The sequence below is a fragment of the Apium graveolens genome, chromosome 7 (assembly GCF_009905375.1).
Source record: "Apium graveolens cultivar Ventura chromosome 7, ASM990537v1, whole genome shotgun sequence".
NCBI lineage: Eukaryota > Viridiplantae > Streptophyta > Magnoliopsida > Apiales > Apiaceae > Apium > Apium graveolens.
The window spans coordinates 27,063,622-27,135,710 of NC_133653.1; the positions used below are offsets into that span (position 1 = coordinate 27,063,622).

The 72,089-nt window shown below is 34.5% G+C and overlaps 5 protein-coding genes across 6 annotated transcripts in view; 2 read left to right on the plus strand and 3 right to left on the minus strand.

The window, feature by feature from the left end:
- The first annotated feature begins 7,544 nt into the window (after window positions 1-7,544).
- LOC141674930 (28 kDa ribonucleoprotein, chloroplastic) lies at window positions 7,545-12,883 on the plus strand. The gene is made up of 4 exons (XM_074481630.1): window positions 7,545-7,946; window positions 8,049-8,147; window positions 11,677-11,967; window positions 12,414-12,883. Exons 1-4 carry the CDS (start codon window positions 7,593-7,595, stop codon window positions 12,513-12,515), a joined length of 846 nt encoding a protein of 281 aa, XP_074337731.1. The 5' UTR covers window positions 7,545-7,592; the 3' UTR covers window positions 12,516-12,883.
- Window positions 12,884-16,160: 3,277 nt separating this feature from the next.
- LOC141670414 (E3 ubiquitin-protein ligase Os04g0590900-like) lies at window positions 16,161-17,825 on the plus strand. Of its 2 annotated transcripts, XM_074476244.1 has the most exons (2): window positions 16,161-16,400; window positions 16,648-17,825. In XM_074476244.1, the coding sequence occupies exon 2, from the start codon at window positions 16,665-16,667 to the stop codon at window positions 17,694-17,696; it is 1,032 nt and encodes a 343-aa protein (XP_074332345.1). In that variant the 5' UTR covers window positions 16,161-16,400; window positions 16,648-16,664; the 3' UTR covers window positions 17,697-17,825. The 2 variants fall into 2 exon arrangements, with proteins under 2 accessions (XP_074332345.1, XP_074332344.1); XM_074476243.1 differs by having other exon boundaries at window positions 16,162-17,825.
- Window positions 17,826-20,696: 2,871 nt separating this feature from the next.
- On the minus strand, window positions 20,697-26,337 carry LOC141673437 (uncharacterized). Its single transcript, XM_074480182.1, has 2 exons — window positions 26,056-26,337; window positions 20,697-21,641 (listed from the first exon to the last, which is right to left on the minus strand). The coding sequence occupies exons 1-2, from the start codon at window positions 26,335-26,337 to the stop codon at window positions 20,697-20,699; spliced, it is 1,227 nt and encodes a 408-aa protein (XP_074336283.1).
- Window positions 26,338-61,510: 35,173 nt separating this feature from the next.
- LOC141675173 (transcription factor bHLH94-like) lies at window positions 61,511-64,571 on the minus strand. Its single transcript, XM_074481887.1, has 3 exons — window positions 64,113-64,571; window positions 62,800-63,198; window positions 61,511-61,901 (listed from the first exon to the last, which is right to left on the minus strand). The coding sequence occupies exons 1-3, from the start codon at window positions 64,515-64,517 to the stop codon at window positions 61,761-61,763; spliced, it is 945 nt and encodes a 314-aa protein (XP_074337988.1). The 5' UTR covers window positions 64,518-64,571; the 3' UTR covers window positions 61,511-61,760.
- Window positions 64,572-71,013: 6,442 nt separating this feature from the next.
- Window positions 71,014-72,089, minus strand: part of LOC141671114 (RING-H2 finger protein ATL30-like) — a 1,690-nt gene continuing 614 nt past the window's right edge. The window contains exon 1 of the mRNA XM_074477239.1: window positions 71,014-72,089. This exon is cut by the window's right edge and continues 614 nt beyond it. Coding sequence (XP_074333340.1) covers window positions 71,157-72,089 — 933 coding nt within the window. The 3' untranslated portion in view covers window positions 71,014-71,156.

The following is a 72,089-nucleotide window of genomic DNA, read 5'->3' on the forward strand; positions in this document are numbered from 1 at the left end:
CAAAATCCCATATAAGACCTCCAATGTCATTCTGCATAAGTCTCTTCCTTCTCTAATAGCAGATATCTTCTAATCAATATGGTCAGGAAGGGTAAGAAATTTTTTTAGGTTAACCTCATCAGCTTCATAATATTTATCATTAAGTTGCAAGTCATTAATCAATCTGGTAAATCTATCAAAACTTTAATTCTTTCTTTAGGTCTAGCCATGAAACCCTCATACTGAGACACCGGTATTCTCCTTTGATTTGATCTGACTTCCTGTGTACCTTCACACAGAATTTCAATTTTCTCGCAAATCTGTTTGGTTGCGTCACAGTTGTCAATGTTGTTGTACATTACATTGTCAAGTGATTCAATCAATATTAACTGCAAGCCACTATCCAGTGAAACCTTTTCCTTTTCAGTCTCTATGTATGTTGTAGGGTCTTTAGGGGAAAAATGAGCTGGTATGACCATATCTCCATCAGTAGACTCAGGAACTCTTTCTAGAAGAATGAAAGGTCCATTCTTGAGAATCTGAATGTACATGCGATTGGTCATTCTTATGAACAACATCATCTTCTTCTTCCACTGTGTGTAGTTTGTTTTGTCAAAGGCTGGTATCTTGATACCACTTATCTTTTGAGCACTCATTCTTCCAAGATCTTTATATGTTTATTTTCATATTTTGCTCTGATACCACTTGTCAGATATTGAATGCCCAGAAAAGTAACACAGGGGGAGGGTGAATGTGTTTCTTGGATTTTACTTGGTTTTTAAACTCTTTGGATTATGGTGAACAAAGCAGATATTATTTGTAAAGATATTTTGTTTCACAGGATCACACAGAACACACAATATCAAAAACTCACTTAATTGTATTAATTAAGTTTGTCTTGCTATAACTCTGTATTCTTGAATAATAAGAACTCAACTTCTATCTTGAGAGAATACAAGAAAATCTAGATCTTTTTGTTACTTGTAAACTAAGGACCCGTGCATGCTTTATAGACTAGCAACACGGGTTTACAAAACTTTCACTAAAATGTACTAAACCAATTTCTAAAGAAACCTTATCTATTTCCTTTTCTGGTGTTAGCAAATCTGTGCACAATCTTGCAGGTTTGTGACTACCCTTTGTCCAATGAATCTTTGCCCTTGATCTTGTATTCTTCAAGCTGCTTTTGTAGACTTTCCAACTCATTGAATACATTATTTATTGACTAATAATCTTGAATCTTGAACTTGTATGTATTCTGAATTTGAGATAGTATGTCGAGATCTCCAATTGTTCTATACAGAAGTGACATATCGAGAAGTATAATGACTTATCGATATCTTGAGTTCTCTATAGGTATATTTGAACTTGTCGAGGTCACCAGTTCTCCATATGTGAAATGACTTATCGATGTCTCTTGTTCTCAACATATGTAAATGACTTGTCGACATCTTCCAGCTCTCGATATAAGCTTTTGACTTGTCAACATCTCGAGTTATCTACATGAAGCATTTAACTTGTCGATATCTTTGAGATCTCTACATGCAAAATTGACTTGTCGATATCTCCAGTTCTCTACATCTTCATTTGACTTTTTGATATCTCTAAGACTTATCTATAAGCCATTTTGGACTTCCAGATAAGCTATTATGGACTTCTCGCATGACTTCTCGATATAACTAGATCTATGACTTGTCGATATCTTGACTTAGAGCATTTTTCATAGAACAACATTATTAAAATCCAAGCTTCTACATCTTTTCTCTGAGGCATGATCATGACTTGATCTTCTTCCAGAGTTTATTCCTTAACTTGAAACTATCACAAGAAATATCCCCCAGTCTAATCTACTAATTTTTTTTACATACTCAAGGAATACAACATAATACAAATATTGATTATCAATCAACTTAATCTCAGGGCTATCAATTTGACTTAGTTTTGTTATTATGTAGGCATGTCTTGCACAACATAATAATAATAATAATAATAATAATAATAATAATAATAATAATAATAATAATAATAATAATAATAATAATAATAATAATAATAATAATAATAATAAGGAACCAAAATAAGGATTGTTGTTAAATAATTAGGATCCTATTAATTAATATTATTTTTAAAAAAACAGATAAGTCTATATTTTTTTTTGAAAAATTGCACTTGCATTATCATTCATCAGAAATAAGTTTACAAATAAAAAATCTGTAGCAGTGTCTATCCACTCCATGAAATATGTCATAGAATAAGCGGCCTGTGATAATATATGAGCCACTTGATTCGCAGATCTATGTTCAAACACAACTAACACTTCTCGATAGTGTTTCAGAATTTCTTCACACTCTTCAATTATAGTGCGAAAATTTGAATTTCCTCTACCTCCCTACAAAGCATCCACCATCGACTTAGCATCCAACTCAGAAATACACCTATGCGTTCTCCATTCTTTAATCCATAAGAGAGCCGCCCTAAAGCTCCACGCTTCAGCCTCTCGGGATGGCATACCTCCCCTAGCCTTCACACTCATAGCACGCACAAACTCACCTCTATCATTCCTCAGAACACAACCCATTCCTATAAACTCTTATTGACCCCGACATGATGCATCTATGTTGATTTTGACCCATCCTTCCGGTGGGCGACACCAACATCTAATACTAACCCGTTTCCTTCTTTGTTCATCATCTACAACACAGTCTTGACTGCGCTTCCAGTCCCGCAACATTTGTAGAACCATAGAATGTATCCCAAACACAGACATGGACTGTTTACTCCATACCCAGGCATTTTGTCGAAACCAAATACTCCAGCAAAACAATGCTATAACAACACACCCATCTCTAGATCATCCTCGAAAAGTTTTAATTATCACCTACAATACTGTGATAATTTCCTCTACAGGAATAATGTCTTGCAACCCCACCTTACACCACATTTCCTTAGCAAATGAACAGGTAAACAATGTATGAACTGGAGTTTCCCGGTATAAGTGACACCAGGGACACAACAAGTTTATAGGTACATGCTTCTTAATCAACTCTGAAGCAGTAGGTAAGACATTCTTACAAGCTCTCCATAATAAACTTACGATTTTCCCAGGCAACTTCAGTTTCCACAAAAGCTTCCAAAAACCACCCTCAGTATATAAATTCTCCCCTCGAATGCTTCTATAACAACTTTTGACAGTGAATATCCCTTTATCATCTAAAAGCCAATACCATGAATCAGGTCTGCTATGAATAGGTATAGGGATTTGCTTGATCAAAGCTCTGTCACGTTCGTTAAACATGTCATTCAAAATATCCATATCCCACAACCTAAGATCCACCTCCATCAAATTTTGTACCACAATCTCGTATATCCGTATGAGGTGTAGTTGTAAGATACCCATTCTCACTACTTGGTCACCAGGGAATATGCCACACTCTAGTACTTCAACCATCTCCGATCTTTCTTCTACAGTGTTGTTTAACAATTTCCTGTGATGCCATAATACTCCTCTGCATGATGTTTGGATTCGCCTCCAAGTTAGCTTGCAGAAACTCACTATCTGCATATTACCGAGTTTTAAGCAGACTTATCACAAGCGGATTAACATCATTAATCAAACGCTAAGCTTGTTTTTCTAACAAGCAACATTAAACTGATGCAATTTTCGGAAATCTAACCCTCCCACCTCCTTGGCATCACACAACGTATCCCATTTTATCCACCTAATCCCTATATGCTCACTCGTTCCATCCCACCAATACCCATTCATTTTATTCTTAATATTAGTACAAATCTCCCTATGCAACAATAATAGGTTCATCCAAAATTTAGGAATGGATTGATCAGCGGTTTTGAGCAATGTGATCTTACCTGCCTTAGAGATTTCCTGTAACTTCCAAGCTTGCAATTTTTTTATCAATCTTGTCCACCAAGAATTTAAACCCAACCGTATTATTTGCACCAATCCTCATTAGCAATCCCAAATACTTACCTAGGTCCAGCTTCTGTTGCACCTCCAATTCATTACATACCTCAACTCGATCCTCCTCTTTTGTATTTGTCAAAAACGTAATTGCAGACTTATCATTATTAATAAGCTGCCCAAAAATTGTAGCATATCTATGTAATGTTCTCTTCATATTTTGAGCTTCTGTCTTGTTTGCATGAAAAAATAGGTAACAATCATCTGCAAATAATAAGTGCGAGATTGTTGGATCCTCCTAGCAATACGACATCTATGTATCAACCCAGCTTGTTTATTTCTTCGTAAAATAGAACTAAGGCCCTCTGCACACATGATATAAATATACAGAGAAATAGGATCTCCTTGTCGCAGTCTATGCTCTGGAATAACATTACCAAACACCTCACCATTATAAATGAAACTATACTTAACTAAAGTAATATAATGCATCAGTCTATCAACCTACACCTGATTAAAACCAAACCGCTACATTATATTTCAGATAAATGTCCACTCAACTCTATCATATGCTTTAGATATATCAATCTTAATCCCTACAACTCCATTATGTTCTTGAGTTTTTCTTTTCATATAGTGATTGATTTCAAAAGCTATAAGTGCATTGTCCGTCGGTAAGTTTCCTTCAATAAATGCACTTTGTTTGTCATAAATTATAGACCACAAACACTGCTTGATCCTATTTGATATCACTTTGGACAAAAATTTTGCTAGTTCGTTGCACAATAAAATAGGCCTTAAATCTCCCATTACTTGAGGTTTCCTGATCTTCGGAATTAAGCAAACCAGTGTATCGTTAACTCCCTCCGGTATTAGCCCAGTTTTCATAAACGTATTACAAAACTCAATCACATCCTTTTGAACAATATCCCAGAATGCTTGGAAAAATACAGGGTTAAATCCATCAGGGCCTGATGCCATATCTGGGTGCATCGAAAAGACTGCCACTTTTACTTCTTTGCTTGTAACTTCAGCCATTAGCTCTTCATTAACAGTACTCGAAATGTGGTTTATTGCCTCAAACTCGGACAACTTACCATCTGTATTTGATGACCTGAACAAATTTACAAAGTACTCCTCAATTACCAGTTGCACATCAGTTGGTGTTTCTTTCCATTCCCCATGCATATCCTTTATTCGATCCAACTTGTTATTTTTTCTTCAAATCGATGCAAAACGGTGAAATAAACGTGTGTTTTTATCACCCTCCCGTAACCAGTGTTGTTTTGCCTTCTGTTTCCAATAGACCTATTGCCTCTCCAATAAACTCAAATACTCCCACCTCACATCATTATACTGACGAACACCATAAACATCTCTTCTTGATCTAAGTCTCTGAAGAACACTTCCACATTCTTGAATCTGTTTCTTATATTCATTACTCATATCACCCCCCCCCCCATTCATATAGTTTACCTCCATATAATCTAATTTTATCAACAATTCCTAACCCTGAAGTACATTCTCATGAGGTATTGACTATAACTTTACAATCCTTTTCTCGCAACCAGACATTCTAAAAACAAAATCTCCTTCCTTTAGGTGTATAGGCTTGCTTATTTAAATTCAAAAACAGCGGTAAATGATCAGAGGTCGTAACTTCCATTACCTACATTTCTGCCAACGGGAATAAATCACACCATCCTTGATCTGCCACTCCACGATCTTACCTTTCCTGCACCCAATTTACTTGTCCTCGAGATTTTTCCAACGTATATTTCTCACCTACATACCCAAATTCAGCAGACCACACTCAAAAGAGTCTTACTAAATCCTGCAAGTAAACTCATAGGTTGACGTCTCCCTCCTCTTTTTTATGAGTATACAACATGTTGTTAAAATCTCCCAGCACACACCAAGACAACATAGATTTATCATTTAACATTCTTAACATATCCCATGACTCCCTTCTTTGATTCCGTTATCGATAACCATAAAAATTGGTGTAACACCATCTTCCTATTGTATCATGCTCTACCTCGAAATCAATAAAATTTCTCGTAACCACCATAATTTTACATCCTCCTTGATTTCTCATAGTAATGCCAGCCCTCCACTACGTCCATGAACATCACAAAATACATACTCAGCAAAATAAAGAGTATGACATAAATCCTCTAGTTTTTGTTTTTTACTCAATGTCTGACACAAGAAAAGAACAGGGTTTTTTGTTTCGGGTAATTTCTTTTAGAAGTCGAATTGTTCGCGACTTACCCAAACCACGACAATTCCAGGCCAGGACACTCATTGGGCTAGGCGGGCCTGAAATCCAGAACCTGCCTCAGATAAGTTCTTTGGTCCATTAATAATTGTATTATTAACAGCCAACACATTTTCCCCAATATTCTTCTTATTTTCTTCTGTTTCAATTCTTTTCCCTTAGGACCCACTATCATAACTGTATTTTCAAACTTATCTCCTCCCATATCAATTTGCACCTTATTTGTTGCGATCTGGACACCTAACATACCTTGTGCTTCCCCTTGATTTCTGTTTAAAATTTGAATTCCATCAATCGCTTCCGGAATCTCGCTAACAACACCTTTTGTTTTCATGAATTGCGCTGTAACCTCACCTCCTCGTCCATGATTGTGCCCCGACTGCCATGACTGTCCTCCACTAGGTCCATTTCTCAACCATTTCGATCTCATACTCTGCATCTTACTATTCTTACCGGGAGCTCGAAGCCACACTCCATAAGCTCGATCTACAATCTTCTCCGGATTTGCATAGACTATTTCACAGTCCCTGTTTGAGTGTCCTAGTCGACCACATACAAAACATAACATACTTAATTGTTTATATTTAAAGTTAATCTAGCTCCAACTTCCCCCCTCTCGCCGTAACTTCATTCGACGCTTCAATGGTTTATTGATATCCATTGTAACACGAATTTTGATATACTATTTTCACAAACCATTCAGAGTTGAGGGATTCCCAAACATACCCACCGAATTTCCTATTGTCTGCACTATTTTTTCCGTAAGCATACCGGATGGAATGTTATAGACTTGTATCCAAATATCCATTTTGTCTAGGTTTACCTCACTGGGATCTTCTGCATTTTTCAATTTGTGAAATACCAAAAGGCCTTGCTCAAATGTCCATGATGCACCATTAATAACTTCATGTAATTCTAAAATATGGTAAAATAAATAAATGAATAGCGTTCATCCCAAATCATGTATTTCCACTCCTTCTTTTGATCGCCAAAATGATGACAATACATGCTGCATCGCCAAAATATTTATATTTTTATCTATAAGAAATCGTGATAGATGATTTCTTACTCTCAACGACTTCCTCCTCCCGCCAGAATTTCTCCTTCCTCTTCGTCGTCTGGAGCCAACCTTGCATACATTTCCTCTATACTGGATTTACTCGTCGCCATAATATAGATTTTTATCTATATTTCTAGTTTCATAAAAAGTCTAAAATTATAAATTTATTTTTTAAGTCCCAACAAAATTTAAATCCAAATCATATTAAACTTAATTCAACTATTGAAGAATAAAAAAAAACAAAAAACAGGATAACGCACCAGGCAAAAACCAACTAAAAAGACCATTTTGCCCAGAATCATCTTCATTTCAATACAGGATTACAGCTATTCGTGGAGCCAGTCATTACAAAAATGGTGGCACTAGAATCATCTTTCACTCTTTTCTCCACCTACCCATCATCTTCTTCATCAAAATCTACGTACCCTTTTAGCCCCAAACCTTCATCTTCAGTAAAATTTCATCTTTCCCATTATACCCCTACCTTCTCTCTGAAAACCCCACTTGCATCCTCCTTGAACATTTCAAGAAAATCAAGATTTGAAGTGTTTACAACAGTACAGGAAGAGATTCAAGTGGAAGAAAAAGATGAGGGTGTTCAAATTGCTCAAAAAAGAAAGCTTTTTGTTCTCAATTTGCCCTGGTCTCTCACTGTTGCTGATATTAAGAAATTGTTTGGTGAATGTGGTATTGTTACAGATATTGAGGTAGTATAATTGATAAAAATATAATCTTTATTGCATTTGGCAGGAAAAAATGTTTTTTTTTGTTTAAGTATTTGTTGAAGTATTGTGTTTTGTTGTATGTAGATTATAAAGCAGAAGAGTGGGAAGAGCAGAGGGTTTGCATTTGTTACAATGGCTTCTGCAGAGGAGGCTCAAGCTGTCATCGATAAATTTAATTCTTATGTAAGTTTTGTGTTTTTTTTTTTAATTTTCATAGTAGCTAACCTCATTGGTTTTATTGCATTTTTGCATTATTTGTGCTACATCATAAAATAGGCGATCTTGAGCTTGAATTAGGATTGATTGAGTTCAAAATTTCGTTGGCGAGCTGCTCGTTATGTAAATTTCATGTTATCTAGGTCTTGCGAGTTGCTCGTCTATTTTGGTTACTATTCCAACAGCTGGTTTCTTTTATTCACGACGCAAGCAACTTGTTTATATATTTTAACGAGTTCTGTAGCAATTTTGTACATTGATGTTAGTGATCAGAAAACCAATAAACTAATTTGAATCTTAACCTGAGACCACATTTCTACTTGAGTTGATTAAATTGAATATTCTAATCGATTCTGCTTGCAAGTTTTTGAGCCATGTGTTGCTATTCTCAAATTCGACTCGTTTAAATGCCAAGCCTCAATATTGTGATCAAGCTTGATTAGTTTATTAATGGAACAAGGTCTGACATTTTATCTAGCAGAATGCCATGCTACTCATAAGCGTCTTGGCAAATTAATGGCCTAATTGTTTGGTACCTTCAGTCAAGCATTGTAACTGAAACTTTTTATCAAATTTTTAAATATATGTTGTTGAGCTAGGACACAACATATATATATAGTAGTAGATGTTAATTCATTATACTACTAACTTTTTAAAGATTCAGAATAATCTAATCTTAGCAAGATTAGAACCTAGATCAACCATATTTTGTAAGGGTTTCGTACCTGAGCTAGAACATAACATGCGAGTCAGTTGGCTAAAGTTATTACGACTAATATTTAAAAATTTTGAGGGGGCTAGCCGCACTTCCCCTAGTGCAGGCCCGCCTCTTCCCTCCTTTACATGGGTAAAGGTTGATCTTTGTTATCCTTGTCTTTTTCGAAGTTGTCTTCGGAAGAGGCTTGAATCTGCACGGGTTAATAATATAATAATTTTATGCGTGAAAAATCCATGAACTTATTTTCATTTAGAATGTAGTTACATCACGTTGAATCTGTATAATTGTGGTGTGTTCATAAATGAGGGATACAAGGGATACCAATAGAAAAATATAGTGAAGAGAAAAATGGAGAATATAGAGGTATCTTGAATACATCAAGTGTTGCACCAAAGAATCTAGTGTTAAGATGTAAAGACGAGGCTAGACGACACTCTACCGCCTAACCGCTCGCCTAGAGGATCATTAGGCGGATTATACAGTTACTATATAAGCTAGAAAATTTTTATATGTACATACATTTTTTATGTTATAATAAAATAAAGTAACAATTATTACATACACTACCAAAGAGTAAAAGAGTAAAAGAAAAGAAGAGAGAAGTATATATATATATAGGGAGATGATCAAATAGAAACCAACCTTATTCAAAAAACTAGAAACTAATGGCAACTATTCATTTTTTTATTTTAATTAAACCTCCACCACACGAATCTTATGAAACCCCCCCTCTCTCCTCAAATCCAGTATGCCACTCCCTCACATATATGTAAATATATGTATTATTTTATCAATTTTTAATTTAATTTTTCCCGATGAACTTTTTTTAAAATCCGACTTTACTATAATTTTCTCCATCTCTCAACAATCAATTTTCGTACCATATTAGCTATATTCCTGAGATAAATCACTATTTATACTTATCGGAATCACTAAACCGAAATCACTATTATTTTAAAACTTTCGACGTTTGTAGTGATTCTCGTAAGCATAAATACTGATTTATCGCCAAAATATAATACATATAGTATGCATACTGATCCTTGGAGGATATACAACCACCATCACCCCTACCACCGCCATCACCTCCACGACCCCACCACTACCATCACTCCCTCATTGCCACCATCATCGATGTCTGTTCCTCTCCATTCATCCTATATATTCTTCCATTCATCCCATATATTCTTCCATTCATGTTCTCTAAACTTTTCCTTTTTTATAATCTTTCTCTTTTTCCCACCTCTCTCTATACATGATAATAAATGTATTAATGATTAAAGTTAGTGATTTCTGTTTGATATTATGGTTGTTACACAGGCATGATGATGATGGTGAGATAAGCGGTAGTGTTATAATTATCGTGTTTAATATGTAATAACTCTATATCAATTTTAAGTGATTTTTATAATATAAATTAGTGATTTTTGTAGTACATATTAGTGATTTCTGTAAGATAAATTAGTGATTTTAGCGATTACCCGATATTTCAGTAATTTGTTTAACATAAATTGGTGATTTCAGTTTAATCTCAGAAGAGCCGGTGAACAATTTGTGTAAATCAACGATTTATGATAAACTTTTAGTGATCTTAAGTTTATTAAAGATGAATCGGTGATAGAATAATGGAGGAGTAACTGATTAGTTTTGTGTGTATATGTTGTATGTATTAATTCACGACTACTGATAAAGAGTACTGGCTACCAAAAAGGAGGACGCTCTGTGCTGAGCTTAATTTTAATGGGCCGAACCTTAGTTTCTAGTTTTTATTTTAAGATAGTTTCTATTTGAACAGCCCCCTATATATATACACACATATATATATATGTATGTGTATAAAAGAGATAAGAAGAAAGAAGAAGAATTCCTAATAGATCGCTGCTCTTTGTCTCGATGGTTGATTAGGGTTAAGTAGTGACGGTTGTAGCAAGTGAGTCGTCTTATAACTTAAATAAGAAACCGGGTTGGACTGGGCCTAAAAAAGAATGGGCTGGACTAGGTCAAAATAAGACCGCCTAGGTGGATTTGGACGGATTAGGTGGTCGCTTAGCCGCCTAGATGACCCTAGGCGTCGCCTACCCACTAAAAAGGAAGACGGGTCGGACATCAACCCGTTTTTCACCACCTAGTCGCCTAGACGTCGCCTTAACAACATCTACTGAAATGTTACAAAAGCAGGCGACATTTTAACAACATCTACTGAAATGTTCCAAAGCTGCTTTTGTTGTTCATGGGAAAATGTTTGATAAACGTAATGTTCTAAAGGATGTAAACCACACTATATTGTCAAAGCCTTCGACATCTAACTTCTATTTTACTGGAAAAAATTAGTACTGTCAGTACTTTAAATTGCTCTGTTATGTTCAGAAGATGAGAGGTTTAAGCTAAATTTAAATTGTTTGTATTTTTGTAAGGTGGATGCGTATATTTGTGTCATCATAATGATGCGTATATAAGCCCTTCATCCACCCTTATTTTTTTTGGTCAAACTTGGTTTTATTTATGATGTCAAAATAACAGCGAACTGCATAAGTAATTTTGGTGGATAGTAAAATCCCCATATGTTTCACTGTTTCTTCATATTTCTTTTGTGTGTATAATATATTACAAAGTGCCAGTGAAACTATATTGATTCACTTTGCTCAAATATTAAATAAAATTATTCCTCTCATTTTGAAATTCCCTATCACTTGCAGTAATACTAAGTCTATGTTTTCCATAAACACTGGCCTATTTTCCGGCCCCATTTCTCTTAGACTCGATATTTTTGTGATACAGGAAGTGTCTGGAAGGGTGATCACTGTAGAGTTTGCAAAGAGATTAAAAAGACCATCACCGCCGACTCCTGATAGTCCGCCACCTGGGGAATCACGTTATAAACTTTATGTGTCTAATCTTGCATGGAAAGTGAGAGCTAACAATCTCAGAGAATTTTTTGCTGCCAATTTCAAGCCAGTTTCAGCCAGAGTTGTTTTCAATAATCCTTCAGGAAATTCCTCTGGTTACGGATTTGTCTCATTTGCTACGAGGGAGGAAGCTGAGACTGCAATATCCGAACTAAATGGCAAGGTAAGTTGGTTTGCTTCTCATGTTGCATATAACTTCAATGCTTAGCGGCTTTAAATGTTTTACATGTTTCAAGAACTAGTTGCCATCCTGGTCTTTGTTTATAATGTTGAAAGGAGAGGTATGTTTGCTATTGATTTAGCTAATGAACTACTTGCTCAAATAAATTGTCATAGCATTTAGCCTAAAAAATCAATTTGTGCCCTGAGCTTTTGTGAGTTTAGCTGATAATGGACTCCACCATTGTTACATATTATATACTCATTATACACTGTGAAAGTGTGAATACATTTATCCGTCATGAGTCTCATGACCGGAGATCCTTATATTGGACCAATATGTTTTGAACATGCAATATTTATACATGGATGCACTTATATAATACCTAGGTAATACCAATGTGACCTTTAACAGGAGGATGTAATATCTATTTTCACCTTTTGATGCAGGAATTATTAGGAAGACCAATTTCTTTGAAATTTAGTGAGAAGAGCATAGATGGATCTGAAAGTACAGAACAGACTCCTGAGGGACAACCTGAAGAGTCATAGACTTTGCCTCTACTTTAAAATTTGTTGTGTACTTGATTGACATTTGATATATTAAGATTCATTAGTGCAAATCTTCACCTGCACATACAAATGAAGCTGATGAAGAGCATAATGGTTTTGATGATTTTACATCTACTCCACATGGACTCTTCGTGAGTACCTAAATTAACAATTTACTTATCTACTTGACATGTCAAAAACTACTCATGTTATGCATTACTTGTGTTATTTAAAATGTAAAGAGTTGTACAAAGTATATATTGTATATCCTTGTCAACTAGTACGTCCTTGCAGTGCCTACTCTAATTCTAATTGTTTTGGTTAGTTATTTGTATGAATGAAGAATCAAACAGTAGATTTTATTCCCATGATCTGACTAGTTTTGCATATCACTATTTCACTAGGTGTTTCTTTGATCTGGAACATATTAAAATTCGACGTCAGACTATATAGCAGACTCTCTGACTTTCCTAATTGTCTCTTAATGTGTGGTGTATTTTGCATTATTAATTTCTATAGAATTGTTTTCACACTAAAGCACCAGAAGAAGAATATTAAATAAGAATGTGTACAAAGTACTGGATTTCTAGTCTGATGCATCTCGATATATGATATTTTTAAAAGAGGAACCATGCACTGTAGAACTTACCGAAGGGAGTTACATTATAGAGTAATATCTTTTTAAACCATGAAGTTTGTCATCTCCTGTCATATCCACTAGGGATATATTTGCTTCAAGGACCATTACTATATTTATTGTCTCCCCCAAAAACTTTAATGTTTTATAATGTTTAATTCTTTCTTTTTATGTGGTGGCATGACCACTTCTGAGACCCTGTTGTTTCTGGTTAGTGGGTTCACGTATATGTTTCTGGGCTGTCTGTTCTTGGATCTGGTCAAGACTAGCTCTGATTCCTCAAAAGAAACAATTCAAATGATTTATGGCCTTTTTTCTGTTTAGTACTTGGAAAAACTAACTTTTGATTCATTCAATGATCACCAAAGGCCTGTGAAGGGGTTTCTTGACAATCATCACCTTTTGTATCATTATATGGTTTTATATCTTTTTCATCTATGCATCTAATACAAGCATGGTTATAGTAGTTATTTTTAGTAACGGTAAACTTCACATTTCATCTTCTTTATCTATGTCTAATAACCATTCTCATTGTTATCTTGTTAATGGTTTCGTTTGGTAATATAAATAAGTTCACTATTGTTGTTTCAGTGGAACTACCTTAATCTTTCTTTATTTGTAAAAATTTATCATATGCTGGTGGTTTGATGACTATAATTTCTCAAACACCATATTTAATTGGAGAAGTCAATTCCCAGCCACTATAGGTATGTCATAAAATGTGCAATATACATATTTACTATCTTAGCCATGATTCATATTCAGGGGAAAAGTATATTTGTAATCCTTAAGTAGTGTGTTAATTGTTGCTTTAGAGTTCGAGTGTTAGGGGAGGCGCACGAATATGTATGCTAGGATTTACAGTTTTCTAATCAGAGTTTACCTAAATAAATAAGATAACTTCAACAAATTTGTATATGTATATTTTAAAGGTCCGGAGGGGGGCTGTTGCACTGTTCCTACACCGGCCTGTCCTAGATAACAAAAAATAAATAATTGAAGCTAAATTTAATGCACTAGTAAATAGCCACCAGCAAGAAGAACCTTATACAGTTATACTGTGAGAAATGTGTGTACTGGCTTGTTATAAATTTTGCTGAAATGTGAAGTAGAAAAGTTGTTGTTTTAAATTCGAGAACACTATTACAGCTGATTATTCTTTTACTTTTGTACTTTCACTTTGTGAATTCTGAGAAATAGAGGGTGGCACTGGTTGGTCCTACTATGATGACCAATCACTCTTAGTTTGATTGCTTTTATGTAACAATAACAAGAAATTGTATGCTGCATGATAATCTTGACTCCCTAAAGCTCTAACCTGAGTCATCAATATCTGAATCATGTAGACCACACTGTATGTGATTAGATTTATACTTATAGTACTACATCAGTCAGTGGGATCAACAAAGTGCAGTCAATGTCAGATTGGTGTTATATCATCATTTAAGAATTTGTTGCTCCTCAACTACAAATTGCGAGTATTTATGATTTCTACCTTGTTTTCTGATGTCAAACTAATTGCAACAGCTCAAGACATTGGCGGATTTGAAATTGAGCCGGGACTGTAGCTTATGCTAGCCCCCCTCTAGTTCCGCAACTCGCTTCAGATGCAGTACCATTTTAGCTTCTATATGAATAAATATATACATGCATTATTAGGTATAGGCTTGACCTGATCTTTTAGTAAGCGCATCCTAGACACTCTTCAGTGCAAAGGTTGTAGATGTAGAGTAGACAGCCAAAAGCAAAGTAAGATACCACCTGATAGATTAAGGAGACCATTGACAAAGTAAATCCATAAAAGAAGAGGGGGAAGGCTACTAATTTTCGACTGAAGTCATTATCATCGTAATTTTTAACCCCATCTTTTACTCCTTCAAGAAAGTGATATCTTAGATTCTTCTTAAAAAATAGGAGTGGTTTATAATGTTTTAAGCTTTAGGCATGTCTCAATACCAGGAAGACTTCTACAGATGTGGAAGTATGCTGCAGAATCTCCGTTATTCTTAAATAAACTTTAGTTTTGTGAGCAAATCTTTGTTCAACACCTCTAAGCAATATTATTATCTGTAAGCACAGACAGGAATATATGTTAGTGATTGTTCCCCTTGAGCATCTTGTGTCAATTACTATAATCCAACTGATAAGACTATTTTGTTGCTCATCGAAAGAATATCAATGATGATTAATTTTATATTATGCCTGCCATTTCTTTTTTACTTTTCTGTTGGTGCTTCGCCCCGTCTTTTGGTTTAATATTCCGTATTAAACTCTTAATCCTAAGTTAAGCATAATCTTTTATGCACTGTGCCTTGTTTCTCTGTTCCCTTGGTTCTCCTTGTAGCTACTCTTTAACAAATCTGCCTTCTACTGCTGTTTATGATTTTGGTCTGCTCTGCCATAAAGGTCATATATTTTGGTTATATTATATGGATTCTACTATCATACTCTATAAAAGAGCTCTGTTTCATGACATGCATTGTATTATTCATTTTTTTTGTACTTGCATTATGTTTCTTATACGTAAAGAGTAAACCAATACACTCTGTTCTTAACAGGATAGGAACCCTCGTCTCCCACACAGGGAAGAAGACGATAAACTAAATACCGCCGACATAGTTCCATTATATTCGCTTTAAGTGTAACTCATTCAGCTTGATAACATCATATTCGCTTTAAGTATAACTAATTTCGGCTCGATAACATCATATTTGCTTCAAATGTAACTAATTTTGACTCTTGATAACATTATATTCATTTTAAGTGCAACTAACTTCAGCTCGGTAACATTATATTATTTTAAGTGGAACTAACTTTGACTCGATTGTATTATATTCGCTGTAAATGCAACTAGCAAAGAATATTAATTTTAAATTCATTTATTACTTTGATAAATTCGCAACCAACATGATAACCATAGTCAACAAACCATTATCTCCAACAAAAGTAAATTAAGAAAAAGAAAAAGAGAAGAACAAGAAAAAGTAGGAAAGGGAATACCTCAATACATTGTCTTCCTGTTTTCCTCTGCTTTTCTCAATCTTAAGAATCTTTTGCTATCTTTACCATCCTTGTTGAAGAATTATACAAGACATAAACTCTCTTTGTTTTACTTCCTCTTTAAAAGGCTTTCTCAAGCTCTTAGTTTCTTTGACAATTTTCTCTTGTATGCTGTTATTCTATATTAGAACCATAATCTCCCTCTTCTTCAGATCAAACACTGTCTAATATACTTAAAAGGTTATCAGGTATTTTCTTAAACCTCTTTTTATTTATTTTTATCTCATTTCTTCGCTTAATTATGACACTGTATTCTACTGAATTTCCTTATGAACTAGCAAATTTGCATCAGATGTTCTAAACACTATTTTACTGGATTTGTTCAGTTTTAATACTATATATGGTAGAAAATTTATACTAGACAGTAGGAGCAAGTACTAAAACTTGTTTTTTTTTATTTAAATTTTGTACTAATGGGGTCTTTAAATAGCCCAGAAACTTTTGTTCCTTATATGAACACCAGAGACTGCTCACAGGGTTTTTGTAGTTTAAACTGCCCTCAGTGGTGTTATGTTAATTTTCCGCCTCCACCACCCATTGAATTCCCTGATGAAAATTCAGTACCGAGCTTTTCACCTCTAGTTATCGCAATTATTGGAATTCTTGCTAGTGCTTTCCTTCTTGTTAGTTATTATGCCATAATTTCCAAGTTTTGTGGAAGTATGGACTCCACAAGAAGAGAAACACATGACTCTACTGTGGAATTAGAAGAAAATCATGACCCTTCAAACCATGAGCCCTGGCATGCTTCTAATGATGGTTTAGATGAGGTTCTGATCAAGGCTATTACAGTTTGCAAGTACAGAAAAGGTGATGGCTTGATTGAAGGAACAGATTGTTCTGTATGTTTAAGTGAGTTTGAAGAAAATGAAAACTTGAGGCTTTTACCGAAATGTAGCCATGCTTTTCATGTCAAGTGCATTGATACATGGCTTAGATCACACTCAAATTGCCCTCTTTGTCGTGCTAACATTGTTCATGCAAGTACTTTCACAGTTCAGCCACCTCCACCAGTGTCGGAAATTCCTATGGACCATGAAATTTATTTTCAAGGTCATAACGAAACTGATATAGTAGAGGAAGATGTTGGAGAAGAAGAGCTTACTCAAGGCGATGAAATTCCAAAAACTCCAACTAGAGCTGATAGGGATTTGGGAAATTTTGCGAGTAGAGATTTTATAGTTGATATTAGAGAAGGTGAATACCAACAAGTTAGAAGATCAGTATCGATGAATAATTTATGTCAAACCCGGGTTTCGATAGCAGATGTTATATGCATCGACCATGATGAAGAGGATTACGAGTTCACGAGTGAAGATGCTGGATCATCGAAAAATCCTGTAGCTGAAATGAGCAAAATTGGCCAGAAAAACAGAGTTTTGCACTCTGTTACAAGTCCTGCTGCAATTAAAAGATCATTTTCCAGTGGAAGATTCTTTTTTCCTAATTGTGGTAGAGAACAAAAAATAGTAATTCCATTATAATGTTAGCCATTTATTTGGAAATTAGTTTTGGTGGTATTGAGAGTTCAAAAAGTTCATGAAACATTCAAATATTTATGAATTATGAGTGTATTGCATGGATAAATCATATATGGTATAAATTTTCTTTTCTGCAACTTTTTTTTTTGTTGCCAAATATTACATGCTTATTCTTGTGTTTGGTTTGGCGGAAGAATGGTATCTTGTAGGAAGGAGCATCAAATTCTTATTCTCATGATATGGTGCAGTTTTGTAACATGAAGTGTATTTAAGTATTATAACACTTATTATATTAGTGCAAATTATTTGTTTCCTTCAACATTTGAAGTGTATTGATGCTCTGCTAGTGAATCTTCATCACTTTCAGGTAATTTCGTTTGCCAGGGTAGTTGCTTTACATACTTGAAAGATGAATGATCTCCTTGTCAAGTCATTATGGAGCTCCTTACACGCAAATCACGTCTTTATCCAGGTCATTGTTTCTCACCCTCTGATAAACAATGGAACTGATTCAATACTATATTGCATAGACTTGAGTTTGATGCAACAAGTTTGGTGGCATTTGATGATCAACTTGAGAATTATGCTTGTTCAGAATGTGTAATTGGAATTTTGTTAGTTTAAGTTAATCAAATCAACGGTAATCTTGGTGTAAACTACAAAGAGGAAGTAGCTTCCTCACTTATATTACAAGAAAATTTTGAAAGACAAAATTACAGAGATGTTGAAGAATGATATTACTGGAAACATTACAATTATAAACTTTTTATGTCCTTGGCTTAAAAAAAACTAATAATATACAAGAATTCAGACCTTTTTCTATGCTTATTTTTGTAAACTTCAGATGAGCAAACAAAAAAACAAAATGCAAAGAATTTGATATTTTTGTTTGCTTATCCGAAGTTAACAAAAAAAGTAGGGGGAACAAATGCAAAGAATTTGATATTTGAATAAACAACCAGCACATCCTGTACAGACTCTTGCACTAAAATTCTATATATTTTTGCGTTCTCACACCTCCACTTGTTTCCTGATACTTTCTTGCTCATTTTTAATCGCTTGAAATTATCGCGACTATATAGAGGAGCCAATATACATGGACCTGAACCAGAAGAATTCTTAACCATTGATTCGATCTTAGATCCTTTATTCAGTTCTTTGTGTTCACTCCAACCCATTGTCTCCAAGCATACTACTTCAATGGCTTTTGGTGGAACTGTTAGTTTATATTTTGTAAGTGCGCACAATATTAATGGTAAACTAGCAATATACATGATAGGGAGCCACGCAAATATAACTTTTATATTTTTGAGAAAGTATTGATATGTCTGGTACATTATGTGATATCATTTTCTCACTAACAACCTGATTCTATATATATCAGATAGACCCACTACTCTAAATTCTAACTAACTTCTTACAGCTGTCATCTTTCTGTCATTTGCTGTGTCAGCAGCTGAGTCATGATTCTTTACATCCCCCTCAAGTGAGGAGGCTTAAACAAATTACAGATGCCTAACTTGGACAATAAGAACTGAAGCTGATATGATGGTAACGCTTTTGTAAATAGATCACCAGGCTGTTGAAGACTAGGTAGGTGATGAGGAACAATAACCCCTTTCGGAATCTTTTCACAAACGAGATGGCAATTCATCTCAATATGTTTAGTACGTTCGTGAAAGACACGATTTGTAGCAATATAGATCGCAGATTGGTTGTCACAAAACAAATCAGCAGGCTTTGAGAGAGGCATACGAAGTTCAGACAAGAAAGACATGAGCCAAGTCACTTCACAACAACAATCAGCCATAGAACGATACTCGGCTTTCGCAGAAGACCGAGAAATGGTATGCTGTTTCTTACTTTTCTAGTTGACCAAAACATTGTCAAGTTTAATACCATAGCCAGTAATAGATTGACGAGTCACACGACAAGCACCCCAATCTGCATCACAGAAAGCTTGAAGAGTATGCTTTAGTTTTGCAGGAAAGAACAGGCCCTGACCACAGGTTCCTTTCAAGTACTTAACAAGTTTCATGGCTGCCTGCATATGATTAGCCTGTGGTGCTTGCAGAAATTGCGACAAGAAGTGCACATAATAAGATATGTCTGGACGGGTAATAGTCAAGTAAATCAGCCGACCCACAAGACGCCTGTATACAGTAGGATCTGCCATAAACAACGAGTCATCCAAAGCCAAAGTTAAATTATGTTCCATAGGAATAACAGAGGGCTTGGCAGATTCACAGTGCACATCTTTTAGAATGTCTAAAGTATATTTTCGTTGGTTAATATAAATGACAAAATCAGACCTAGCAACTTCAATCCCAAGAAAGTACTTGAGGGATCCCAAATCCTTAATTTTGAAATTGTTGGCCGGAAAATCTTTAACAGTCTGCATAAACTTCACATCATTGCCTGCAAGAAACATGTCGTCAACATAGACAAGAAGAGTCATCATGGACTGTCCTTGCACAAACACAAATAGACTATGATCACATCTAGCCTGATGAACGCCAAATTTTGACAAGGCAACAGAAAGCTTGACAAACCAGCACCCGGGTGCCTGTTTTAACCCATATAAGCTTTTGATCAATTTGCAAGCCAATTTTTGGTTAGGATATTTAGCAAGTACTGTAGCAGGAGGTATATAACCGGGGGGTAACTCCATATAAACATCTTCCTCCAAGTCCCGTGAAGAAACGCATTAGTCACGTCAAGTTGAGTAATGGACCACTGCAGTTGAGCTGAAAGAGCAAGAATAACACGAAAAGTAGTCATCTTGGCTACCGGGGCAAACGTATCAAAATAATCCAGCCCCTCCGTTTGAGTAAAACCTTTAACTACTAACCGAGTTTTATATCGATCAACCTCTCCATTAGGAAGATACTTCACCTTATATAGCCATTTGCAATCCACCACGCGTTTATCAGGAGTATAAGGTACCACTTCCCATGTATGATTTGCTTCAAGAGCCGCTAATTCCACACTCATAGCTGTACACTACTCAGTTTGGGTAACAGCTTGTTTATAAAATTTGGGCTCAGGTATTTTAATAATGTTGACAATCAAAGTCTGATAAGAAGGTTTGAGATACTCATATTGAACATAATGATCTAATGGATATAAATCAGCATTAACAATATTTGTAAGATGAGTGGGAAGACCTGTGTAGTCAGCAAATTTGTGTGGAAGGTGCTTAACTCTAACATAACGAGTAACAGGAAGATGAGGAGGAGGAGGAGGAGGAGGAGGACTTGGAGTCACAGCTGGAATCTCAACATGAACAGGTGAAGAGCGAGCACTTTCAAAAGAGTCTGCAGGCGGAGAGGGATCCTCAGTAGCAGGAGCTAAAGGATCATAGAGAGAAGATGATGATTCAGTAAACAATGGTGGCAATGTGGTAGAATGAATATCAAGAAATGGAAGAATATGCTCCACAAATTTCACATGGCGAGAGACAAACACCCTGCGAGTGTGAAGATCAAATACACGGTAGCCCTTTTTAGCATATAGATACCCAAGAAAAACACAATTACTGGCACATGTTTCAAACTTGTCACGAGTTGCAGGCAAAGTAGATGCATAATACAAGGATCCAAACACACGTTGATAATCAAAATCCGGAGGTTTGTTAAAGAGAACCTCATATGGGGTTTTGCCCTTTAAAACTGGTGTGGGAGTCCTGTTAATAAGGTAGACTGCAGTGAGAATACAATCCCCCCAAAAATGAATATGCAATCCCGCATGATATTGAAGCGCTCTAGCTGTATTAAGTATGTGACGATGTTGCCGTTCCACAAGACTGTTCTGCTGTGGTGTATATACACAACTAGTCTGATGAATAATACCCAAGGCATTATATATACTTGCTAACAATTTATTCAAAAACTCTGTCCCGTTGTCTGTGCGCATAACTTTAATAGAGCTAGCAAATTGGTTTTTAACCTGATGAATAAAATTGGAGAACAATGTAGGAACAAGAGATTAATCATTTAATAAATAAACCCATGTGATACGTGACATATCATCCACAAGTGTAAGAAAATATTGGCAATTGTCATTAATTTTGACATGATACGGACCCCATAGAAATGTATAGGAAGAAGGTGATGGAGATATGATGAAGTACAATCTAGAGGTGACTAATAGATCGAGAATTTATGAGAGTAACGAAGACAAATCACACAATCACACAATAAAAACTCGGTAGATTGTGTGAGATCTAAGAATCCAGATGCGAGAGAGATGTATGATTTAGGTGCGAGATCAACTTCACGATGAATTGAGTGAAAATACAAGTTATTGATTGTATCAAACAGATAGAGTGCATCAAAACAACCAATACATAGAGTAATGAATAGAAACAAGCACAAATCAAGCACAAATCAACAGGAAAATGTAGAACTGTATAGATAGTGACAGAGTAATCGAGAAAATACCGCAATAGCAATACGAAAGATGAAGAAGTATCCAGGTTTAGCTCTGATATCATGTAAGTGAGCACAATATTAATGGTAAACTAGCAATATACATGATAGAGAGCCATGAAAACATTTTTTCTTTAACAACCTGATTCTCTATATATATCAGATATACCCACTACTCTAACTTCTAACTAACTTTCTACAGTTGTCATCTTTCTGTCATTTGTTATGTCAGCAGTAGCTGAGTCATCATTCTTTACATACTTCATCAGCTTTGCATATTCATTCAGTGTATGATACATATAATCATACACATTTTTCATCTTTAATCCTTCATGGATAAAGTTGCTCCTCCCTGTTCTTCCAATTTTTAGAGGACAAGGTAATGGATCACAGCAATGAAAATGAGTACTTACAACATGATATGGTTGAGCATTCTTATTAGTAACATTGCATTTCATCAGATCTTTTCTGTTATTATTTACACGTGAATTGTCTTTCCAATATGCTTAAGGTATTATTGTTTTCTTGTTGCTATTTATTTTCATATATATATATTTTTGAATTTAATTCCATTTATTTTCCAGCTCTTACTTTAAAACACCTTTTTGTTTCTGCGAAATAATAATCTTGACAACCTCTTACATTTTGTACCAATGATCATTATAAGATAAGGAAGTGTCCAGATTAGGATTTTGGGCTCACCAACATAGAGAAGAAACCAGATCTATTATACTTTTACAATGTAAAAGCAAGCCCAAGGGCCTAGGGCATTTTGACTTAAAACCTCCACTATATCTCATAATTGAACCTTTGATTCAACCCAATAAGAAACAAAATGTCATTGGCAGAACGCCAGAACAGTAAAACTCTGAACATATATAAAGTGAAAGATACTCTGTATAAATAATATATAGCAAAATAAGAAAAGTACTGTATGTTAAGCTGATTAAGAACTTGAGCAATACATGGACATCTAGTAAAACAAAAGGTGAATAAAGATGTATTGACCTGATTACAGACAACTACACAACATAGTAAAATCCAAAAAAATAAAAATAATGCATGTAAGAAGAGGTTAAAAAGAACAAAAAGCTGGTGTAATAATGATAATTGTTATATATGTGAATCACATGCAATAGTCAGCCACAAGTTAATAAAAAAGAGAATATAAATTGCAACCTTATATGCGTATCACAAACTTATACATCTCGAAATGCTACCTTTTATCTCAATCTTACCCTCAACGATCCCACATTCCAATAATTGTTTATAAACAAGCTCACCCCCCCGACACCCACCCTTCGTTGATATGTATAACGTTTGTATGTGTCTGTGTGGTGTGGTGTGGTGTGTTGTTATTATTACACTTCTCATAATATAGCAGGAAGATGTATTACACTAACGGTTATGAGTTATGACATGTTATATGCACACAATAACAAACGGAATAACTGCATTTTGGTGGAAGAAATAAGTTGACAGTGACATTTGTAAAATCTGTAAGTAATTAAAGTTACAGTATAGAAGGTGCTACTTTGGTTTTTTTTAGTTGGAACTTGGCTCCGTACATGCGACAAACTTAAATTATTTAGACACAGAAAGAAAATAAATACGAAGAATCGGTTTGTATATCTTGTTTTGATGGGAAAACCAAATTATAGATTTAGAAATAAGTATATTTTATTATTTTAGAGAAATTACATTTTTATATTTTTTTGCCATTTTATGTATTCTGAAACTATTTACAAAAATATAGTTTACGATCAAAATTAACTAAATATATAACTTTTTTTATGTTTTCTAAAACATATTGCATCGAATTTGAATCTAGTTGTATCGAGTTGTAAAATCAAAATTTTGTAGAAATAATAAATTAAAGAATCTTAATTTTTACAAATAGAAATTTCGAAAATATATTTTTGCAAAAAAAGTGAAAAAACGAATTTTTAAAAACCTTTTGTTTTTTCTTGAAAATGTTCTTGAAAATATTAAGAGAGACAATAAAATGAGTCATTTCTTATTATTTTTTTCTATATTCTATACTTAAGGGATCGATATTACCTATGAGAATAAAAGGATAAATTTAGAATATATTTCTCCGGATTATTAGAAATACATGTAACATATATAGATTGGGATATTTAATACCAAATATTCACCTATCTTCTTATATATTATTTTTAAAATTTAGGAAAGCATGTAATATTAGGTGCTTCCACTCTTAATAATTAAGAGTTACAAATTTGTTAAATTTCTTAAAATAATTTCACTAAAGTCTCTTAAAATTCAAGACTAATCATGCAGACTTACGTTGAGATGGTACTTAGCTGAACAGTGTAGGCTTATTTTGAACGGTTTTTTCATGGGGTGCTCATGGACACATTCTAAGTACAAAATTTTATAAATTTAACTTATTTTAATTGATTAATATTTTTTATAATGGTATACCTTACATTCATAATAATTATATCAATTAAATTATATCAAAATTATAAATTTTAACATTTGACATGTGCCAATGAACACATATTCGACAAATCCTATTTTGAATATAAGAAATACATGGAGTAGTTCCGTAAAAGATAATTTGATTCGAGCCTTTGCGAATGAATGAGATTTTATTAACCGATTGAAGGTGTTTATCATTGACCAGTAGACTAGCAACACCCGTAGGGTTGGCTCTCGCTATAGTTGAAGAAGACTTGTATCTAGGCCCTCGAGACTAAACTCGGTAATTTTGGACACGACACGAAACTACACGAAAATTTAGTGTTTGGATTTGAATTTTTAGTACACGACACGAAAGTACACGAACACGAAAGTACACGCTCGAAATTTAGTGTCGGTTTTGTGTTTAACCTTCGGGTACACGACACGACACGAAATATACACTACTAGAAATAGTAGATACGACATCGGGGTTTAGACATCGGCATGTAATGCACCCGATGTTAAAATCATGTTTAACATCGGTTTAGTAAAAAGCGATGTTGAATACGAATACTGACATCGATTTCACATTGTAGGCGTTGTCTATGTTCAAAAATTAAAAAGGCCAAATATATGGATTTAACTTTGACATCGGTTAATTTTGTTAACCGTTGTCTATGCTCTTTTTCTAAAAAAATAAAAATTTACTTGTGTTTTCCCCCCTTTCCAGTACACTTTTCCCCCGTTTAATTTTAGCAAAATAATTGTTCCCCCTTTACAGATTTCATTTCCCTCTTTCCAAAACCATCTCCCCTCTTTCCCTCTTTGCTCGCTGGCCCGACTCTCTCTCTCTCAAACATCAATGGCAACTCTATCTCTCGAACCTGAACTTCATCTCAAACACCACGACTCTTCCTCATCTCTCTTTTCTTTCTTTCTTTTCTTGCCACTCCCTTTCGTAACCCTAATTAGAAACTAGTACATAATCGACACTGAAATTGGACCTGATTAGGAACCAAATCGAACTTCAAATTGGTAAGGTTAGACCTAAATAGTGGCTTTAGAGCTTGGAAAGGGCCATGGGTTTCATTCCAAAAATATCATTGAGTTCTTATGTACAGCTCTCTCTCCCTCGCTCTCTCTCTCCCTCCCCCCTCTCTCTCTCCCCCGTCTCTCTCCCGATCTCTTTCAGTGTTAGGGTTTCAGTTTATTCATTTATGTTAAAGTACATTTTTAGCTAGTATAGTTCTATTATATATATTTATGGCTTACCTACTGCTTATATTTTCTACTCTAATTTGGTGATTGTGAGGTGCTAATTTTATCGAAATTAAAAATCTCTGTGTCTTCTCATAGACAACTGGTAATGATTAGTAAGTTATTGAGTACTAAATGAGGTGTTATGTTTTTTATTTTTGTATATTTATATTTGTTTGGGCTTAATTGTTGTTTATTTAGGCTAATAGGGATAGGGGTGTGATATGGTTATTAAAAATAATTACATGAAGTTGAAGGTATATTGCTTTGTTTTGCTGATATTTAGGTTTTGATATTGGGTAAAGAGGAACCTGAAGCGGCGGTGTCGCCTGCAATGATGCAGTACTAAGAATTGTTAAACGTGTTAATGGACTACCTGAGAGTGATGAAGATGCGAAATTACCCGGAGCTACTTCAGTTGCATATTGTTCAATTAAGTTATTGGTGCCTTCATCACATGCTACTAATCTAATTGGAAAGCAGGGATCTACGATTAAGTCGATACAAGAGAGTTCTGGTGCCTCCATTCGGGTTCTTTTAAATGGTATGTTTCAATTTTGGATAACTAGGTGTAGATTGTAGATTAAATACTGGATTACGCACCACTAGTGATGCGAGGGACTATTCTTTGCAATCACACACACATTTATGTTACTTCTTAAAGAAGATGAAGTCACCCTTAACTATCTTTGACAATGGAGGAGATTTTTAAAGGGACTAAGTAGTTTAAACAAAATGTTTTTGATAAGGTTCAACTTGAATTCGATCAGTTTGATCTTCATATTTATAATGCCGATGTGAAGCAGCTTGTTGATTTTCCAGCTTGTTTATAATCCGTGATAGCTTGAAGAAAGAGATTATCCCATTCCTGAACTTGTGTATTCAAGTATGCGTTTTACTTTAATTTTTTTGGTCATGTATAAACTCTTGACAAGTCCTTAGTTTAAAGAGTCTGGATAACTAAGTTATTTTATTGTTATTGGTTGGGATGTTTATTTTAGACTTGCAATGAATGTCGGAATTGATTGTTGGAATATTGTATGTTAAGAAATTTGGTATCAATGTAGCTTTATGTTTCTGTTGGATATTTTTGGTTGGATGTTGCATTGTTTGGTATTATTTAGGTTGTGTAAATGCAATCGGTTCATGTGGTTGTAAAACAGGACCAGGATGACATGTAATTTACACCAAATTTACATCACAATGATAAATGTAAACCGATATAAAAAATGTACAAAAGACATCATGTAAAATAATATTAAATGAAAAAGAACTAAAAAAACCGATGTGAAATAGACATTTGACATCGGTTCTGAAAAGAAACTCAATGTATTTTAAGTCAAATAACATCGGTTAGAGAAATTGGCTGATGTTAAACAAAAAGATTTAACATTGGTTTCGTGGAGAACACCCATGTCTTATCCATCATTTCACATCGGGGGCTAATTTAACCGATGTCTGATCAAACATTTCACATCGGGCAACTAATCTAACCGATGTCTGATCTAGCATTTCACATCGGTTTGTTCAAAAAAAATTTAATAAATGGCTTTTAGAGCTTGTAGATTTCATATTTTAATGGATAAATACCTCTTAAAATACTCATATTCACCTAAAAATACTGTAATATAAGCTGAAATTTATCGCAAAGACATCACATTTAATCTTAAAACTGATGTATAGCACTGTAATAGACATCGGCTGTTAACCGATGTCAAAGGCTGATGACATTTAACATCACACGCGAAGACATCGGTTCAGATTTTTTTTAACATCGGTTCTAAACCGATGTCTGATCCCATATTTCTAGTAGTGATACGACATAAATAAATATTATAATTAAAATTTAATATTTTTTATAAATATATATAGAATTATAATAAATGTATGCATATTTATTTTCAAAATATTATTTGAGTTCATTATATTATATAGAATTGAGATGTAAATATATATTTTTCATATATATTATAACTTTTTTACCTGAAAATCTTATATATTAATATATATTAATATTAAGTTTAATATATATTAATATTCAATTGACACGGCATACACGACACAAAACGAAAGTATACGAACATGAATGTACATGAGCGCTAAACATGTCAGTTTTTTGTTTGACATTCAAGTACACGAAACACGAAAATTCCCGACACGAAAGTATACGACACGAACGAATTGTCAGGTCTACTCGAGACTCAAGTACCCAAAAAATTTCTAACTTTTTCAAATAAATATATACTAGTATATAACCCGTGTGATGTACGGTTGTTTTTATCATATATATTGTAAATTCTAATTTTGATTATACCTCTTAAGAAAAACTAATTTTTTTAAAATTTTAATATGTTGCCGGAAGGATTCGAACCTTATATCTCTTAAATAATACTAATTTTTAGGAATAAATCTAATGGTCAACAACGACCGACAACCAAACTTTCAATATTTTGTCTTTAATATAATAATATAGATAGGAATATAATATTAGTATCTTATTTTAAATATAATAGAAATGATAGGCGATTAATTTTAGGTGTACTGTTTTAAATATAATATTAAGTGTCATAATATAAGTGTCATATTTTAAATATAATAGAATTGATAGGCGATTAATTTTAGGTGTCTTGTTTTAAATATAATATTAAGTGTCATATTTTAAATATAATAGAACGATCAACAACCAACAACTAAACTTTTAATATTTCGTCTTTAATATAATATAAATATATATAAATTTCCATGATATATGTATATTAGAGCCCCATTAACTAATTTCGAGTAGGGCTCTCGAATTTCAGGACCGGCCCACGTACTAGTATATTATAGAAAAAATGACAAAAATAGCTTATTTTTGAAAAAAATTAACCAAAATGGCTATTCTGAAAAAAGTGGTCAATTTTAGCCGATTGAATACTCCACTGTCAGTTGGGTATGTCCATTTTTATAAGATACTCCCTGACAGTTGTGTATCTCATATATAGAATATTCCATTGACAGTTGGGTATCCTATCGGTTAAAGTTATCCATTTTTTTAGAAATTGGTCATTTTTATTAATTTTATGTAAAAATAGACTAAATTTATCATTCACCATTCACCATATATTATAGATGTATTTTCTTACAAATTTCGTTTATCTCTCTCAAAGGTGCACCATATATTATTGAATAGATACAAATTTTCTAGTATGTGCCCAATGTCACATGTTAAGAATCCGTGCATGATAAGTTGTCAAAATTTTATTGGTGGGGAGCTTATTAATAATAATGGACCCCGTGTATGCACAAAAATTTCTACCAATAAAATTTTGACAACTCATCAGACACTAATTTTTAGCATGTGTCCTTGACACACACTACAAAAACCGTTATAGATATATCTTCTTACAAGTTTCGATCATCTCTCTCAAAGATGCAAGGATTCCACAAAAAGACGTACAAACACAAATTAACATGGAAGATACAAAGATTACTTGTACATATACCAACAAATCTCGTAAAAGGGCTGACCGGAGAGAGGAAACCACACAGTAAAGTATTGCATATATCAAACCTGCAAATCTACCTTTAACCTCTCCCCGCAGCAGCAGCAGCAGCAATAATCAGCTTTTTTTTTCCTTCACACTTACCAATATTTTCGACACATAAATTATTACAGTGGGATATATTATGTATTATCCAAAACGAAACATATAAACATATCTTGAATTCTTGACATGACACGAAATATTCTAATATGTGTTTCTGGTAATTCCCTCAATCCAACGACACTAAATTGTCGGCAGTAACAAATAAAGACAAAAGCAATTAGTATAAAAAAAAATGCAAAGACAAAAAACTCTACCCTACATTTCTCGGCTCCTTTCAGTGTTCCATGTCAAATTGTCAATAAACTTTTCAAGACTTGTAAGAGATAACAGACTCTGAGTATGAAGAGATATATATAATTTTATCTAATATAAATGGATTTATTTCTTATTTCGTGTGTAGCTTTGCAACAACAAATAATGCCATGTGCCTCCCCCATACTGAAACACCAGCCAGTAAACTTGTGAGTTTGTGAACAATAATAATAATAATAATAATAATCACTTATATCATAACTGAAGATATGTTTCAAGTTCTACCCATCTAATTCATTTTATTTCATTTTTGCATTTTCATGGATTGAGCAATCCTATTATTTTTCATGGCTGCCGAACTAAGCTTTCAGAAAAACTGAGATTATATTTAAATAATTATTTTAAATTTTTAAAGATCAGATAGAACTTAAAGATTATATTTATCATTAATTAAAAAAGAGAGCCGTTAAAAATTTATCTACTAGTAAAACTTTATGCTCCGTCTAACAAAACTGCAGCATACTCCCCTCTCCGAGCACTGTCGTCAAGATCATAAATTACGAGTAAATTAGATAGTGGTGACAATTTTTAGCACCAGTTTTTATAATAAGGATCAAAATTTCAGATTCTCATAATGGGGTAATCTTTCTTACCGTCTTTTAAAAGAATGACTAACGTCAAACTCCCATTATATTTTTATTGTTAATTAATAAGCGAACCTTTTTAAGTGTTACTTGATTTTACTTATTTTTTGGTATCACCATATTTTGGTTTCACTTTTAACTCTGAGTATATTATTTTTATCATTTTTGAATTCTATATGACTTATAATTCTATATATATTATTTTTACCCGTTTTTCTTTATTAATAAACTTTTTAAGTAATATTTTGTTTTCACTTATTTTTTGGTTCAATCACCTTTTTGTTTTCACTTTTTATGATTAATGTTATAACTCTAAGTGTATTATTTTTATCATTTTTTTTATCGTAGGTAACCCGCAGCCGCTACCCTTCAGGTGCGCACCGGGTAAACCCTACGGGCTCACGCAATAGCCTGCAAACCACGTGAACCAAGGTAAACCGTATTTAAGCGACAGACTCTGGCTCATGAGGCATAATCATAAATTCTCCTCCCGTGAGATTCGAACCTGTGATCAAGAGGATAGTTTTCCTCTCTTTAACCAACTGAGCCAACCCTTTCGGGCTATTTTTATCATTTTTGATTCATATATGACTTGTAATTCTATATGTATTATTTTTTCCCGTTTTTCTTTATAAATAAACGAAACCTATTTTCAAGTGTTACTTTGGTTTCAGTTATTTTTTAGTTCCCGCACCTTTTGGTTTCACCTTTTATGGTTTATGTTATAACTCCAAATGTATTATTTTTATCCATTTTTAATTGACTTATAGTTCTATATGTATTATTTTTACTCATTTTTAAAATTTTTATAAGCCATAATTTTTTATTTTTTAATAGGTTTAAATTCTATTTTTAATTATATTCTAATATAAATAAGTTCATAAATTGGCTCAACTAAATAGGTCCCGATAAATATAAACCACGACCAAGTAAATAAGCCATGTGTTTAAATTGAAATTTTTTAATTTAGAATTTTTTAATTTGTTGGTAGAATATTTTAATAAAATGGTATGAATATTATAAACAATGTAATATGATCCCTTTAATCAAATATTATAGGTTAGACTAGAGGCATGTAATGTGTCATCCTCATCATAGTTTAATCCAAGTTTTCTTGATCAATGAGTAGACTATCATATCAAATCAACATTTGAGCGTGACCACGCATTTTATAGTCTAGCTCACACAAGAGGCTAATAATATCACTCCTAAAATAGGAGGGTTAAATCACATCTAGATCATTCATATTTCTCATATGATTCATAATATACCCAATGTCCACTTTTATCATTACCCGGTCAAGTATTAATTTTAATAAAATCAAAGTATATTAATTCTCGTTTAGAAATATAATGACTTCTGGTCTAATGACCATTACATCATTATCAATGTGAGAATAACTTATGACAAACATGTAGTATCTCACAACAGGTCAATCCAGCACCATGTATCTAATACATGTGCTTGTGTTTTGTTAGGAAATGAATAACACACAGATGGGGGGATGAATGTGTTTTAATGTTTTGAGCTTTTCTTGAAAGTTTATGCCTAAACAAAGTAAATTAAATCTTGTAGTAAAATGTGTTCATGTAGAGATTAAGCTTGCAGAAAATAAAGAACACAAATCTTCAAAACTCACTTAATTTTATATTAAAATTGAGACTGTTTTGCTACAAAATTTCTAGGCTCTTTGTTGATAAAGAGCTTAGCTTCTCCTTGAGAGTGTTAAAAGAAATTTTTATCTAAATTGTTGCATCTGACTTAAAGACTAGTGTTTACTTTATAACTTAGTTAACTGCTGGTTTACACAGTGTGCAATAAGACATGCTATTAGCTTTTTTAAACTGTCACTTGTCATTTCTATTTATTGAAAAGTAGATCTTCCATTTCTGGCTTAGCATATCTTTAGCATCCTATGATAATTATAATCTTCCTCTGTCAGTTAATCTTCACCATTGATCTTGCACATTCTTCAAGCTGCTTTTTGTAGACTTGTCAATCCAGCTGGTTGGATTGTTTGTTGATTGTTTATCTTGAATATTGAACTGGTCTGTGATTTTGTACTTTGAGATTTTACCTCGAGATCTCCAGTTTAGGTCTATAGAACACTTGACATCTCGATAAGTATATTGGCTTATCGAGATCTCTAGTACTCTATATTTATTTTGGCTTGTAAAGGTCTTCAGTTCTCTATAAGAGAATTTTGGCTTGTCGAGATCTCTAGTCTTCACATCTTCACTTTGACTTATCGATACCTCTTAGTTCTCTTGTAGCTTCTTGACTTGTCGATATCTTAGAGTTCTCTAATGAAACTTGATTTATCGATAACTCTGAGTTCTCTAGTGAATAAATGACTTGTCGATATCTCCAATCTTCACATTCTCAATTTGCCTTTCAATATCTCTGAGTTCCCTGTAAGATTTCTGAGTTCTCTATAAGTCATTCTAGAGTTCTCGAATGACTTCTCTATAACACTAAATCTGTGACTTGTAGAGATCTTGACTTAGAGTATTTTTCCTAAAACATCTTTATTTAACTCCAAACTTCTTCATAATTCTTCTTAGGCATGATATTCTTCCAGATAAAATTTTTAGGCTTGATACTGTTTATAGAAAAAGGCTCCAGTCTGCTCCTTTGACATTTTTACAGACTTTAAATATTACAAGTACAAAATACAAATTAAGATAACAATACAACTTACTTACGGTTGACAAAATGACTTAGTCTTGTTTAGATACAGGTATGTCTTGCATAGAAATCTCTCCCAATTGGTGAGAAGATTGCTTAACACACATTTATGCCTGTTAACAAGACTAACCCCAAGCTTAACAGATTATGAAAAGTAACAGTTCTTTATTCTCCCTAGATCAGATGTCCATTTGGCTATGCTTCACACTTTGACCTGGGCCACTAATGATATTGTTATCTTCAGTAATCTTTGACATCATCACTTATATATTACAATCTCCCCCAACTTGTTCATTATGAAATTATGCACAAGTTCAGATTGATGATGTCAAAACTTTAGCTAAATGCAGAAGTCAATCTCCCCAGTGCATTTAGATTTACTCTTCTGTCCCCCTATCAAGAAGAGAGTATTATTGCCTGGCAACATCCAACAGCTGATTTTACATTTATATATATTCTCCCCCTTTTTGACATTATCTCGAGGTGGAAAGAATCAACTAGATGCACGTTGTTCAAGCTTTTGTCATTGTCCATTAAGAACAATATCTGCAGCTTCAAGCGCCAATGATTTGAACAGGTAGAATAAGAGACTTTACTTAGACCTGCGGAGAAAAATTTTCAGTAACAAAAGTCCTAAACTCTCTGTTCTTTTAATAAGTAGTCTCACTGTTTCTCACTGTACTAGTATCATGACTGTTAAGAGTCAGAGTTTCCTCACAAGGATTACTAAATCCAGACACTCATCTACCTCTCCTTTTTCCAAGAAGGATCCTGCCTCTCTTATTTTCAGTTTTTTTCTTAATCTTTTCTCTCATCCTCACATGAAAGGATCAAATGTTGTTTGACCTACAGAAATAAGAGGTGGCTGAGAAGAGGTGTATGTGATCATATGATTAGGGGTGATCCATATAGGTCTAATCATACTCATATCATCAGAAGAGTAGGTATGCATTTCAAACCTTGTGAGATTCTGAGGAAGTAGCTGATTAATTTAACATTAGTATGCAGCTGCATCTTTCATCAGTTTCAACTGTTCTCACAGTGTTCTCAGTGATTCTGCCTTCATCACCATTTTGAGGTAATGGTTCTTGTGTGGCTGGAGATTTAAGAGTTGCTGTTTGACTTTGACATCCAGGTTCTTGTGTACTCTACTCCACTGTCTGAATTCTGAGCTTCTGTTAACACTGTTTGCTGTGCAGTTGTGTCATATTTTTCAAGAGATTCTTCCTTGTCTTCTATGCTATGTGAAGTACAGGTTCTTGTGGAACATGGATCAGGAAATGATGTTGCTGTTATGCCCCATTAAGACATAGGTTCTTGTGTGCATGATCCAGGAAGTGGAAATCCTTTGATAGTCTCATCTACATGTCCAAGAGTAATCTCCTTTACTCTCTTTTGACTTTGCTGTTGTAGGAACTTCTGACAAATTTCCATAGCAATGCTTCCTTAAGTCTGACATAACAGGGTTGATGAGCTTCTTAGAAGACCAGTATTATATGAAGTTCTAGTACTTTCGTTGGAGATGAATCAAAATATCTTGAGACAATTCTGATTTAGTAAGCACAAGTATCCCCTTCATGAATTCTGAAATTTTTATATAAGTATAAGGATCTTGGCTTATTGCATCCTTCTTTTCTCAAATAACAAAACAAATGAGGAACATTTTGTGAGGTTTATGTCCTTTTATAAAACAGGTTCCTTTTGAGAGTCACCTGATTGGATTGTGTTTGAGTTTGTGTTGATGTGCATGGGTGAACTGTAGTTTGGTTGTGAAAGATGTATTAATTACAGTTTAGCATAAATGCCTATTGAGTGATCCATAGATCTCAGAAATCTTGTAAATAACAAGTTTCTTGCAATTGTAGGCAAATTCAGAGAATTTTGTAAAAAATTGATTTTCAAAGATGTTTACATTCAAAAGTTAGGAGATTTAAAACATAAATCAAGAGTGATTTTGTGTAATATTATAATTTACTTATCCGTTGATATATCTGACACATCAGTTGAAACCAAATGTGTTATCTCTGCTTCAAGTGATCTCTCTGAGTTTCCTGTTGTTGTCTTGAAGAGATTGTGTTTACCCTGTACTGTATTGAACATACGTAACTTTATGATGTTTAGTTAGACATATTCGGTAGTATGCAGTTTTACAGAAAATATGATACTCAGATAGATTGTAAACACATAGCAAACAAGACACAAATAGCTTTGAAATAGAGAAGGTGAAATATTTCCATTAATATAGAAACATAGTACAAGAAGATTTAGATTTCAAAAATTTAAACCCTAATCCTAACTACTCTAGTTTCTGCTTCTTCTCTGCTTCAATCCTCCTTGCCCTGCGTTGGTACGCTCTGGACATGGAGTGTGCAAGAGAAATAATTCTCTCTTGCAGCTCCAGAGAAGCAAGGCGTTCCTGCTCAGCCATCAAAGCACGTCTCTCCTGCTCCAGCGAGACTTCGCCTTCGAAAAATAGAAAATTTATTTGGTCGTCCCAAGAGAGTTCGTCAAAAAATTCAAGGGGAACATCAAAAGGACTAAAACTATCCCTTTGATGTGGACACGAAGCCCAAAAGGGTCATAGTAGACCTTGTTATCAGCCAAGTGAAGGGCTGGAAGATAAACGCCATTGTTGAGCTTGTAGAAAATAGGAGCAACCATTGGAGAGATTTGAACAAGATGAGGGTTTGGATTTTGGATGTTTGTTGAAAGAAAAATAGTGATGAATAATGAAGAGAGAAGGATTTGAATTTATAGAGGGAGAAAAGAAACTGAAGAGACACTTGAGTTGCCCGGTGAATAAGTGTTTTAACCACACACACTACGCGTATCTAGGCAGTTAAAAAAGTGACTTAACTTTCTAGTTTAACTATTCCCCATGCAAGTACTCAAGAACACTTACACAAAAGGTTTAACTATTCCCCATGCAAGTACTCAAGAACACTTACACAAAAGGTAACCCTTCCTAACAGTAAAAGATATTCCACTAGATCACTAATCAAATTAAATACTCCGTATAGGGAAAGATTTATTTTGAATAAATTCAAAAACGCATAATTATCACACAGCCAAATAAATTCAACTATTATCAGTATTCTCAAAACATCACATATAATATACTAGTCTACTTACATTAGACTAACATATTCCACATTTGATCAAGAATATGCACATAAGCACGTAAATGTGTCAATAAGTCTGAGTAATTATATACAAAGTATTTCAAAAGTATTTTGCTGAACATAATTTATGAATTAAATTATTCCAGTTTTCCATACTTTTTGCTTCTTTTGATCTGTTATTTATTAACTTCATTAAGATATGAATTAATAAATATACAGTTCACTTAGAATTTTGAAAAATTCCAAGTTAAAATATGTATCGAGAAGTCTAGGTATTTATAAGAAAAGTAAGTGACTTATCGAGAACTCAAAGATGGACGTTTGGAGTTTGTCTATCGAGAAGTCATTTTAAGAAATGAAGTACATCTCGATAAGTCATTTTATGTCAAATAAATACCCAGTTTGTCCAAAAAGTGGACTGAATTAATTCCAACTTTTATTCGAATAAATTCAAAATAAAAATTAGAATAAACTTTCCAAGAGTATTTTTACCAAAATAATTTATTAATTTAAATTATCTTAGTTTCGAGTTATTGATAAGTCAACAATTGTACTTGTGGAACACTCTGGGAACTATCAGTACTATTCAGGAACTTATCGATAGGTCATTGTTGAGCCTATCGAGAAGTCACTCGAGAAGTCAGTAAATTGACTTATCGAGGACTCACTCGAGAAGTTCTAAAATGACTTGTTGAGAAGTCAATTTTGACTTATCGAGAACTCAGTTCTCTATATACTTTTGATTTTTATAATTCTGTCTTGTGTTAATTTTACATATTAAGAATGTAAATTAACAACTGAGTAGTTTACTTAGAATTTGAAAAAATTCCAAGTTGAATTTGAATAAAAAAAATATGCTGAGATTTCTGAAATATTTATAATTCATATTTCAGTTAAATTCCAATTAAATCAAATTAATTTTGATTTACTGGAGATTAATTTGCTGCAAAACATTAGTTGAGTTCTTGCCTTAGGATGAAGGATTAAGCATTCCAATTTAACCTACAAGTCTAGTGAAAGTTGCTTCATCTAAAGGTTTGGTAAAAATATCAGCTAATTATTTTTCTGTTGGAAAAAAAATGAGCTTAATGGTACCATTTGTAGCATGTTCTCTAATAAAGTGGTACCTTACATCAATGTGCTTTGTCCTAGAATGATTAACTGGATTAGCTACTATAGATATGACACTAGTATTGTCACACATAATAGGAATTTTGTGTAACACTATGCCATAGTCCATTAACTGATTTCTAATCCAAAGCACTTGAGCACAACAACTTCCTGCAACTATGTATTCAGCTTCAGCTGTAGAAGTTGATACAGATTATTGTTTCTTTCTATACCAGGATACAAGTCTTTGTCCAAGAAATTAAATGCTTCCACTGGTACTCTTTCTGTCAACCCTGCATCCAGCAAAATCTGCATCCGTGTAAGCAACAGCTTCAAAACCAGTTCCCTTAGGATACCATAATCCCAAGTTTGGAGTTTCTTTCAAGTATCTGAAAATTCTCTTTACAGCCATCAAATGTGATTCTTTTGGATTAGCTTGAAATATTGCACATAGACATGTTACAAAAATGATGTCTGGTCTACTTGCTGTTTAATAAAGCAATGATCCAATCATCCCTCTATAGCTTGAGATATCTACACTCTTTCCCTTTTTAACATCATCCAACTTTGTTGCAGTAGACATAGGTGTAGATGCAGGTGAACAATCAACCATTCCAAACTTTTTCAATAAATCTTTGACATATTTAGTTTGGCTGATGAAGATACCATCACTTCTTTGACTGACTTGAAGTCCAAGGAAGTAACTCAGTTCCCCCATCATACTCATTTCATATTCACTTTGCATAACATTGGAGAATCTTTGACAAAACTTCTCATTAGTGGAACCAAAGATGATATAATCCACATAAACCTGAACTAGGATCATATCTTCATGATGTTTCTTGTAGAAGAGAGTCTTATCTATGGCACCTCTAGTAAAACCATGCTTCAGTAGGAAATCTGATAGTGTATCATACCAAGCTCTAGGTGCCTTTTTTAGTCCATATAGATCCTTGAGTAACTTGTACACAAAGTTTGGAAATTCCGGATCTTCAAAGCCAGGTGGTTGTTGCACATAAACTTCTTCTTCTAGCTCACCATTCAGAAAGGCACTCTTGACGTCCATGTGATACACTTTAAAATTTGAATGTGCAGCAAATGCTAGAAAGATTCTTATTGCTTCAAGTCTAACTACTGGAGCAAAAGTTTCATCATAATCAATTTCTTCTTCTTGTGAGTAGCCTTTTGCAACCAACCTTGCTTTGTTTCTGGTAACTATACCATTTTCATCCATTTTATTCCTGAACACCCATTTTGTTCCAATAATGCTTTTATTCTTTGGTGCAGGAACTAACTTCCAGACTTTGCTTCTTTCAAACTGATTCAGCTCTTCCTGTGTTAGATATATTTGATAATGTCATGGTTAATATGATTTATGTTTAGTTTTCAGATCTTACTTAAAAAGGATAAATCAGTACTTACTGGAAGTCAGGACTTAAGGATATCAGTACTTATATTATCAGGAGATAATCATCAGAAGATGGATATCAGAACTTAAGTGCTGAAGGATGTTCAGATAAGGACAGTAGCTGATTAAAGGAAAGAAGATCGAGATAAACATAAGAAGAGATATGCATGAAGAAGAAATTCTATGAAGAATAGAATACTTGGAAGAAAAGATATCTGATTGATATATTTTAGGAAGCAGAATTATATTCTATATTAATTAGTGATTATCTTGTAACTGTGTAGTATATAAACACAGACATAGGGTTTACACTATAAGTGTTATTATATTCGAGAAGATTATTCATTGTAACCCTAGCAGCTCTCGTGATATTTGTTCATCACTGAGAGGTAACAGTTCCATACTGTAACAGAGTTTATTGTTTCAATAAAGTTTGTTTTCTGTTACTTGAGATATTAAAGTTCAATTTGATTGTACTTTATACTGTATTCACCCCCTCTACAGTGTGTGTGACCTAACAAGTGGTATCAGAGCCTATCTGTTAACACACATACAGTTTAAGATCCAAACACAATCATGTCTGACACAGAAACTCCAACTAAGCCTACCAAAACTGAAGAACCACCGAAGACATAAATTCAAAGTCGGTATGAGACCATCAGAGTTCCCATACTGAGACCATCTGAATATCCCATATGGAAGGTAAGGATGACCATGTTCCTGGAAGCAACAGATCCAGAATATCTTGATAGAATCAAGGAAGGGCCTCACAAACCAACCAAGCTCGCTGTTGCAGTTGCAGGTGAAGCAGCAAAGACCGTACCAAAGGAGAAGAGTGATTATACTGCTGAAGATATCGCATCAATTGCTAAGGATGCTAAGGTACGACACTTAATGCATAGTGCCATTGATAATGTAATGTCAGACAGGGTATTTAACTGTAAGACTGCTAAGGAGATATGGGATGCCCTGGACACAAGGTGTCAGGGAACTGATACAATTAAGAAGAACATGAAGACAATACTCACTCAAGAGTATGAACACTTTGACTCAAAGGCAAATGAGTCATTGACTGATTTATATGATAGATTTATCAAACTCTTAAATTATTTGTCATTGGTTGATAAGGAGTATGATCTTGAAGATTCAAACCTTAAATTCCTGTTAGCTCTTCCTGAATGCTGGGATTTGAAGGCAACAACAATAAGAGACAACTACAATCTTGATGAAACAACTCTTGATGAAATTTATGGAATGCTCAAGACTAATGAACTTGAGATGGAACAAATAAGCAAGAGGAAAGGAGGAAAGTCAAGGACAGTTGCTCTTAAGGCTGAAGAAGAATCCCCCAAGGCAGCTACCTCAAGGAAAGACAAGGGTAAAGCTCTTTTCACAAAGTCTGATACTGAGTCATCAAGTTCTGAAAGTGATGATGACTCAGATTCTGAAAGCTTGCCTGAGACTGATGTTGATGAGGAGATGATGAAGTTGTGTGCTCTTATGGTGAAAGGGATCACAAAGATTGCATACAGGAAGTTCAGGAAGGGAAAGAAGTTTTTCAGGAAAGGCACAAGTTCTGATAAGAAGAATTTCAGAAGATCTGAGGGCAGAGGAGGAAAGTCTGATAGAGGAGATTATACCAATGTCAAATGCTATAACTATGGTGAGAAAGGCCACATATCTCCTGATTGCAAGAAAGTGAAGGGTGACAAAGGCAAGGCTCTTGTCACAAAGAAGAGAAGCTGGACAGACACCTCAGACTCTGAAAGTGAGGAAAACTATACTTTAATGGCAAATGCTGATAAAGAAAGTGCTGAAAGAAGTTCTGAAACTGCTGAAACAAAGGTACCTCAGACTACTTATGCTTTTCATACTGATGATATTAATGAGTTGAGAAGATATCTTAAAACCATGTTTGTTAGTTATAGAGATCAAACTTTAACATGTGAAAGATTAACTTCTGAAAATCTTGCTTTTAAGAAAAGAAATGATTTCTTAGAAAAAGAGTTAGTTATGTTTCATCAAACTCAGAAGGATAGAGATGATGTTTTTTATGTTAGGGATGAAGTGCTAAAAATGAATGAATCTCTAAAAACTGAGTTAGAAAATGAAAGAGAGATTATCAGGACTTGGACTAACTCTGGCAGAACAACTCAAAATTTACTAAGTAGTGAAAATTGGAAAGAGGGCTTAGGTTATGGAGAGGATAAGAATGATAAAGGAACTGTAGAAATTAAGCCTGTTGTTAAGCAAAAGCCAAAGTTAAAACCTGTTAAGTTTGTAACTATAAAGTCTGATAATGAGAAATCAAAAGTTAAAGAGGAATTAACTTCTGACAAACTAAAACTAGAAAAAAACAGCTGAAGTAAACATAGGCTTAATGACTAAGAAGCAGCTTAAGCATAAGATGAAAGATGTGAAGAATGCAAACAAGGTAAAATCACCTAGGAAAAATAGGAATGGAAAGGAAGGTGTGAATAAAAGCAATAATTATAAGCCTGTTCCTGAAGCTCCTAGGAAAACGTGTCATAACTGTGGAAGTTCTAACCATCTGGCTTCCTTTTGCAGGAAGAATAAGAACATAAACTCCTTACCTTCAAAATCAGGAGTTAAGAGTCAGTCTGTTAGATATAAACCACAAAATCCTTGTTTACATTGTGGTAGTTTATGGCATTCCATTTATACTTGTACGAAATATCATAGTTTGTACTATGATTATTATCAAATAAAACCTTCTTTGAAGAAAGTTTCCATTGTTCCTTCTAGTGTAAATTCTGATTCAAAGTCTGATAGTGTAAGTTCTGATAAGAAAAATGTTAACATAAACTCTGATGCTAAATCCGCTGCAAATGTTAACAAACTTGATAAGGCCAAAAGATCCAAGCAAGTATGGGTCCTTAAAACTAATCATTAGTGGTCTTTATGATTGCAGGGCAACAGGAAAAATATTCTAGTTCTGGACAGTGGATGTTCAGGACATATGACTGGAAATAAGGCCCTGCTATCAGACTTTGTGGAGAAAGCTGGCTCAAGTATTTCTTATGGAGATGGCAACATTGGAAAAACATTGGGATATGGCAATATCAATCTTGGGAATTTCATCATTAAAGAAGTAGCTCTGGTCTCAGGACTTAAACACAATCTGCTGAGTATAAGTCAAATCTGTGACAGAGGTTATCATGTTGATTTCTTTGAAGAACACTGTGAAGTTGTGAGTAAATCTAAAGGCAAAGTTGTTCTGAAAGGATACAGGCGTGGTAACATTTATGAAGCTAAGCCTTCAACAAGTACTGATGGTTCTGCAATCTGTCTGATGAGTAGAGCATCAATTGAAGAAAGCTGGAATTGGCACAAGAAACTCTCTCATTTAAATTTCAACAATATAAATGAACTAGTCAAGAAAGATCTTGTGAGAGGACTTCCAAAGTCAGTATTTGCTCCTGATGGCCTTTGTGATCCTTGTCAGAAGGCCAAACAAAGAAAATCTTCATTCAAGAGCAAGACTGAATCATCAATTCTTGAGCCTTATCATCTACTACATGTTGATCTATTTGGTCCAGTGAATGTCATGTCTATTGCAAAGAAGAAATATGCGTTGGTCATAGTGGATGAGTTCACCAGATACACATGGGTGTATTTCTTGCACACAAAAAGTGAAACTGCATCTATCTTGATTGATCATGTCAAACATCTGGATAAATTGGTCAAAGATTCTGTGAAAACCATAAGGAGTGATAATGGCACTGAGTTCAAGAATTTGATAATGGAAGAGTTCTGCAAAAACCATGGAATTAAGCAGGAATTTTCTGCTCCTGGAACTCCACAGCAAAATGGAGTTGTTGAAAGGAAGAATAGAACTCTCATTGAAGCTGCACGTATAATGCTTGAAGAAGCAAAGCTTCCAACCTATTTCTGGGCTGAAGCTGTGCAGATTGCTTATTTTACTCAAAATGCAACACTCATTAACAAGCAAGGAAAAACACCATATGCGATGGTGAAGAAAAAGAAGCCAAATCTGAAGTACTTTCATGTATTTGGATGCAAGTGTTTTGTTCTTAAGACTCATCCTGAACAGCTATCCAAATTTGATCTAAAAACTGATGAAGGAATTTTTGTTGGATATCCAATTTCCACAAAAGCCTTCAGAGTCTATAATTTGAGAATAAGAGTGGTCATGGAATCTATCAATGTCTCCTTTGATGACAAGAAGATTACTGGACTTGAAGATTTTATTGATCATGATCAGCTGAGATTTGAAAATGAAGACTCAAATTCTGATAGTGAAAATCCTGACAATCTAAGTCATGATAATGCCAACTCTGATGGATTAAACTCTGATGTTATTGAAACTGTGGTGACTACGTCAAAGAAAGATGCACCTATGCAGGGGGAGCATACTCAAGATCTTACCACATCTCAAGAAGCATCAGAACATATATCTGGCTCTTCAAGTTCTGATTCGTCAAGTTCTGATAAGCCAAGTTCTAATAGTTCTGAAAATCTAAATTCTGAAGAATCCAACTCAGAGAGCATAGTTTCAGGGGGAGCATCAGAAAATGAAGTTGAAGACAACATGGATCATGGGGGAGCATCCAGTTCTAGAGAAAACCTTCCATCAGCAAGGAAGTGGACTAAATCACATACACCTGATTTGATAATTGGAAATCCTGATGCAGGTGTCAGAACTAGAACAGGTACTTCAAACAAATGTCTTTACAATTCTTTTCTCTCTCAGACTGAGCCAAAGAAAGTGGAAGAAGCTCTTAAAGATGCTGATTGGGTGCAAGCAATGCAGGAAGAGTTAAATGAATTTGAAAGAAACAAAGTGTGGACCCTAATGCCAAGACCAAAGAATAGATTTGTTGTTGGTACAAAGTGGGTATTCAGAAACAAAACTGACAGTGATGTCATAATTACAAGGAATAAGGCAAGGCTGGTTGCAAAAGGATATTCTCAACAGGAGGGAATTGATTATGATGAAACATTTGCATCAGTTGCTAGGTTAGAAGCCATAAGGATATTTTTGGCTTATGCTGCTCACAAAAAGTTTACTATCTTTCAAATGGATGTGAAAAGTGCTTTTCTCAATGGAGAATTGGAGGAGGAAGTATATGTTGAACAACCTCCAGGCTTTGTAAATTCCAAACATCCAGATTATGTCTATAGGATTGATAAAGCACTTTATGGACTTAAGCAAGCTCCCAGAGCATGGTATGAGACTTTAGCTCAGTTTCTTCTGGAAAGTGGATTTAACAGAGGAACTATAGACAAAACACTGTTCTACCTCAACCATGGAAAGAACTTACTTCTGGTCCAGATTTATGTTGATGATATCATTTTTGGGTCTACAAATGATAGACTTTGCAAGAAGTTTGCCAAACTGATGCAGTCAAGGTATCAGATGAGTATGATGGGGGAACTTAGCTATTTTCTAGGCCTTCAAGTCAAGCAGAATGAAGAAGGCACTTTTATTTGTCAAACTAAGTACACCAGAAACTTGCTGAAAAAATTTGGAATGCAAGATTGTTCAAGTGCATCCACTCCCATGGCCACTACAACAAAACTGGATAAGGATACTGGTAAATCAGTAGAAATTACTGATTACAAAGGTATGATTGGCTCTCTACTCTATCTAACTGCTAGTAGACCTGATATCATGTATGCTACCTATCTTTGTGCAAGATTTCAAGCAGATCCAAGAGAACCTCACTTAACAGCTGTAAAAAGAATTTTCAAGTATCTTAAGGGAACAGCTGATCTGGGATTGTGGTATCCCGGAGAATCAGATTTTAAACTAATAAGTTACTCAGATGCAGATTTTGCAGGTTGTAAAATTGACAGGAAAAGCACAAGTGAAAGCTGCCAATTTCTTGGAGGCAGATTGGTTTCTTGGTTTAGCAAGAAACAAAAGTCAATTTCCATATCAACTGCAGAAGCAGAATATATTGCTGCAGGAAGCTGTTGTGTACAGATTCTTTGGATGAAGAATCAGTTACCGGATTATGGGTTAACATATTTCAAAATCCCTATTTACTGTGATAATCAAAGTGCTATTGCTATGACAGGTAATCCAGTTCAACACTCTATGACAAAGCACATCAGCATCAGGTACCACTTCATCAGGGAACATGTGGATGAAGGTACAGTGGAATTGCACTTTGTTCCAACAGATCAACAACTAGCAGATATCTTCACAAAACCATTGTGTGAAGCTACTTTTACAAGATTGGTAAATGAACTTGGAATGGTTTCAGGTTCTTTCTCTAAATCTGCTTAGTTTTGTTCTGATGCATCAGAATTTATGATCAGTATTTACAGAATTTAATCTCTTTGTATATTCTGTGCTTAATTGAAAAATGTGTTTAAGTACTGACTGTTGTCTGATAAATGTTTCTAAACTCTAATAGTGATATGTCTGTTTAGGTAACTATTCAATCATATGAGGATAACTGTGCTAGATGCTGACCTAGTAATCTTCAATAAATAAGGGATCCCATATAAGAAGTAATTATTACTGTGGAAATCTATTGACACAAGTAAATTCTGATAATTGAGCTTAGTTGAGTTTACTTGGTCTATCTTATTACTAAGTCACAAACTAGAATATTGCTTCTCATATGTTAAGTTCTGATGCTAGTAAATCTGTTAAATGTACTAAGTGCTGGTAAACCTCTCTTATCAAAAGAAAAAGAAAATAATCATGGATTAAAATCAGGTACTCCTTTGAGATCTAGAGTAAAAATGTGGAAGGGACGACCCAAGTGCATTGCTGGTATTAAGTAAATATGCATTAGAAAAGCAAAATATTTTCTTGGTGACTTTTCACACTCTATGATTACTGGAGAAATACTCTGATAATAGCATAAATTCTGATAAGCAGTCGTGACTCACTTACACTGAGAAGCCACTGTAAAATGGAATTTAAAAAGATGCACAAAATTAGCACAAAATAGTTGAGGTGGACTCAAGCATAAACTCATTCAACAGTAGGTTTCAGAATAATGACAGCTCTTTAGCAAAGTTTTAATTATGCCTTATTTCTAAGATGTACTGAAGTGAATCAGACTTTACTTCTTGTCTGATATTTAGCTTAATGCACACACTAACCACTCCATATGAATGATGAAAATCACTGTGGTGATCTATGTTGTTTTAGATGAACAGTCATTGTGTCACATTGCACAAATTCTGAGGACAAGTTCTGATTGCATGTTCTGATGATTAAGTTCTGAAGAATATAAATCAGAATTTGTGTGAGGACTTACTAAAATAGACATTCCTTTTTCGAGTTAATAAATTATGTTCTGATGACTGTTAAGTTCTGATATTACAGTCTGATTCTTTACTTGACTTATTTGTGGATAAAATTTGACAACAGTCTCAGTTTAAACCAGAATATGTTGAAGTGGAAGATTAATAGTCACTATAGTTAGGGATAGTGGTACTCGTACATGAACAGTCAACTTTTACTTGCTTCTTGTGCGCATTAAACCATGTTTTCTCTTTCCAATGAATGTTTTTCTTTTTCCAAGTCTTGGGAGACGAGGTAGAATTAATTCTACCTGTCAGCATTAAATTTCTTTGCGTTTCCTGGCATTCTCTTGCCTATATAAGCAACCACTTCACATCAGTCTTCCCATCAAATCTTTTATCACAAACTCACCTTCATAATCTTTATATCAAAAACACCATGGTCAATTACAATATTTTTTTGAACTACGAAACATTCAACATGGAGCTGAGCTGTGCCGATTGGCAGCAGGAATGGCACGTCACTGCCATTCCTGATGAGATATGGGACTCAGTTCCCCAGGAGGTACTCACCCACCTCCTGTTCTTCTACATGGACTACCATCGCCATCTGGAGCGATTGGAGGAGGAAAGGCTGGAAGCTCTCCGCCAGCAAGAGCGAATCATTCGACTCGTTATTCTGTTTGTTGAGAGTAGGAAGAAGAAATTATTTATTTTCTTCTTCCTGTTTTTCTTCATCATCAGCCTTGCCCTGCTTCTTGAGCTAGGACAAAGGCTGTTGACGTTAGGTTTAGCAGCTTAGGGCAATCTTGTAAAGAGTTATGATGTAATTTAAATTTCATGAATGTATTCTCTTGATATATTAATGAAATTTATTTTTATTTCAAGATCTTGTCTCTGAGATATTTTATAATGCATTGATAACTCCTGATACATATTCATATTCTGATGACCATATAAATTCTGTTTTAACTTAAGTTCTGATTTTACTTTATCAGTACTTGCTCATCTGATTTATTATGGTCATTTTCACTCAATTTTTTTTTCAAAATACTGATGTTGCAGTGAAAAATAATTAAATAAGTGGGAACAATTTCAATTTTAAATTAAAACTGATTCACCTTGATTAATGGAATAACTGGGTAAGTGGGACGGTTTTTTCCTTGAAAAACTGCAAGTGGATAAGTAATGATTACTGTTTTCTCGTGCCCATTAACTATTCGTTTTTACTGCATGTCTGACAGGTGTCCAACAGTTACATTCTTTTCCAAAAGTATAAGTAAGACAGAGAGAGGATTTTTTAATCTTTTATTTCCTTTCATACTTTTTCTCTCTATTTGCTTTTACTCTCTTTCTTCTTCTAACGTTGTTTTTTCATATAGACATTCTATCAAACACCTAACAGGCACTTATAAATCTCGATTAATTTCATGGCACCTAAGGATTTAATCATTGATGGAGCTAAATTTGTTCCAAATAACTATGCTGCAATTCTTGATAATGCTGAAGCTCCGTCTGAATTGCATTTTATGCAAGATCTTCTTGCACACAGTGAAATCGGGTATGCATTGACCCAACCTTCAGTCTTCTCAAGCCAACAAGTTCTGACACTTTGGAGGACTGGAAACTTTGATAATGGTGGTCAAACTGGTACTCCTAGTATTGTTTTCGAAGTGGGCGATTCTCCATATGCAGTCACTCCTGGTACAATACGCAAGGCTCTACATCTCCCAGAAGGATGTACTTTTTCAATTCCAGAGGAATCAGCTCTTCAGGAGTTAATGGCCAGTTTGGGGTATGAACAGAGTTTGGCAAAGCTTGGGCAGTTGAAACGGGCTCATATCAGAAGGGAATGGAGCTTCTTCTTCGACTGCATCATTAAAGCTTTTGGGAACAAGTGTTCGAATTTTGATGCCATCCCCATAATGAGTCAGCACATCGGGTATGCCATTATAAACCAAACTCATTTTGATTTTGCAACGGCTATAATAGGTTTTATTGGGGACAGAGGATAGGAATGTTGTTTACTTTGCTAGATTCTGTCAACTTATATATACTTTTTGTACTGATGAACCTCGACTAACCAGTACCTTAACTCCACCTTTCAAAGTTGCAAAACGTTACTTTAATGACCTGGTAAATGCTGACACTAAGAAACAAGTGATTAGACCTTTACAGATTCCTCAGTCTGTAAAACAGATCTTAGTAAATGCTGATCCTGATTCCTATAGATCTGTTTATCCTGATGTTTAACCAAACACCACCTCCCAAATACCACAACAACCATCAGAACATACCACTCATACTACTCAACCAACCCTCAGGCAGTATATCAAATCATATCTCTCCACTTCACAGACAGTTCAACCCTCATCCTCAGCACCTACTGTGAAGCCTTCATCTTCCAAGTCTAAGAGGATAAAGACTGTTCCTCAAACACCTCAAAAGAGAAGGAGGATTGCTTTGAGAGATGAGTCTGACAGTGAGGAACAAGTTTCTACATCAGAACATGTTCTCAAAGAAGCTGAGATAGTGACTTCTCAGAAGGATTCTGGAATTGGGGGATCTAGGCTTCTCAAGAGGCTTAGACGAATGACTGTTCCTGACACTCCCAAGGAATCTAAATCTACAAAGAGATACAAGAAACAGAGGGCAAAAAGGCCAGTTTCAGATGATGAAGAAGCAGCAGCTAAGGAAGGAGATCAGGAATCTCTGATCTCACAAGAAAAGGAATTTGCTAAAGTCACTTCTTCATCAACTCCATCTCAGGAAGCTGTTCCTGACAAGGCCAACACACCATCTGTGTCTCCTGTTCGAACATCTGTATCTTCTATTGTTCCAGGCACAAGTACTGAAATAGATGTTCGGAACCTGGTTGTGCCTGAAGTAATTCTCTTAGAAGCTCCAACAGCAACTAATCCATCAACAACACCTGTTACTGATGCTGCTCAAAATCTAGACTTCTCTTCTACACCTTCTCTGCATCTAGACGCTGATGATCGGAATATAGGTGAGCATCAGGATATGGCTGTTGATCAGAACTTAGAACCAGATCAGCAATTAGAGGATGCTGAAGCCTCCATTGCTACTCACACTGTTGTTTTATCAGAAGATACTGATTCTGTAAGTTCTGATGCTGCAAATGCTGGAGATACTGGTGATGCTGCTCCAAATACAGATGTTGATGAAGCAGGTCCTTCAGGACATGCTCCTCAACAAACTATTCTTAAATCTGAACTTGTTAAGAAGTTTGTTACCAGAGAAGCACCAGTGCCTTGGAGTGAAACTCCTGCAAGACAGGAGTGGACTAAGGAATTGAACTCAGTTTCCTGTGTTCCATCTGCAAAGCATCTGGCTGAGCACTTGACAAAAGCTGATGAAATGTTAAATTCTGATGATTTCAAGACTCAGCTTAGAGTCACTGCATTGAGTACTAAACATCTACAAGGTCTCCATTCAACTACTCATGCAGAGCTACACAAGATTCAGGAAGAATTCATCAAACAGGACCAAATTCAGAAAATTGACAAGAAAAAGTTCTTCCAACCTACCTTTGACAGGATTGCTTATATTGAGAAGACTCAAGAGAAACAACAAGCTCAGATTGATGATATTCTGCAAAATCAAGCTTCTCAGCAATCTCAACTTACTGAAATCCAAGCCTCAGTGGAATTGCTTGTCTCTCTTCTACTACCTGCTGATGCCAAAAAGGGGGAGAAAGTAATTAAGTCCAAATGCAAGACTGACAAGACACTGAAAGGGAAGGATGATGAAAAGGATGATCAAGGAAACTCTGGAATGGGTAGAGGTCATAGTCAAGGTAGAGGTTTCTCATCAAGAAAAGCTGAAATCACAAGTCACAGGACAAGTTCTGATACTGGAAAAAGAATTAGTTCTGCTACTGGTAAAATGATAAGTTCTGATGAACTTTTAGATCTAGATGAAGAAATGTCAAGACAGATATTTCTTCAGGAAAATCCAGGAATGGACTTGGAGAGTTTAATGGAAGAAGAAGCCAGACTTAAATCAGAAAAAGTCATATCTAAATCTGAAGCTTCTAGTAAAAAGACACTTCCAAAACTCAAAGGCATTGTGATAAAAGAAAGGACAAATACTGAAGCAACATTGGTTAAATCACAACCACAGATAGATCCAAGATCCAAGGGTAAAGAAAAGGTTGGTGAACCTATCAAGGTTTATGTGCCTCCTAAGAATGAAGAAATCACTGATGAAAAGGATGATCTTGCTCTGACTTCAAGAAAAGTTCTTAAAACAACCTCTGACATGGCTCAAGTTGTTCAGAGTCAAGAGACAGTAAGTTCTAATATTCCAAAGAAGCAAGTAACCTCTGACATAGCTCAAGTTAACTTGATATCAGAAGTTAGACCAAAGACACTCCCACCAGGATTCACTAAAGCAAAACAGACTCAACCTTTGAAGACTGCTGCAAGTGGTTTTGAAGCAAGAGTAATTACTGGAAAGGAAGCAAGAGATAAAACTGGATTGGGAAGTGCTAATGAAAGAAGAATACAGAACACTAACAATGATCCAACTTCCTTGAGTGAACCAGGTATTGGAGCAACTCCTGAGAAATTGAATAAACTGGAAACTGTACAAATGGTTTGCCATACCTACTTGAAAGAACACATCTTATTGTACTTCATGACAGATGGTAGGGTTTATCATATAAGGCAAAATGCCATTCTATTGAAGAATTTTGAAGAATTGGAGCATGTACTATTCTTACTTCAAGTGGATGACAGATTGACAGGAAGTGCTGCAAACTATTTGAAGGATCAGATTCAGAGACAGAAAAGGCTTTATTCTGTTAAGTCTGACAGCACATATGTTCCAAAGTACAGAGATCACAAGGGTGATATAGTTGAAATGAAGCCCAATACTGCTAAGATTATAACTACCTTTCTGGGTTACAGGGCTGTGGAATTCAATCTTGAGTCTGATAAAGCTTATTTGATCAGACTGGATCAGGATATAAGAAAAGCAAAGATTAATGATCTCAGGGCTGCAATCTTTCAAATTGGTGAAGATAATGCAGAGCTTAAAGATGTTAAAAGGATGATGATTGATGAACTTAGATATGCTGAAAGATGTTTGTTGAAGAACTATCTCAGAACAACTCCTGACATCAGAGAGATCAGAAGATGAAGCCAAGTCAAGATCTACAACTGATTAAATTCTGATATTTGTACAGACTGAAGTTGTTATCAGAAGTTAAATATTGGTAAAGCTTTAAGGACTGTAAGTTATAGTTATCTAGTCTAATTCTCATGCATTTGTACTTAATGTTTTTGACATCATCAAATATCTGTTAAACTTGTATATTATGCTAATTTACAAGTTGGGGGAGATTGTTAGATATATTTGATAATGTCATGGTTAATATGATTTATGTTTAGTTTTCAGATCTTACTTAAACATGATAAATCAGTACTTACTGGAAGTCAGGACTTAAGGATATCAGTACTTATATTATCAGGAGATAATCATCAGAAGATGGATATCAGAACTTAAGTGCTGAAGGATGTTCAGATAAGGACAGTAGCTGATTAAAGGAAAGAAGATCGAGATAAACATAAGAAGAAATATGCATGAAGAAGGAATTCTATGAAGAATAGAATACTTAGAAGAAAAGATATCTGATTGATATATTTTAGGAAGCTGAATTATATTCTATATCAATTAGTGATTATCTTGTAACTGTGTAGTATATAAACACAAACATAGGGTTTACACTATAAGTGTTATTATATTCGAGAAGATTATTCATTGTAACCCTAGCAGCTCTCGTGATATTTGTTCATCACTGAGAGGTAACAGTTCCATATTGTAACAGAGTTTATTGTTTCAATAAAGTTTGTTTTCTGTTACTTGAGATATTAAAGTTCAATTTGATTGTACTTTACACTGTATTCACCCCCTCTATAGTGTGTGTGACCTAACATCCTGCATGACACATATCCAGTCAAGATCCAGTAGAGCTTCATCAATTTTCTTAGGTTCTACTTGAGATAGAAAACATGCATGTAGGCACTCATTAGCAGTTGCACTTCTAGTCCTCACACCAGCAGTAGGATCACTAATAATTATTTCTCAAGTGTGACTTCTATCCCACTTCCTTGTATGAGTTTGTTGACTTGTGCCTTCATTATTTTCTTCATTGTTGGTATAACTGTTGGATCCTTCTTCTCTTTCTCCCCCTGAGTTTGTGCTCTCAAATTCAGGTGTTTTAGATGAGTTTCCATTTTCATGATTTTCCTAGTTGAGTAGTCTCTTAATTTAATATCTGTTGTGCATCAACTTCATCTTCCCCATCAGAATCACTATCAATGTTGAGGTTTTCAAATACCAGGGCTTTAGCTTCATTATCATCAAGGCATTTCATGCCTGGATACTTGTCATCGTCAAATATCACATATGTGCTCTCCATAATCTTCTTTTGATCAATCACATAAACTTTGTAGGTTGTTCTTTTCAGTGAATATCCCAGAAAAATTGCATCAAAAACCTTTGAGTCAAACTTTCCAACATATTTAGAGTTATCTTTCAAAATGTAACACTTGCTTCCAAACACATGGAGATGCTTTACATTAGGCTTTCTCTTAGTCATGATTGAGTAAGGTGACTTTCCATGTGCCTTGTTAATGAGATATATGTTCTGAGTGTAACATGCAGTGTTAACAGCTTCTTCCCAGAAACTTGTTGGCAACTTGGCATTTTGCAGCATTATTCTAACAGCTTCAACCAATGTTCTGTTTTTTCTCTCAACCACTCCATTTTGTTGAGGTGTTCTGGCAGCTAAAAATTCTTGAACAATGCCTTTGCCTTTGCAGAATTCACTCAATGTAGCATTATGAATTTTGTTCCATTGTCACTTCTCAATCTTTTCACATAATTGTAATCTTCAGCCTATTTTTCTATCTTCTTGATATGCTCAATTATGATGTGTGTAGTTTAAACTTTAGAGCACATGAACTCTACCCAAGTGTATCTTGAGAAATTATCCACCATCACAAGTGCAAATTTGTTCCTTGAAATTGATAAGACATTCACTGGTCCAAATAAGTCCATGTGAATAAGTTTCAATGGTGCACTTATAGAATTCACAGTTTTTGACTTGTGACTTGATCTTTTCATTTTTCCTTTCTGAAAAGCTTCACAAACTTCAACTTGAGAACATTCCAGTTTGGGCATGTCTCTTACTAACTCCTTTTTGAACAAGGTGTTAATTGCATTGAAATTCAAGTGAGACAGCTTCTTATGCCATGGCTTGCTTTGTTCTTCTGCTGCCTTGGTGTAGAAGCAACAAATATCATCCTTATTTGTTGAGTCCAAGTCTACAACAAACAGGCTTCCTTTTCTTGCTCCTTTCAGGGCAACTTCACCAGTTTTCTTGCTGATAAAAGTGTATTCTTCTTTGTTGAATAAAATTTCAAAGCCTTTGTCTGCAAATTGGCTAACACTGAAAAGATTCACTTCAAGACCAGCTACTAGTGCTACATCATCAATGACAACATTTTCAGAAATAATCTTGCCATATCCCATTATGAATCCTTTGCTGTTGTCTCCAAAGATCACCAATGGGCCAACTTTCTCCTCAAACTGTGATAACAGGGCCTTATCACCTGTCATATTTCTGGAACATCTACTGTCAATGATCCATATGACTTTCTTCACTTTGCCCTACACACAATGATATTTAGGTGTGTTTAGTGACCCAAGCAGTGTTGGGTACTTTCTTCTTGTTAACTGATTTAGCAGAAGCAGAGTGAGTTGTTTCAGATAAAATAGAGTTTAATGATAGTTGTGCATTTTCTCTATCTGATATAGACCCAATTTTTGTTTCTTTAAGGTCTACTCTCAGTTTGTGACAACTCTTCATCACTTTCAAGTTGCAAGGGATGTAGTCAAACTTGTCACAGAATGAGTAGGGATCATTTGAATCTGCTTCATTGTATTTGCAAGCTCCTTCAGTTGGCTTGCTAACAACCTTTTTACAAAGGTGAGTTAGATGATTTGCAAATCCATATTTTTCACACTTCTTCTAGGAGCATCTACAACATAAGCAAAATTATTTCTTTTGTTTATCCCTATTTTCCCATTTCTATTTTTCTTCTTCTTTCTTGCATCTTCAATCTTTATTTCTTTGACAGGAGTCTTGGTGTTTTGATTGTCCATGAGATTTTCTTCAGCCTTAGAAGATTGAGTCGAGTTTGCATTTTTCTTTTCATTATCCTCATCTGCAATTTCTTGCTTAATAATCAATTCTTCTTCACTGAAGTTTACTTCACAAGCCTTGAACACAGGTGACTCAACCTTTTTCAGCATTGCTGGAACATTTTCATTCTCTGTTGCTTTTCCTTTGTCACTCATGTTTTTCTTTTTGTTGTTCAAGGCATCATAATCAATACCAATAGCAATGTTTGCACATGGTTTGTTTTTCTCATGGTACTGACCAACCAATTCAGATACATTCTTGAAGGACTCCAACTTTACTTCATTCTTCTCCAGTTTTTCCCTTAGCACGGCCTTAATCTCATTTGCAAACTTGAGCTTATTCTTCAGGTACCCATTTTCTTGTTTGAAAGCTTCAAGCTCCACTATCAACAATTTAATTCCTTGTTTTTCATTCTCAAGCTTCTCATTCATGTGTGTCAGTCTGCTCACTTCTTCTTTTGCAGCCACCATGCTTGTATGAATGTGAAATATTTATGTGCTCATCTTTTCAACAGTTTTCTTATATTGATTCACATTTAAATCAGTGATGGTAAGAGTTGGTACCTGTGATTTAGATGAGGATGATTCTCCTTGCTCCAAGACCATGAGTGCATAGTAGTTTCCAAGTTCTTCATCTTCATCATTTTCAGAGTCATCCCAACTTTTACCTTCTGCAATATAAGTTTGGCTTTGCTGTCTCTTCAGAAGAGCTTCGTACTTTGCTTCAAGTTCAAGATAAGCTTTATCTTTCTTTGCCTTCTTGGGTTTCCTGTATTCTGTAGCAAAGTGGCCTAATTCAACACAATTGAAGCACCTTATCGTAGATCTATCAACAGATCCAGTTTTGTAGCCATTCTTGCTATCAGAATTGTACTTCCCTTTTTCCTTCCAGTTGTTATCTTTGTTGAAAGACCGTCCTTCACTCTTGAAGTATCTTGGCTTCTTTACTCTAAGGTTAGAAAATTTTCTAGCCAATAGGCCATTGACTGATCTAGCTCATTCAGTTCTTCAAGAGTGTAGAAATCATCTTTTTCCAATTTCAGAATGACTTGTTCCTGTGAATCATTTATTCTTTGCTCACTTGTTGAGGTAACTGAAATTTGAGATCTTGGTTCATCATTAGATGTTTGGCTTTCATTTACAATTAAAGCACTTGAGCCATCCACAACATGTTCTTGACCAGATCTCAATGTTTGCCTTTGAATCATCTTTAGTTCATATGTTTTGAAAATTCCATATAGAACTTCCAGTGTTATTCTACTCAAGTCTCTCCCTTCCCTGATTGCTGAGATTTTCTGTTCCAAATGATCAGGGAGAGTGAGCAAGAACTTTAGATTCAATTCTTCAGCTTCATAGTATTTGTCATGAAGTTGCAAGTCATTTATCAGCTTATTGAATCTTTCAAACACATCAGTAATACTTTCCTTTGACTTTGCCATAAAACCCTTATACTGTGAAATCAGTATTCTTCTTTGGTTTGACCTAACTTCCTCAGTTCCCTCACAGAGTATCTCAATCTTTTTCCATATTTTCTTGGCAGTGTCACAGTTGACAATATTGTTGTACATCACATTTTCAAGTGACTCAATCAATATTAATTGTAAGCTGCTATCCAGGGAAACTTTCTCTTTTTCAGGGTCAGTACACTCAGAAGGATCTTTTGGAGCATAATGAGCTGGGATAACCATGTCTCCATCTGTAGATTCCTCAACTCTAACCATAGGAATAAAGGGTCCATTCTTGAGGATCTTAATGTAGAGGGGATTGGCCATCCTGATAAACAGCATCATTTTCTTTTTCCAAAGAGTGTAGTTAGCTTTGTCAAAGGTAGGAATTTTGATGCTACTAATTTTCTATGTATTCATTCTTCCAAGATCTTGAATCTGTTTATTTTCAGATTTTTCTCTGATACCACTTGTTAGGAAATGAATAACACACAGAGGGGAGGAGGTGAATGTGTTTTACTGTTTTTGAGCTTTTCTTGAAAGTTTATGGCTGAACAAAGTAAATTAAATCTTGTAGTAAAATGAGTTCATGCAGAGATTAAGCTTGCAGAAAATAAAGAACACAAATCTTCAAAACTCACTTAATTTTATATTAAAATTAAGATTGTTTTGCTACAAAATTTCTAGGCTCTTTGTTGATAAAGAGCTTAACTTCTCCTTGAGAGTGTTACAAGAAATTTTTATCTAAATTGTTGCATCTAACTTAAAGACCAGTGTTAACTTTATAACTTAGTTAACTGTTGGTCTACACAGTGTGCAATAAGACATGCTATTAGCTTTTTTAAACTGTCACTTGTCATTTCTATTTATAGAAAAGTAGATCTTCCATTTCTGACTTAGCATATCTTTAGCATCATGTGATAATTTTAATCTTCCTCTGTCAGTTAATCTTCACCATTGATCTTGCACATTCTTCAAGCTGCTTTTTGTAGACTTGTCAATCCAGCTGGTTGGATTGTTTGTTGATTGTTTATCTTGAATATTGAACTGGTCTGTGATTTTATACTTTGAGATTTTACCTCGAGATCTCTAATTTAGGTCTATAGAACACTTGAAACCTCGATAAGTATATTGACTTATCGAGATCTCTAGTACTCTATATTTAGTTTGGCTTGTAGAGGTCTTCCGTTTCCTATAAGAGAATTTTGGCTTGTCGAGATCTCTAGTCTTCACATCTTCACTTTGAATTATCGATAACTCTTAGTTATCTAATAGCTTCTTGACTTGTCGATATCTCAGAGTTCTCTAGTGAAACTTGACTTATCGATAACTCTGAGTTCTCTAGTGAATAAATTACTTGTCGATATCTCCAATCTTCACATCTTCAATTTGCCTGTCGATATCTCTGATTTCCCTGTAAGCTTTCTGAGTTCTCTATAAGCCATTCTAGAGTTCTCGAATGACTTCTCTATAACATTAAATTTGTGACTTGTAGAGATCTTGACTTAGAGTATTTTTCCTACAACAGTTTTATCCAACTCCAAGCTTCTTCATAATTCTTCTGAAGCATGATCTTCTTGATCTTCTTCCAGATAGAATTCTTAGGCTTGATACTGTTTATAGAAAAAGGTTCAAGTCTGCTCCTTTGACATTTTTACAGACTTTAAATGTTACAAGTACAAAATATAAATTAAGATAATATTACAACTTACTTAGGATTGACAAAATGACTTAGTCTTGTTTAGATACAGGTATGTTTTGCACAACAATCTCTCCCAATGATGAGAAGATTGCTTAACACACATTCATGCATGTTAACAAGACTAACCACAAGCTTAACAGATTATGAAAAGTAACAGTTCATTATTCTCCCTAGATCAGATGTCCATTTGGCTATGCTTCACACTTTGACCAGGACCACTAATGATATTGTTATCTTCAGTAATCTTTGACATCATCACTTATATATTACATGTTTTGACTTTAGTATCACCATACCTATGATCAATGAGATGTGATCATCAGTCAACAAATATACTAATCTTAATCCATTATTATTGTCCCATATAATAATACTCGAATATGGACCTTTAGGAATATTGGTACTATTCTCATAATCTCATTTCTAAGTTACGTACAGAGAGATATAGAATTGCATATCATATTTCAAGGACATTTATTAATCTAACATTTATACCGCGGTAAATTAAGAATTAATAAATCATAAAAGAAATAATCGATAGAACATAAAATATTAATAATCCAAATATCTTAAACTAAAATATCATAGTGTTGTCTCTGTGTCACAAACACTAACAGTCATCAACATTCTCTGAACCCCCATTATTTCCTGAAAGATATTCTTCTGTAATATCTTTAAGCACTACTTTCTGTTCTCAGGTTGTTCCTTTGTAAACTCAAAATCGGCTGCAAGTTTATCCTTATACGATTCATTCCCATTAAAAGTAACATATTTATTCATAAGGACCTTCTTCGTCAGTTCATCCTGAAAATGGTAATCCATATCACCTGAGTCATAACCAATGAAGATACACTTCTTTGCTTTCAGATCAACCTTATCCCTGTCAGAATTTTTAACACGCACATAAGAAACATAAGCAAAAACTCGCAAGCGTGAAAGATTTACCTCCCTTTTCTCCCACTCTTCTTCATGAATCATGGACCCCAAAGGACATGAAAGTCCTCTATATATGAGATACGTCGTTGTGCTAACTACATATGCCCGATAAGTCTTTGGCAACCCTGCATGTAATCTCATACTCTTGGCCCTTTCATTCAAGGTTCTATTCATGTGGCAACACCATTCCATTGTGATTTCTCTGGAATAATTTAAATCATTCTAATCCTAAATTTTGCGTAATAGTTTCTAAACTCATCACTACTGTATTTACCACCATTACCTGACATCAAACTCTTCAACTTCAAACTAGTTTGATTTTTAACTTTAGTCTCCCGCTTCTTGAAAGTAGCGAGCATATATGATTTATTTTTTAAAAAAATAAACTCATACCTTTCTAGTAAAATCATCAATGAAATTAACATAGTAGCGAGATCCAGCCAATGACACAACTGTTGTTGGACCATATACATCTATATGAACTAGCTCTAACTTCTTCGTTTTGGGGGTTCTCCATGATTTTGTAAAAATAACGCCTTCCTGCTTTTCAAGAACATATGGCTCACATAACCCAACTTTCACATTCTTCAGCTCTGCAATTTTCCCATTCGCTTCATATTCTTTTCACTCATATGATCAAGCCTTTCGTGTCACAAAGTTGAAGACCCAATCTCATTAACAATTGCATTTGCTTCATAACTAGATTGTTCAGCAATATACAAAGTTCTTTTTTTTCTCTCCAGAAGAAATAACTAGATTCCCTTTTGTAACCCTGCACCGTCTGTCTCAGAAAATAACTCGACACCTTTCCTTATATAACTGACCCGCAGATAGTAGTATTTTTTCAGTCCAGGAATGTACCTTACATCTTTCAACGTCCAGCTAGTCCCCAAAGAGTTTCTGAGATTAATATCTCCCATGCCCGCAATATCCAAAGTCTCATCATCAACAAGACAAACTTTACCAAAATTTCCAACTTTGAAATTAAAATCAAATTCTTGCAAGGGATAGTATGAAATGATGCACCAAAATCCATAAGACATGATTCAACTGAACATTCAATACACCAAATTAAAGTATTGACATCCACCGCTTCTTCAATTACATTAGTTGAATTATCCTCTTTACTCTTTTCTTTATGAGCTGCAGGAGTCGTGTACTGATTTCTGAAGTGGCCTTTTTTTTGAAAATTTCAACAAATAGTATCTTTGCGACCTTTGGATTGTCCTTTCTTTTGTGACTTCGATCTGCCACGCCCCTTATTCTGCCCCCTTTCGGACTTTCTGCCTCTACTCTCAACACTCAACAAGGAACCTGACGACTCTCCTGAGTTTTTCCTACGAATATCTTCGCAAGAATTGAATCTCGAACTTCATCAAAAGTAATCTTATCGCTCCCAGATGAATTACTTATAGCATTGACAAATCCTGATCAACTGTCTGGTAATAAGGATGGAAACAACAATGCTTGTACGTTATAATCGAATTAATTTCCACCGACGCCAATCTTGCTAAGATAGGATTAAATTCTTTCACATGATCAGCAACACAATCACCTTCATTCAATCTCGTGACAACAAACAAGCAAATCAAATATACCTTATTTGAAACAGACAGTTTCTCATACATATTTGACAAAGTCTTCATCAAACTATAATTTATCATTTCTTTGACGATATTGTAAGCAACATTCTTCACCAAAGTCAACCTGACAACCTCGAGAGTTTGCTTGTCAAATAGATTTCATGATTTCTCATCCATTGAATCTGGCTTCTTCTCTTCCAGCGGTTCGTATAGTTTTTATGATATAAATAATTTTCGATCTGCATCTTCCAAAAGTCATAATCTTGTCATTAAATTTATCGATGTTTATATTATCGTCAACTGCCATCACTCACACTATCCTATAAAACTTAGGCTCTAATACCAATTGTTGATTATACAACAACGAAACTAAGAGCCAAAACGAATAAATAAGAAAAAGAAAGTGAACGATAATTACGCAAGACAAAGATTTACGTTGTTCAGAAATTATTACTTCATAAATCGCATCAATTTTGCATTGATCTCTCACCATTGTATTATGTTATAATTTTACAGTTACAATAATTATAAGAGAAGAAACCGTGTGTAAACAAATTAACGTCCAAATTTAAAAAGTATATAATTCATAAATTAATCTAAACTTAAATAATCTATTTTTATAGACTTAATTAATTATACTCCACGAACCCAGCATAGACCTAATCCGCTAATAAACACCTTAGATTTGTTTGAACTAAACACCTTAGATTTGTTTGATTGATGTCACAGTACTAAAGTAGTGTATTGTGTAGGTTAATCTAGACTCTGCAATTTCCTCGATCTGCAGCATATTTACCAAAAGCATCATCTTAATTATTACAGAGATTCATCTACTAGTTTGTGTCTTTTTACTTGGAAATATAATAAAGAATTGGTAGGGATTGACTGCTATCCATTTTTGACCGATAACGATTTTCTTGAAAGGTGCTCGAGATATTAAAAGAAAATGGCAATGTTGCAGCATGCAGATCCCACTCATCATTTGATTAGGATTTATACATTGTTTTACACTGTTTAATTTTCAAATCATGATTTTTCCTGTCACTGTGACAACCTCTTTTAGTTGTGCCTATGATTTGATAGGGATTTTAGACTGTAACTGGATTGGAATTTATTAATCCTAAGAATCTAATTTGACGATTTCTAATTAATGGGACAGTGATGTGTACTGGGATCCGATTAATCAACTGTCTCAAACGTCCAGTGAAATCATATTAAGACATAAATCGATGACTTTCAAATATTCATATCAAAAACTTTATCATATTGTATAATATTGAACGATACCATAAGTTGCAATAATCACTTATTCAAGCCCGGATGCAATAATTAAATGAATTAGAAGCAAGTCCAACAATATGCTAGTAAATGCCTTATAAAATTATTGTGTACTAGTGATTTAAGATAAATTTATTGTACATCAACTCCAACAATATGTCATATAGGCAATAAAGTAATAATATATTTGAATTATAATGAGGAGGGAAAGTAAATGATAAGAGTAGAGAAATATGTAAAAAGGAAGGAAAATAACTTTTTAATTGAAATAAATGAGATAGTGCATACTTAGTGGTGCCTTAAAAATGAGGCACATGATGAATTTCCTAGTATTTTAAGATACTATTAGGATATTGTTGAAGCACTATTTTAATCAAATTACCTCAAATTTTAATTTACGACAAATTTTTAGGGTATTCTTGGATTTGCTCTAATGATTAGTGCACTGTACACGGATGAGAAAGAAAGATTAACGTCACTAAAGAATTACCAACCAAAGCTTAAATAAGCATGGTTATGACTAATGTTGTAGAAACAAGAAACAAGGAGCTAGCAAAAGATGAGCATATTCAAAAGGATCAAACGTACAGAAGTTTGGCCTGGGGGTTGGCATTATAGAAACAATAATTCCATGTCATGATATTTTTATATATATAGGGTTATGGGCAGGATGGGCAGGTAGGTAGGTTTGATACAGAGCTACAGACTAGGTGGCAAAATCATCAGCATAAGGCAATCCTACAACAACTTCTTCTTCTTCTTCTTCTTCTTGTTCTATAATTCTCAGAATCTGGTGAGTTGCTCCTCCTATGTCATCTGCTGATTTCATTGGGCATCCTTCTTCCATCTGCACATTTTTTTATAAAATAGCCTCACTATTAATCCAATTTTCTTTACCAAGTTCATAAAATTAAAATAAACGACAACCACTATATACTGACTTTGTTAAAAAGAGAACATTTCCAATCGTACGATTAAATATATCATATTACTTATTTATCACCGAATGAATAGATGTGTACGTGAATATTTAACTTACTTGATGACAATTCAAACATCTAATATCTTATTATATTATATACAAATGTGTATGATAAATATTTTAGAAATACTTGCAAAACATATATATTTGCATTTTTGATTCTAGTAGACTAGGGTCATTTACAAAAAGCATATATGACTCTGTATCTCAACAACTATGACATATATAACAAATGTAAACCATAGTACTCTTTCGTCCTCATATTTATCAACCCCAATAATTTTAGGATACCAAAGCATTCTTGTTACTTTCTTTTGTAGTCTTATGTATAACATTTATATTCATATGGTACATTCCCAAACCCCCCTCCAAATATGGTCCTCAGTAATTTGTACAATACTCACTCTTATTGGGAACCTATATCAAAAGTCTGTGTTTATATGCATATCTTTTTTAAGTTCATTTCAATAGGGTTTTGGATTTGGACAATAGACTAAACTAGCTACACTATGGTAGTACTATTTAAACTTTGCAAATTATCTTTTCTTTCTGATTCTTGGACACTACGATAAATCTCAGGTAAATTACAAGGTGAAAAAATAATATAAAAAAATGGAAACTGTACATGTTATTCAGAACTTTTAGCACAATAATTCAAAGAAAAAGATGAGTCGTACCACATGAATAAAGCAGATTCTTGCATTCTCTATAGTCATTATCATCTGTAAAAAAAATTGCATGAAATTACTGTACACATGCATACCTTGGTACTGATAGAGTAGAGAACCATTGGTTCCAGAGTGGTAACATTGAGGTGCAGTATGGTCATGTAAACAGCCTGGAAACCACCGATTAATTTCGACAGCTGCCGGAGTCTTCGTCGCGATAAAACCCGAATATTTGCGTGTGTTTCGACCAGTGTGACCTCAATGTCTGCAATTGCACCATTAGTCTTGCTACAAGTATAGTGTTTGTTAGGGGTCTGTGAGGTGATGAATTGCGGAAATGTGAAGAATTTCGCAAATGGCGTTGCTTCGACAGGGTCTAATTTTTCGCCTGATTCTTGTAATTGTAGGAATTTTTGAGCTTCAAGAGATTGTAAAATGTGCTCAAGTTCTTTCACAAAATCAATTGCACCACCCACAATAGAAGCCTGATCACCCTGCAAAATCATAAATATTAAATTTAAAGTACAGTTTTAGTTTCTTGAAGTACCCAAACTTGATTAAAATTTAAAACTATGGGCCTGTGTTCAGGTTTGTGTCTGAGTCTGAGTGTCTGTTGAAATTTGCTTTTTTTTTTCCTTCTTTCTACTTTTCTTCTCAAAAAAATTGTAAAAGGAGCTGGAGTGTGTATAGAGAGGGTCAACGGGTTAGTAGCTAGTTCTGACCTCGAATTTTAAAGTTTGTAAAGCAGAAATAAGTACTCAGTGCATGGGCTTAAGATCCGGAAAAAAGTTAGTAAAAATTACAGCTTTTTTGGTTGTAGATTTCAAAATAGGAAAAACCTCCTACTCAAAAGCAAGATAATTAGTGGCACTAATATGAAATTTTCATAAGTTAATTAAGGTGTTTAAGATATAATTGTCATTATTGGAAGAACAGTTTGACCACCATAGAATTATAGAATGCATATGTAGTGTACTACTTAGGTTGAGGTCAGACTCACCATACATATGACCCCACTTATCCATGATTAAGAAAAATTTATCTACTTAATATATGGACCTAATCAAGAACATACAGAAACTCTTGTCCATAATTGGATTCCTGAAATTTGTAATTTAACCAATATCCTACCAAATTAACTTGAAATTACCAAAACATAATACTGTAGCAAAAGTAGCAAAAGTAATGAACCTGTCAATTCTAATTTACAAGTTGATGGATTAAGAAAAAATTTCACACAGAGTTGCAAGACTAACATAAATAGCGAATTTTTTCAAGAATTTGTTTATTTTTGCTTAAACTTGAACGCTCAACCTCTTATTATAACGAAGAGGATGATTAGATAAACATTATGGATTGAAATTTAGAGTTCTTAATTGAGTTTAACAAGTAAGAAAGACAAACATACCCTTTGAACATAAGAGTCAGGCATGAGAGAACGCAACACAGCAAGATGTTCATTCATTTGTTTCCTCCTATTTCTCTCCACAGTAATGTGAGTCATTCTCTGAGTCTCTGCTTCTTCCTTGTTCTTGCATACTTTCGGTCTTCTCCTCCTCTTCTTCCTTCCTTGCACCTCTAGCCTCCGTTGTTCTTCGCTACCATTTTCGGGTTTTATCGATAAATTCATGGAACAAGAAGAGGTGTAAGGACAATTAGTAGTAGTAACAGCAGGTGCAGCTAAGTGAGCATTGTCTTGTAAATTACAAGTAGTTGTATCTGAAGACACATTGTAGTTGTATGGAATAGCAGAGATTGTGTCATAGATGATAAAGTCTAATAGTTCACTTGAAGAAAGTGTTTCCATGGCCATTTCTCTTTTGTTATCTTCTTAATGCAACTTCAGCTCAGCCTTGCCTACTTTTTAGTTTTTATAGCCTATTTAATATTATTTTATTATTACTTTTTTTTTTTGCTTTTTTACTTTATTATCACATTAGTCAATTTGCAGGGTAAGAATGCAATTGCAAACAAACTTGGTTACTCACAGGACAAGGAAAACTGAATTATATTCTCCCTCTCCTTTTCATTACAAGTCACTTTCATATTTTTTTTTACCCTTTTACTGCTGTTATTCTCTGCCTGCTTTTTTACCTTTCAGAATTTTGTGTCCAACCATCTTAAGATTTGTCCACACTGGATTCATATCATACATAACATACGCATGCGATAATTAAATTGTAGCAGTGACATCATTCGAATTCTATCCTTGCTTATGAAATTGTAAGTTTGACGATATTTGATTAATTTTGCACGCTTCGTGTTAGTGTAACGATTAAAAATATTGAACCAGTTCATAACTGACAAGTGACATTTGAGAACCATTTTGGAAACAAATTTCGGGTCATAACAGTAGTGATTCAGTTCTCCTGCATTGAGTACTAGCTCAATTCGATCTACCGAACTGAACAGAATATCAAGTAAAACCAAGTAGTTTCCTAGTTTTACCCAGTTCAAATCTGAATCTTGGAGAATGGTAATATAAAAATAACACAATACGTATTGTAGTAAGTAAAAGGAATAACCAGCTGTTGTAAATAAAGAAATGCACACATTTTCAGGTACGAAGAGCTTTCATCTGTTCTTTTATCGTATCTCTCAAGAAAAAAGCAAATTACCTTTATATATTACTGTCCTCTCACGTGCACCATTTTATACAGTCCATCATGTAGCTAAACCTTTATATTTTATAATTACTTAATCTCACTGTTTTTTACTGTTTCTCGTTTTTGTTTTCCTATCAAAATTTTCTTAGAGGCTATCAAGCACACTGCCATTGTCTCTCAGGGAAAACTGTGGTGGACCGTAACCTATATTATAAACCACATAACAAGCTGTGCAAAAAGCTTTTCAGAATTTGAGTTGGAGTTAGCAATTAGATAAGAAGAATTGACTGGCACATATTTCACTAATGTTATCATTTTGTAACTTCAAATTCAACACTTATATTAGTCCTTCCAAGACGGAGTTTTGAAATACAATAAATCATAATTTCGATCATTTCTCTTTCGTTAACTGTACGATAAGTCACAATTTTGATTATTACTCTCTCGTTATGATTCTAGATATTAGATAGTAAAACTGAAAAAATCTCCATGCAATTTAACATGCAAACAATTATTATATAGGTAAAAAATAATGAAGTTATTGAAAATGCATGCACTTGCATTGCACCCCATGAGAATATAAAAGTTAAATGAGGTGGGCTAATTTCTTAACTTTTAACTCTCAATGCAATTTTAAAAGATTTTTTTTTAGAGACTTGACAAGACGTAAAATCAAGAACAATTTAATGCCTTGGAGACAAAACACACCAGGGATAAACATGGGGCTACTAAGAATATAAAGGTTTTCTGTATGATCAGTGATCACAATCCTAATCTTAAAACTGCAATTATTTGCACTGTTCTCTGTAAGCTGAATAAAAGTTATATTTATCATAGATAAAAGACACATACATTTATTTACAAATTAACAGAATAGAAATGTTGCTTATCTGATGATGAGGACTGATGAGAGAAATGTGGTGGACTGGTGGTGCTGCTAGATTGGACCATGGTCCAAACTGTCAGAATTCACCAGTCAGCAGTCTCTTCAAGCCAGTGAATCCATGTGACATCCAAGCTCCAATTTGAGTTTTCATCAAGTACATGTTAACAATCATCTAAATTTGCATTCCCAATCTAGTGCTCTCAATCTTTTGGCTACTTGCTAGTTGCTTCATTAGATTAATGGCTTCATCTTCTATTATATTGTGTACTGAGATGCTTTGAGTACTGTTAAATGGAAACACTACCATGCAACCATGTGGAAAGCTATGTATCCATGTAGAACCAAACAAATGCATGTGCAAATTCTAATGCTCTACCAAAGTTCCGCTTATGCCTAAACCGATTACTGACATTTATGTACTCAACTAAGAAACTGGAAGCCTGGTTGCTTCTGTAATGCCATTGTTTGCCGTTAATTTTTTACGCGAACAGTGCTGTATGCGATGTGCTTATCCCGTATAGATAATTCGATGGAGGAACTATGAACGCGACATAGTAACTCATTATATTTATAGGAAAAAAATTCTAGAGAATCCTAATGGTTTCAATAGAAGTCATAATTGTCTGAACCCTCAGTATACAAGCAGAAACACATCCATACACAAGAAGGAAAAAAAAAAGATGAAAACAAACTGCGACAAATTTATGTTGACATTTAAGCGCACAATGAATTTCATTTATAAAGAAACCAGGGAGCAAAAGAATGTACCATTCCGCGAGAAGGCTTTTCAATATTCCAATTGCCGGGAATTAGCAAGGAACAGTGATAAAATCCTGCCAATTTGATGAAAATAAGTTTGTCGCAATTTAATTTCTTAACAAAAATACGTGGTTCTAAGATAAAATTATAATAGAACTGAATGCTTTCCCAGAAGAATGACTTCCGTAGAAAGTTGCACAACTGGACACCGAAAATTGCAGTTCCCAGTATCTTGAGAGAAAGAATTAGAAATTAACATTCAAATAGAAGTTTATTAACTACTGTCAATTAGCACCTATAAGTTGCTTTGTCAAATGCAGCTATACCCATACTGCTGTCGCAGTGGTGAACAAATAACTTCCTAGAGATACAGCGAACAAAAAATTTCAACCAAAAGTCTAAATAATGTTCGAGATTTTTTTAATAAGTTCATCAAGTAATTTGAGTCTCTGCTTTGAGTGATTGGAGTTTGCCCGGTCTCTTTGTTGAATTGTATTTAAGGGTTTTCAGGAGTACATCAGGTGAACAATTTTTTTATAAATAAAATGACTTGAATAGCACTTTCAAATTGCTGTTAAGGTAAGTAGAAAGTATTACTATACTAGCGGTTTCAGAAACGCTATAGAAGAAGCAAGAACTTAAAACTGCTATCTACTTTGCTTGTCATTTCCGAAAATGTTATGGAAGTAAGCGTTATGTCATCTAAATTATAGAGCGTTTCAAGAACTGTTATTGAAGAACAGGAATTTGTTAGTGCAATGAAAGTGTTATGTTAGTGCAATACTTGCACAGCGCTACATACACCCCAAAAGCGCTAACAAGTCTTAAAAAAAGAGCTCTATGTAACAAGGATAAGTGTACCTCCTATACTAACGGCTGACTATTTGATTAGATTACAGATAGGAAATGGATATCTATGTTTATAGTTGATATTGATAAAAGGATAAACAAATGATAAATGCTTGTTAGACCTCACATATGTCTGCTTCATCCCAGACACCTATAACTATGACTGAGAATACACATGAGGCCTCTAGTCCGGCTGTTATTCAAGAAGCATCCACGCGAGTAACAAGATCACAAAATCAAATCTTTAAACCTAATCATTTTTATGGGTTTAATGTTACAGTGTCAGCTGCTTTCACTCCGTCTACTTACAAACAGGCTCTGAAAATAGAGCATTGGCGTAATGCTAAGTAATCTAAGTATGATGCTATGTTGAAAAATAATACTTGGACTTTGGTGTCCAGGGATCATTCTCGTAACATAGTTGATTGCAAGTGGTTGTTCAAGATAAAATACAATCCAGATAGTTCCATTGAATGCTATAAAGCTAGACTCCTTGCAAAAGGTTTCACGCAACGCCCAGGTGTGGATTTTCACTCGACGTTCAGTCCTGTTATCAAACCTATTACTGTCCGACTTGTTCTCTTTATTGCAGTGCAAAAGAAGTGGCATATTCATCAACTTGACATAAATAATGCATTCTCTCAAGGACGCTTGGAAGAAGAGGTGTTTATGAGACAGCCTCCTAGGTTTGTTGATCCTTCCTACCCCACTTATATATGCAAATTAAACAAGGCAATTTATGGCCTTAAACAGGCATCTCGGACATGGTACCATGAGCTTGGAAATTTTTTGATCGAGATAGGATTTCGAAAATCACATTCAGACTCATCTCTATTTATTTTGCATACTGGTAATGTCACTGTCTACATTGATGATATTATCATTACAGGGTGCACTTCTCAGGTGGTTTAAAAACTCGTACAAGCTCTTTCTGCACGTTTTTTACTTAAAGATCTTGGACGGCTTAATTATTTTCTAGGTGTGGAGGTAATCCCTAGATCTGATGGACTAATTCTTTCGCAGTCCAAGTACATCAATGATTTACTGCATGAAACAAAAATGGCTGAATGTAATGGTGCTGTCACACCCATGAGTACTTCATCAGTTCTCACAATTAATATGGATGAGCCTCCAATTGATATCACCAATTATAGGTGAATTATTGGCAAACTGCAGTACCTCTCGTTCACCAGACCGGACCTTACTTTTGCGGTAAATAAGCTCTCTCAGTTTATGCATTGTCCCCAACAAAATCATTGGCAAGCAGTTAAACGCTTGCTGTGATATCTTAAAACGACTAACATGTATGGCTTATATATTACTGCGAGCCCAGGATCTCAATTGCATGCCTACTCTAACTCTGACTGGGCTGAAAATATACTAGATCGTACCCCCATTACTGGTTACATTGTTTATTATGGTAATACACCCATCAGTTGGTCCTCACGTAAACAGAGAACAGTCGCTCGCTCATCTACAGAAGTGGAGTAACGTGCAGTTACAAGTGCCTTAGCTGAAACTAATTGGATTGAGAATCTCTTATCTGTACTTCAACTTCCACATGTCCAACATCCTTGTATTTATTGTGGCAATATAGGTGCAACTTACTTATGGCAATATAGGTGCAACTTACTTATGTCAGAATCCAGTTTTTCACAGTCGAATGAAGCATATTGCCATTGATTTCCATTTTGTACGTGACCAGATTCAGAAAAATCTTGTTCACGTAAGGCATGTACAATCTAGTCGGCAAGTTGCCGATTCCCTCACAAAACCACTTCCGAAGGCTGCTTTTCAATCTCATTTTTCCAAGATCGCCATTGTTGACACAACGTCGTTCTTGAGGGGGCATAATAAGGATAAATGTACCTCCTATACTAACGGCTGATTATTTGATTAGATTACAGATAGAAAATGGATATCTATGTTAATAGTTGATATTGATAAAAGGATAAACTAGATATATCCTTTATCATTCTGTTATTTAGAGAAGTCAGGCTTATCATTCTGTTGTATATAAACAAGTGTACATTGATTGAGGAAATAGAATGAGACAATACAATTCAAGCATCGTTAATCTTTACGGTTTATTACTATGGAAGTGCAAATCTGTATTACTGTGCTGTTTTGTTTCAAGAATTTGGTTTAAAACTTAGATTTGGTGTTGGTTGTTTAAGATCTAGTTGTAAATTCAAATTGAAATGTGGATTATATTATTATCTGGTTGTTCAATTTTTAGCTTTGGTTTGGTCTTGCTCTCAAGTTCACATAATATTCTACTAAAATGTAAATACAGTTTTTTGATTTCTTATCGGCCTAATCCCTAACTTTGAGATGTTCTGTAAAAAGAAAGTTTGTTTGCCGGCGATGCTGGTGCTTTGTGACCTGAACCTGGAGCATCTGCAACTCGCAGATTTAAAACCATTCAGCTATTATGGGTCTCATACTCATATGTGCGCGCATCTCACCATTCAGCATGCAGAAATATGAGTGTATATGTTGTACTTGGGTTGGGGATAGTCAGAAACTAGACCTGTCAATTCGTTCGTGTCGTATACTTTCGTATCGTATATTTTCGTGTTTCGTGTTTCGTGTACTTGAATGTCAAACACAAAACCGACATGTTTAGCGTTCGTGTACATTCGTGTTCGTATATTTTCGTTTCGTGTCGTGTATGTCGTGGTAATTGAATATTAATATATATTAAATTTAATATTAATATAAATTAAAATATAAGATTTTTAGGGAGAAAAATTATAAAATATATGAAAAACATGTATTTAGATCTCAATTTTATACAATATAATGAAATCAAATAATATTTTAAAAATAAATATGCATACATTTATTATAATTCTACATATATATATATATTAGAAATATTACATATATATATATATATATATATTAGAAATATTAAAATTTAATTATAATATTTATTTATGTCGTATATTTCGTGTCGTGTAGTCGAAAGTTAAACACAAAACCGACACTCAATCTCAACCGTGTACTTTCATGTCGTGTACCAAAAATGCAAACATAAACACTAAATTTTCGTGTCGTTTCGTGTCGTGTAAGTTGTAAACACTAAATTTTCGTGTCGTTTCGTGTCGTGTAAGTTGTGTCGTGTCCAAAATTGCCGGGTCTATCAGAAACTTGCCTAAGTAAACATCACAGAAGGAGTACATGTAGTTAAAATCAAATTCGTATATGGCAAAAAACATTAAAATTCACTTTCACGTTTTATGAAATTATCTACAGGTTCTAAACATCTTTACTGAAGTGAAATGACAGAATAAAGTACAATATATGAATGATCTAACTTCTACTTCTACATCTACCAAGAAAATTCTTATGTTTTATTGTCGTCTCCCCGTTGTCGTCTCCCCGAGAATAGACCAGGAAATCGACCTGAGAATCGACCAGAGAATCGACCAGAGGATCGAGATAATTCTGACACCTCGCCAAAGCCTCCTTTGCCGGTGGTTGTCTTGCTTTTAAACTCCCCAAATGCGGTTTCACTTCTGGTCACATTGTGCCCCCTTATTAGTTTTGCCGTTACATGATCCGGTAGTATCAATGTATGCTTATTGTCTTCTGTATCTTTTTTCTGGACTATTGAATGCCCTGTTGTTTTAGACCTACTAAATTGTTCTACTTCAATTTCCTCCTCGGACTTCTTTCGTTCTAATTCTTCATTTTGCACTGTGCCCGAAGTGCCAGGAGCATTCTCCTGATCTTGAACGGCCTCAGGGAAATCCATTTCTCTCTTGTCACTTTCGTTTTTGCTCTCGCCTAGGCCTTCACCTTCGAGATCATGATCATCTTCTTCTATTGTAATTACAACACTATGTTCTGATGACGCGTCCTCATTAAACTGAATAGAAACAACATCTGGTGATTTCTTATACATCTCTGGTGCCTCAAGAGTTCTCCGACAAACAGGACATGTTGTATGGGATTCCAACCAAAGATCAATGCAATCCTGGTGAAATACATGACAGCATGATGTCAAGAGTCTAAGAAAATCATCATCTTGAAACTCACATAAACATATAGCACATTCTAATCCATATTTTTCTCTTCTATACTCCTTGACAGTAGAATACATGAAAGATGGAAAAGCCTTTATGATCTCAGGACCAAGCCCTTTAGCAGTTGCTGCACCGGCTGGATTAACAGAAGTGGCAGCAGGGTTATGCCTAAGACGCCAAGAGTGTGCTACACGATGAAGGAAACATCTACAGAAGTATATAGAAAAGAAACCAATAACAAAAAATATGAG

What these genes read in the sequence shown, in the direction of transcription:
- LOC141674930 (XM_074481630.1), top strand. Translation starts at nt 7,593, where the DNA reads ATGGTGGCACTAGAATCATCTTTCACTCTTTTCTCCACCTACCCATCA. An exon ending in TCGATAAATTTAATTCTTAT is followed by an intron (nt 8,148 to 11,676) that starts GTAAGTTTTGTG and finishes TTTGTGATACAG; the next exon opens with GAAGTGTCTGGAAGGGTGAT. An exon ending in TATCCGAACTAAATGGCAAG is followed by an intron (nt 11,968 to 12,413) that starts GTAAGTTGGTTT and finishes CTTTTGATGCAG; the next exon opens with GAATTATTAGGAAGACCAAT.
- LOC141670414 (XM_074476243.1), top strand. Translation starts at nt 16,626, where the DNA reads ATGGGGTCTTTAAATAGCCCAGAAACTTTTGTTCCTTATATGAACACC.
- LOC141673437 (XM_074480182.1), bottom strand. Translation starts at nt 26,337, where the DNA reads ATGGAGGCACCAGAACTCTCTTGTATCGACTTAATCGTAGATCCCTGC. An exon ending in CAATATACCTTCAACTTCAT is followed by an intron (nt 21,642 to 26,055) that starts GTAATTATTTTT and finishes TTTATTCATCAG; the next exon opens with GTTAAAAACCAATTTGCTAG.
- LOC141675173 (XM_074481887.1), bottom strand. Translation starts at nt 64,517, where the DNA reads ATGGCCATGGAAACACTTTCTTCAAGTGAACTATTAGACTTTATCATC. An exon ending in CTGACTCTTATGTTCAAAGG is followed by an intron (nt 63,199 to 64,112) that starts GTATGTTTGTCT and finishes ATGATTTTGCAG; the next exon opens with GGTGATCAGGCTTCTATTGT. An exon ending in TCTACTCTATCAGTACCAAG is followed by an intron (nt 61,902 to 62,799) that starts GTATGCATGTGT and finishes AAAAATGTGCAG; the next exon opens with ATGGAAGAAGGATGCCCAAT.